This window comes from Salmo salar, chromosome 10 (assembly GCF_965601325.2).
Source record: "Salmo salar chromosome 10, fSalSal1, whole genome shotgun sequence".
In the NCBI taxonomy this organism is placed as follows: Eukaryota; Metazoa; Chordata; class Actinopteri; order Salmoniformes; family Salmonidae; genus Salmo; species Salmo salar.
In genome coordinates this window covers 37,238,315-37,297,500 of record NC_138300.1, presented here as the reverse complement: position 1 = coordinate 37,297,500, position 59,186 = coordinate 37,238,315, and the positions used below count along the sequence as shown (strand labels likewise).

At 43.5% G+C, this 59,186-nt stretch overlaps 3 protein-coding genes across 5 annotated transcripts in view; all 3 read right to left on the bottom strand.

Moving 5' to 3' along the window:
• The window catches only part of LOC106560325 (guanine nucleotide-binding protein G(I)/G(S)/G(O) subunit gamma-12), a 58,545-nt gene extending 42,691 nt beyond the window's left edge, over window positions 1-15,854 (bottom strand). Inside the window, exons 1-2 of one of the 3 annotated variants that reach the window (XM_045687718.2) lie at window positions 15,528-15,854; window positions 1,741-1,860 (exon numbers count right to left, since the gene is read on the bottom strand). The gene's annotated coding sequence lies outside the window, so the exon portion shown is untranslated. Of the gene's footprint in view, window positions 1-1,339; window positions 1,436-1,740; window positions 1,861-15,527 lie in introns of those variants that run through there. The other 2 variants (XM_014123125.3, XM_082956974.1) reach the window with 2 other exon arrangements.
• A 21,333-nt stretch (window positions 15,855-37,187) lies between these two features.
• Window positions 37,188-42,213, bottom strand: LOC106560324 (protein Dr1). The gene is made up of 3 exons (XM_014123124.3): window positions 41,240-42,213; window positions 40,764-40,927; window positions 37,188-40,426 (listed from the first exon to the last, which is right to left on the bottom strand). Exons 1-3 carry the CDS (start codon window positions 41,457-41,459, stop codon window positions 40,280-40,282), a joined length of 531 nt encoding a protein of 176 aa, XP_013978599.1. The 5' UTR covers window positions 41,460-42,213; the 3' UTR covers window positions 37,188-40,279.
• A 285-nt stretch (window positions 42,214-42,498) lies between these two features.
• zgc:109982 (retinol dehydrogenase 8) lies at window positions 42,499-46,532 on the bottom strand. The gene is given in 6 exon segments (NM_001140953.1): window positions 42,499-42,963; window positions 43,277-43,460; window positions 44,109-44,202; window positions 45,213-45,392; window positions 45,792-45,953; window positions 46,236-46,532. Coding segments are annotated over 6 exon segments (957 nt in total). The 5' UTR covers window positions 46,333-46,532; the 3' UTR covers window positions 42,499-42,723.
• Window positions 46,533-59,186: the final 12,654 nt, after the last annotated feature.

The window sequence follows — 59,186 nt, the reverse complement described above, 5'->3', positions numbered from 1 at the left end:
TGATCCTGATTTAGACCACTGCGGTAAAGGTTTTTTATGTGAGTGTAGAAATCCAGATGACTTAGTACTTACTATGCTTTTATTCACACTGTTGAGCATTTCAAGATGGTAAAGAGATATACAAAAATACAGAAATTAAGTAAAAGGCTTCAAATGCACTGAAAAATATGCTGTAATGAATGCATTTCTTTGTTTGTCAGGTGTTGCTTGCTGTCCAGTGTGGGGCTATGCACTGGAACCACAACATTGAAGTTCAACTACAGCCCAATACTGCCACCATGTGGATAACAAGTTGCAGCACAGCTATGGTGACAGCCATACAGTAATTCTGTTTTTCACCAGTAGAGGGAAGTGCCACCTCAGAGGTGCCTTACAGGCTGACTACACTGCATGATAGTTGCAAAATAAATGTAGAAATCTATATTATTAAATTATTGCACCCACACTGCTCGCGCGCGCCAACGAGCGTCTGCCCAGGGCTAAAATAGAAGTCAGTTCTATTTCTGACACAGATCGCACTGCAAGTCCTGCCTCTCATCTCCTCATTGGTTTATCGAAGCAGGTACCCACGTGCCATCTCCTCATTGGTTATACCCACGTGGGTGACTGAAAGACGAACGAGGTCAGTGGCGGTAATGCACCTAATTTGTGAAAGTTGCCAATCGCAATATAAATTATTCATGGCTGTGTTCTTAGGCAAAATTGTGAGTGAGCCCACTCCCTTGGCTGAGAAGCAACCCCACATATGAATGGTCTCAGGATGCTTTACTGTTGGCATGACACAGGACTGATGGTAGCGCTCACCTTGTCTTCTCCGGACAAGCTTTTTTCCGAATGCCCCAAACAATCGGAAAGGGGATTCATCAGAGAAAATGACTTTACCCCAGTCCTCAGCAGTCCAATCCCTGTACCTTTTGCAGAATATCAGTCTGTCCCTGATATTTTTCCTGGAGAGAAGTGGCTTCTTTGCTGCCCTTCTTGACACCAGGCCATCCTCCAAAAGTCTTCGCCTCACTGTGCATGCAGATGCACTCACACCTGCCTGCTGCCATTCCTGAGCAAACTCTGTACTGGTGGTGCCCCGATCCCGCAGCTGAATCAACTTTAGGAGACGGTCCTGGCGCTTGCTGGACTTTCTTGGGCGCCCTGAAGCCTTCTTCACAACAATTGAACCGCTCTCCTTGAAGTTCTTGATGATCCAATAAATTATTGATTTAGGTGCAATCTTACTGGCAGCAATATCCTTGCCTTTTTGTGCAAAGCAATGATGACGGCACGTGTTTCCTTGCAGGTAACCATGGTTGACAGAGGAAGAACAATGATTCCAAGCACCACCCACCTTTTGAAGCTTCCAGTCTGTTATTCGAACTCAATCAGCATGACAGAGTGATCTCCAGCCTTGTCCTCGTCAACACTCACACCTGTGTTAACGAGAGAATCACTGACATAATGTCAGCTGGTCCTTTTATGGCAGGGCTGAAATGCAGTGGAAATGTATTCTTTACTATCTATTGCATCTTAGCCGCCCTGTCACTGCTCATCCATTTGTTTTTATACTTATTTATTCTCCTCTCATTCCTTGACTAGATTGTGTGTATTAGGTTTTGTTGCGGAATTGTTAGATATTAGCTGTTAGATACTGCTGCACTGTCTGATCTAGAAGCATAAGCATTTTTCTGAACTCATAGTAACATCTGTTAACCATGTGTATGTGACAGATCAAATTTGATTTGATTTGACCTGGTGGTAGAGGAGGAAAGGTGTTTCTTCCTGGATAGGGAGAGGAGACGGACCTTGCTGTGAGGAGTTTCCTGGGACAGTTTTCTTTATGTTCTTCTGGTCCTTCACAGATGAGGAAATCTGAGGGGAAAGAAAGAAATGACATTCATATCCTGTGTAACTTGTGATGATGACCCACATCATCATCAGAGCCAAGAGAGTAGCATAGGCTGTCTCATCCTGTTTGAAGTACAGTAAACAATGACTGGTGACCACACAATTTCGGGTGGAGTCAGCCTCAGCTTCAACTTGCCACCATTGCCAGTCATTCAGAGTCTATCATTCTTCAACACATTCCAATGAAACCAGTCAGACCAACGTCTGTTTCACAGCGGATCCCAGATTTCTCTGTAGAGCTGTGTGTGTATGCTCTCTGAATCAACACAACACTTTCCTCTTATCTATAGCCAGGAGGATCTTGTTACAGTGGAGGACATATATGGCACTCTACATACTGAGCAAATGAAACAATGTCACTCACTTTTTGAACTGTCAATGATGACAAGAGGAGCTGGGGAGAGTCTGGTGGCCAACTGGACCATCTAAGATCTATAAGTTAAACCCATAAAACAATCATAACAGTTATTGGGTGTTATTGGGTGCATTGGACAATTTTTGGTCCTCATTGATCTCCCATAGGTTTAGTGCACTCTTAGAAAAAACGGTTCCAAAAGAGTTATTTGGCTGTCCCAATAGGGGAACACTTTTTGGTTCCAGGTAGAACCCTCTGTGGAAAGAGTTTTATATGGAACCCAAAATAGTTTGACCTGGAACCAAAAAGGGTTCCCCTTTTTTCTCCTATGGGGACAACTGAAGAACCCTTTTAGGTTCTGGATAGAAGCTTTTTTTCTTAGTGTGGGTGCAGTAAGCCTGCGGTCATTCAGTGTTTAGCACTTTGGGTCCGTCTGAGCTGAAATGGCTTAAATGTCCAAGACTTAATGGCCATAAATGGAGCAATTTGTTTCGGGAAAACATCTACCAACATTTTGAGTAAACCGTAACAGACAGAGCAAATCAAGAATTCAGCATCAGGGAGGTATTTTGTTTAATGGGTCAAAGATAGGTCAGTTAGTTGGAGCGGGCTACAGCAACGGAGCAACAGACATAGCAAAGCAAATATTCAGTATGAGAGGCATTGTTTTGTTTTATGGGTCACTGGGTAGGAAAGTCCCAAAACATAGGAGAACAAGACAAGAGTAGCCTAGTCCCTACTGGAATGGTTTAGAAAGTTACAGTTAAAGTCAGAGGAGACTTTGAGCACATGCGTGCGTGTTTGTGTGTAAAATGCCACCAAGCTACTTCTCTAAAGGGCTGGGGCCATTTGTGGGTTTCTGGATCACTAGGAAGCGGGCAGGAAACTCGTCATGGAGACCAGAGATAGCGCCACTCCAGATGAAACGTTTAAACAAAATAACAGGTCATAAAGTGTAATGGCTAGCAACGTTCAAATACTACACTGTTATTTTACTTCAGTGATTCAAACATGATGATAGGCCCCACTTTTGGTGTCTCTAGAAGGCTTGAAACTAAAATAAACTCTTCATGATAATGACAAAGTTTACATTTTCATTTCTTGTATCAACTTGAAAGGGGAAAAAAGTAATGAATTATAAAGGGAATAATACGGTGCCATTTGGGATGCAGTCATGGCGTTGTTCTTTCTGAATATTCAAAGGTCACATTATCTACCAGTAATTCAAAAATATTTAGGTTCCCATATGGCAATAGAGCCCCACAGTGGAGGTGTCATAATACCCATAAAACCTAGCGGTCAAACAGGGAAATGCTTCCAATCATTTTTCCACCATTCATTTTTCCCATAGGGAATTTTAAAAACACTTCAAATAAGGGCTGTGTTTTGTGTAGGCTTACCCTGGCGTGATGTTTTGATAACCATGCAAATCTCTCTCGGACAAGGTTACATTTATCAATATATTTCAGCTCTATTTACTCTGATTCAAAAATGTTAATTAGCATCAAAGTAGACATCATGGAAGACTACAAATCCCTGCAAGCTCCTGCTCGTCATCTCTAGCTGACACCTTTGCTAACAGGTATTGTGTCAATTTAAAACCTGCACAAGACAGGTCAAAGAATTTGTCTATTTAAAAAGCCATTTTACCAATTTATTAATTACTATATTTAGCTAACATTAGATAGTTAATCCAGAGATTCATACCTTTGCCTCGATTCAGCAATCTCATCCAGATCATTATGGAATTTGTAGCTCCTTATAATAGCCACATTAGCAGCTAATTAGCGTTTCATTTTTGGGGGTAAATACAGGCAAATATATTGCTAAAAGTCACCTTGTCCTAGAGAGATTTACACGGTTATCAAAACATCTCGCCAGGGTAAGCATATCTGTACCAATCATAGACATCTACTGTACTGAATTGTGTTGTACTGTGCTCTACTGCAACTGTGGTCGTGACTACTATGATTTCCCATTGTGGCCAATTCAACTGCAGTCATTCTGTTAGTGATTTTTCGGTCACTCTGTTTCCAATTTTGTAACAAAGTGATGCGTTTTAATCACTTAATAATTCATAAACACAATTGTTATCAGTAAAAACACTATAACTCATTGGTAGGTCTACCTTTACTTGTTACTTCTGTGAACTTTCATAATCATCCCTCATGAGGGAGAGAAATGAGAAAATATCTTAAACATATATGGGTTTTTGGTAACAGAATGACAAGACACTAGGCAATGTTTATTTAACTTACAGAAGGCAAATCATTTCTGCAAAACCAAATATAAATGTTGATATTAGTTGCCTTTACTTCAACATGATTGGGTTTTTATGTATGATGTATTTCTAATACCTTTTAAGACTTTTTCTAGTAGATGTTTTTTAAGACCCCTTTTCCATCTGTGTGACCAGAAATCAAAGCCGTAGCTTATTCCATTTTTAGAATGGAAAATGGTTGAAAAATGTATGTATGTATGCCTTCATTTCCCAAAAATATAGACTCTTAGCTTTCATTTGACACCAAATGTTATATGCTCCTATAAATGTAACATTTTTGTGCTTATGGGTCCTTTTACATAGAAATGACCAGTAACAACATGCATTATGCCAACCCAATACAATCCAACCATGGTAACCTAGGAACAACAGGTGTAGACTAACAGTGAAATGCTTACGGGCCCTTTCCAACAATGCAGAGAGAAAGAAAATAGAGAAATAATAGAAAAGTAAAACACGTAATAAAGTAATAATAGATGCACAATGAGTAACGATAACTTGGCTTTATACAAGGGGTACCAGTACCAAGTTGATGTGCAGGGGTACGAGGTCATTGAGGTAGAACATGAACAATTATTATTCATTATTATCTACTGTAGTTCTTAGACTCAATCGATGTATGTCTTTTATTGTAAGATTGTAAGATGTTTTATTACCCAGTGTGTCTGGCAGTTGCTAAGCAACCTGTTACTTCCCTTTGCTATGGCTTCTCCAGGCTTTAGGGTGCATCCAAAATAGCACCCTTTCCCTTTATAGTGTAATAAAAGTAGTGTAATATACAGGAAATAAGGTGCCATTTAGGACGCACCCTTAGCTCAGCTATTGTGGCCACCACCACGTATCCACGTAAACAGCAGCATCACCAGGGCACTGGCCAGTGGCCACTGGATTCTCTGCTCTGACCAGTAACAGACTTGTAATAAACATGCAACAAGCTGTCTGTCTACTCTTGTTGTGACTGTCTGCATCCCAAATGGCCCCTATTCCCTATAGTGCATAACTTTTGACCAGGACCCAGAAGGCTCTACATAGTGCACTGTGTAGGGAATAGGGTACCATTTGAGATACAGCCTGAGGGTGAGTAGCATTTGGCCTAGAGATGTGTTATTAAGAGTAAGTGGCTTGCATAATACTGTTTATCCAGAGCTTCATCTTTCCCACCGACCAGCTCCAATGTCACCAAAGCCTGCTCTGCTCTCAGGTGAGAACTAGTGCATGGGTGTGGCCCCTCCAAGGTTAGCTTGAGATATCTAAGAGCTGGTTTCCCGGACACCATTTAAGCCTAGTCCTAGACTAAAAAGGATTGGGGTGCTTGGGGCAACCTCTTCCTGTGTGGCTCAGGTGGTAAGAGCATGGTGCTAGCAATACCAGTGTCGTAGGTTCAATTCCCATGGGGAATGTATGCACTCACTACAAGTCAGTCAGTCAAGGCCCCTACAGGTAAGCACTAATGACTCATGGGACGAAGTGAATAGGGCAAGGAGTAGTAGGAGTTAATTAAAGAGTAAATGATGGTGTTCTTTATTAGAGACGCACGTAGGAACCAGACTGAATGTATATAATATAACTGTGGCTATGTGTCTGCCCAATACATTGGTCGGCAGGAGGCTGGGTCCCGGATGACGATAGAGAAGAGGCGGGAGAGCTAGCGCAAGCACACACTCAAAAGCACAGACACAGCAGGAGTCTATAAATACCCCATCACAACTGTGTGACAGCAGCTCCCACACCGTCTGTGGTACACAACAAGGCTCTCTGTCTGACATCGTATTGTCTGGAGGTGACCTAGCTAATGTTGAGCACTGTCAGCTACAGTACAGTACTATAGTTCAGCCATTAGTCTGCATTTACAACACACCCGTGACCCTGCATTCAAAACACACCCTAGATAGTCCTGAAGGACCAGGATTGACCTTCACTTAGAAGGGACCAGGATGTATGTCTACCTCTACAGGGGGGTGACACAAGGACATCCAACAAGGAGGTGCAGAGGCTGCAGAACTGGACTGTTCTGCTTCAGCAGCTCCACCACTGCAGTCTGCAGACCACAGATGAACACATAGCACACGAACACACACACAGTGTTTTCCATAAGCACCGGCCGTCGGCCAAATAGCAGATAACAGACTTATTGTTAGCCGGGTACCTTTTCCACTTCATTAATTAACTAGGCTTCTATTCAATTTTAAAGTTTCAATTCGTTAGTCAGAAAAGTCTGTATAGCTTTCTACCGCTAGCATGAACGATATCCATCTTCTAGTGGTCTAATGATAGAACAGACACCTGTCAGTCACAAAGCGACCGGTGACAGGGACAGAGCTGGTTTGTCAGCCTGCTGTCTGTCCCACCTCTCGGTACCTGTGTTATTTTTGTGCACTCTGGTTGGCTGCAATCAAATTTATTTTCACAGAGGAGGGAGAGCATGATGCTTCTTCATCATCTCCTGTAAGTGAATTTACATGTCCCATGTAATGTACGTGGTGACAATGAGTTGAAATCTACTTAATTATTGTTTTGTGGCACATTCAATTATTTTCTTTCGCCTGTTTCATAGGCCTACTAGAGCCAGCCACGGAGTCGGGAGCATAGGGGCGGCAGGGTAGCCTAGTGATTAGAGTGTTGGTGTCAAATAATAGTTCTGCAGGAGGGGTGAAGTCAGGCGCAGGAGACTTAGGTACGTGAAACACGTAGTTACTTTAATGAAGAAAAACAAGTCAAAAATATCAACCCTACAAGGCAAGGGAAAAAATATTCCAACAAAGGAAGACTAACACAGTCTTGGGAATATAACGGGACGCAGCCCAGCAACCCTAAAGCCAAAACGCTAAATATAAAAGGACCAGAAAATAAATCCCCCCAACCTACGATAACAGACACGAAAGAATCCCGCACAACCTCAAACACAAAACAGACAGACTAAATACCCCACTAATTACTAAACACAAAACAGGTGCTATCCTAACCAGATATTATCAAACAAAACAGAAAAGGAAATCGGTGGCAGCTAGTAGGCCGGCGACGACGACCGCCGAGCGCCGCCCGAACGGGGAGAGGCGTCACCTGTGGACATTGCGACAGTTGGACAAGTAACCGGAAGGTTGCAAGTTTGAATCCCCGAGATGACAAGGTACAAATCTGTCATTCTGCCCCTGAACAAGGTAGTTAACCTGTTGGGGGTAGGGGGCAGTATTTACACGGCCGGATAAAAAACGTACCCGATTTAATCTGGTTATTACTACTGCCCAGAAACTAGAATATGCATATAATTATTGGTTTTGGATAGAAAACACCCTAAAGTTTCTAAAACTATTTGAATGGTGTCTGTGAGTATAACAGAACTCATATGGCAGGCAAAAACCTGAGAAGATTCTGTACAGGAAGTGCCCTCTCTGACCATTCCTTGAGCTTCTTGACTCTGTTTATTGAAGACTGAGGATCTTTGCTGTAACGTGACACTTCCTACGGCTCCCATAGGCTCTCAGAAGGCGGGAAAAAGCTGAATGATGTAATTCCAGCCACTGGCTGAAAAACATTAGCGCTTTTGGCAAGTGCTCTATCAGAGGACAATGGGCTGAGGCGCGTGCACGAGTCGACCCCATGTTTTTATTTTCTTTCGTCTTTAAACCTAAACACTGATTCCCGGTCGGAATATTATCGCTTTTTTACGAGAAAAATGGCATAAAAATTGATTTTAAACAGCGGTTGACATGCTTCGAAGTACGGTAATGGAATATTTCGAATTTTTTTGTCACGAAATGCGTCGTGCACTTCTTTACCATTCGGATAGTGTCTTGAACGCACGAACAAAACAGAGGATATTTGAACATAACTATGGATTATTTTGAACCAAACCAACATTTGTTATTGAAGTAGAAGTCCTGGGAGTGCATTCTGACGAAGACAGCAAAGGTAATAAAAATGTTCTTATAGTAAATCTGATTTTGGTGAGTGCTAAACTTGGTGGGTGTCTAAATAGCTAGCCCTGTGATGCCGGGCTATCTACTGAGAATATTGCAAAATGTGCTTTCACCGAAAAGCTATTTTAAAATCGGACATAGCGAGTGCATAGAGGAGTTCTGTATCTATAATTCTTAAAATAATTGTTATGTTTTTTTGTGAACGTTTATCGTGAGTAATTTAGTAAATTCACCGGAAGTATGCTAGTTCTGAACGTCACATGCTAATGTAAAAAGCTGGTTTTTGATATAAATATGAACTTGATTGAACAAAACATGCATGTATTGTATAACATAATGTCCTAGGGTTGTCATCTGATGAAGATCATCAAAGGTTAGTGCTGCATTTAGCTGTGGTTTGGGTTTATGTGACATTATATGCTAGCTTGAAAAATGGGTGTCTGATTATTTCTGGCTGGGTACTCTGCTGACATAATCTAATGTTTTGCTTTCGTTGTAAAGCCTTTTTGAAATCGGACAGTGTGGTTAGATTAACGAGAGTCTTGTCTTTAAAATGGTGTAAAATAGTAATATGTTTGAGAAATTGAAGTTATAGCATTTCTAAGGTATTTGAATAACGCGCCACGGGATTCAACTGGCTGTTGAGTAGGTGGGACGATTTCGTCCCGCCGACCCTAGAGAGGTTAACCCATTGTTCCTAGGCTATCATTGAAAATAAGAATTTGTTCTTAACTGACTTGCCTAGTTAAATAAAGATCAAATAAATAGGCTATTTACTGTTCTTTGACTGATGACCGAACAGGAAGTGTTGACTAGTTTATAAAAGGTGTCGAACTGACTGAATAAAGTTAATCTCCTATTCATAAATCATACAACATAGTTATATGTCCATGGAATTGCATCAGGACAAGTAAACCAAAGATCTTGTTTTGTATTTTCCTAGGATTCAAAGGTGTCAACAGCAGCAGAGCCAAGAAAACATATAATTTGAAAAACAAACATCATTGTGGCAATTCATATATGTTGCAGTACAACTGTAAATATGACTTTAATTAAGATAAGTTATTGTTAAAAAAGGCTATCTTACTTAGAACATAGTCCTGATCATATAGGCCTAGGCCTAAATGATATCCAAAACAACTAACAGCACACTGAATTGATACATTTTCAGTAATTTTAATTGTAAAGTCATGTCTTTCTATACCACAACTCATTTGACCAATCTGGGAGGTAAAGTCATTAAAGTATTCAATAATGTAGCTGTGTATTTCAGCTGGAATCAAGGCATTAGACTGTACCAGAGGCCACCAAAATAGAGCTTGTTCTGCAAAACAAATATTGTGGGGGGCATGCCCCCTCCCAGACAGGAACTCCCTGGCTGGCAACTTTTTCTATTTGGCTGGCTACTCCATGTACTTACAGAAGGCACTGCACACAACACACACAAACACACACACACACACACACACACACACACACACACACACACACACACACACACACACACACACACACACACACACACACACACACACACACACACACACACACACACACACAAACAAACAAACAAACAACACACACTCCTTTGCGTCCAGTCAACAGTGAGGCCCTAACTCTTGTCTGTTTTAGTTTTGGAGAACGGGGGGTGATATTTACAAGTGCAAAGTCAGAGATGAAGAAGAACAGACGCCCTGATTGGCATTTGTTTGTTTTTAGACACGATTGTGTGTATAATTCATTCTGTACATTAATCACAAGATCAAGAAATGGTAGTGGGTGTGCCTTTAAAGGGTGAATCTGTGAACATGTACTGTTATTATGATGCAGTATGACCTGCCACTATAGGGTTGAACAGGTTTGGGCATACAGAGCGGCAGGGCTTGGAATTATAATAAAGCTCATTCATTGACTCAGACACAACAGAATGGCACTCCAACAACAGCACCAGATTGGCCCCCAACGTCACACTGATGTCGGCTTCCAAAAATAACTTCCTTCCATCACCCCACACACAGTCACACACACACACCACTCCAAGTGGACTAGTCTCTTTAAATACCAATCATTCATGGGAACAGAAAGCAATTTTCACCTGTGTTCTACTAGGGAGCCCAACGTAGGTGTCATGTCTACTCCCGCTCCCCGGCGCTCGACATCGCCGTTCTACTAACCACCGGTCCTGGCAACCCATCTTTACCCACACCTGCGACTCATCATCAGTCACACCTGAACTTCACTACTCCCTGATTACTTACCCTTTATATAGCACTCTTTTATCATCAAACAGTATTGGTTATGTTTTCTTGTCAGACGTTTCTCCTGTTGTGTATCGTTCTATGTTCGTTAATATTAAACTCACTAACTGCACCTGTTCCCTGACTCCCTGCGTCGACGTTACAGTAGGGCTGTAACAGTAATGGAATTTTGGATGATGGAAATTGGTCAGCCAAATGACCGGGGTCTCCGTAATAACCGGTCAAATAGCAAAAACATTATGGCATAATGGGTGGACTGGTGGCCATTGTAAGTGTACCCAAAGGAGCGAAGCAGGAAGTAAAATCAGGAAGTGTACACATCAATATGTGCTGTGATTTGTTCATTTAACTCATCTGAAGTTGCAAAAAATAGACTCCATTGCATGAGCCACATCAGTTAACATCAATTGAATGAACATTCTACATTACCATGGCCAATATTGCATCACAATACCAGGCAGACATTGCGAGTGTACGCATGAGTTTATCAGTCAAATTTCCATGGTTAGAGTTTCTAAGGCCATTTTCATCCTTTGCTACAACACTTTGCTTGTTCCAGCAAGGGGCAACAAAGTTCCATCACGTTGTTAAGAGTCAATGTTATCGCAGATACGGACTCAACCACACAAACACCCGGCTGTCCTGTCTTCAGTCAGCTGTTCGTTCCACACACACACACACACACACACACACACACACACACACACACACACAATACGCACACAAACAACACACACGACATACACAATACGCACACAAACAACACACACGACATACACACGTGTGTAAATGTTGTGCGTTTTGTTCTTGTGTGTGTGTGTGTGTGTGTGTGTGTGTGTGTGTGTGCGTGCGTGCGTGCGTGCGTGTGTATCTGTTGGTGTGAATGAATGGGAGACGCCCTGCTAACCCAATGATACAGATGAGGAGTGGCATGGAGGCTTTTAATTCCATCTACGCTGCTCAGTTGTCCAGGCAACGCTACCTATGACGTCATCATTCCACCCCATTCCGGATAAAAGAGCTACGCTTTCGGAGCCCCAGGGGGAAAAGGTGAGATTGTCCCTTTTAACCCTGTTTTGGTTGTTTTCTGCTATGACAGGCTGTTTGTCATTCCTCTGTGATTCAGCAGGTTTAATCATAAATCACTAAACCTTTCCTCAAGTTGGATCGACAATAATCCCTAAAACCCATCAACAGGTAGACCTACATGGACAATAGTTCAAATAAGCTTTAGAGTGTAGTGTTATTACTATAGTCAGTGTTCAGTATGTCTGGCTGGGTGTTCCATACACTGACCTTTCTAACCACTGTAGACCCCACAACGGCATTATCTCTTATCTGACTGCTTGAGGAACTCAAAACTCTTTCAGAGACTGAGAGTAAAAACAACACAGCCAAAGGAACAGTTGAGTTCACAAACAAACTAATGACACAGTGGAGTCTGACTGGGTTGTTGAGACACAACAAAAAGACCACTGAAATCTGGATGCACTGCTGGGACTGGCTGCGATTAAAATGCTCAACTGGGGCCACCCATACAGGAATACAGACAAACCTATAGGCTTTCCTCAACTTGCATGCAGATATATACAGTCTTTACAACACAACCCAATTCCAGAGGGCAATGATGTTTGAAATAACATCATTACAACCAGTTTATGAATATTTCAGACAGTTTTGCCCTATGGGATGCAGTTTGGCATAGGAGCTGGAGTAGCCTAGTGCAAAGGCATCACTGTAGACCATGCTTTAAAATACAATAACCTGTGAGGAGCCTGTCTATGATGAGGCTGGTTAAGTAGAAACCACTCAAAAATGTATCATTCTAACATTCTGCATGATCAGCCTTTTGGTGTTGAACAGAGTGCTGCCTTCAGTCACAGTGTCAGAATAACTTCATCACTTTGATACACACATACACAGTGGTGTAAAGTACTTAAGTAAAAATACATTAAAGTACTACTTAAGTCGTTTTTGGGCGTATCTGTACTTTACTATTTATATTTTTGACAACTTTTACTTTTACTTCCCTGCATTCCTAAAGAAAACAATGTATGTTTTTCTCCATACATTTTTCCTGACACCCAAAAGTACTCATTACATTTTGAATGCTTTGCAGGAAAATGTTCCAATTCACGCACTTATCAAGAGAACACCCCTGGTCATCTCTACTGCCTCTGATCTGGCGGATTCACTAAACATGAAGGCTTCATTTTTTTATTATGTCTAAGTGTTGGAAAGTGCCCCTGGTTATCCGTACATTTTTTAAACAAGAAAATTGTGCAGTCTGGTTTGCTTAATATAAGGAATTTTAAATGATTTATACTTTTACTTTTGATACTTCAGTATATTTTACTGAGTAAATATACTTTTGATACTTAAGTATATTTAAAACCAAATACTTTTAGACTTTTACTCAAGTAGTATTTTACTGGGTGACTTTCACTTTTACTTGAGTCATTTTCTATTTAGATATCTTTACTTTTCCTCAAGTATGACAATTGGGTAATTTCTCCACCACTGCACACACACACAAAGTTCATGACTCTGATAGGCTCTAACAAGGGTTGGTTGACAGACAAAACCAAACAAAGGACGTTCCTCCTCATATTAAACCAATAGCTGTGGCTTGCCAGTGTAACTGGCGTTGACGAGTAGAAGAGTGGGAGAGGGGCATGGGGGCAGAGAATTAGGAAAAGAACAGTTAGCACAATCATCCCCTTGTTATCTCTTATGTGTAGTTGAATCTCTGTTAATCCATGCCATGTTAACTGAATCATCAAACCAGATTAAGGCAGGGGGAACTAGAACCTGTCAGAATCACAGGAACTTCAAACTGATTCAAAAACTGCATCCCAAATAGATCCCTATTCCCTATATAGGCTAGTGCATTAAGGCTCTGTTCAAAATTAGTGCATTACATAATAGGGTGCCATTTGGGACACAAAGCCTCAGGTGGTTACTCCAGTTCTCGCCAGACCTTTTGATTCACCTTAAATGATCTACAGCAGTGGTTTCTAATACAATTACATTACATTTCTACATTCAAAAAGCTTGCATGGCATGAATAGGCTCAGACCTTTTGAAGGTGAAAGAAGATATTCATTTCTGGCACATGTACTATAAGTCTAGTGGGCAAAGAACACTGACACACTAATAACGGTGAATCTTCATCAGGCCTTTCAGACAGACATCATTCTGAACCAAGGTTACTGCTTTCAAGTCAACTTTGGCAACACTAGGCAACAGTTAAAGAAGATGTGCTATTCTCGTTAATTCCATTACAGGTCATCTTATAAAGTCTTGGACATGACAGGGCAGGTGTCTGAACTGGCCACAGTACCTTACAGGCTCAACCAGAACAGACTGGTGAAACAGCTCTTCGGCTGTCTCCATAGGATAATCCTTTTTAGTTACAGGTAGAATCATTTTTTGTTCCACGTAGAACCCTCTATGGAAAGGGTTCTACATGGAACCCAAAAGAATTCTACCTGGAACCAAAAAGGGTTCTACCTGGAATCAAAATGGGTTCTTCAAAGGGTTCTCCTATGGAGAGAGCCAAAGAACCCTTTAAGGTTCTAGATATAGCACCTTTTTTTCTAAGAGGTTATGATCACTTCCCGAGAAGATGAAGATCTACATTTACCATTTACCAGAGATGAAAAAAAGATCTAGATTTATCATTTACCAGAGATTTTTTTTAAATCTAGATTTACCATTTAGCAGAGAGGAAAAAATATCTAGATTTACCATTTACCAGAGATGAAAAAAATATCTAGATTTACCATTTACCAGAGATGAAAAAAATATCTAGATTTACCATTTACCAGAGATGAAAAAAAGATCTAGATTTACCATTTACCAGAGAAGAAAAAAATATCTAGATTTACCATTTACCAGAGATGAAAAAAAGATCTAGATTTACCATTTAGCAGAGAGGAAAAAAAAGATCTAGATTTACCATTTAGCAGAGAGGAAAACAAATATCTAGATTTACCATTTAGCAGAGAGGAAAAAAATATCTAGATTTACCATTTAGAAGAGAGGAAAAAAATGTCTAGATTTACCATTTAGCAGAGAGGAAAAAAAAGATCTAGATTTACCATTTAGCAGAGAGGAAAAAAAGATCTAGATTTACCATTTAGCAGAGAGGAAAAAAAGATCTAGATTTACCATTAAGCAGAGATGGAAAAAAAATCTTATGACATTGAACACAGAGCAAGTTCCAGATTTGTCAATTTATCCTTGCACTGTCTCTGCAACTACACATCAAGGGTCACAAGTTCAGACTCATCACATTTCATTCAAAAAAGGCTGATATCTGCAGTGTGTACTAACAATCAAGGCACCACACACAAACATAAGGTAGAGATGGGCCAAAAATCGATTTATTATTAAAGATTATTATTGGTGTTTTATTCAACCCAAGACAAGTGTGGGTCTGAGTTCCTCTGTAGAAGACAGCAAAAATGATAACATCAAGTTGTTCTACCCAACAGCAAAAGCTCCATTACTATGCAATTACAAAAACATGTATATATTACAAGAACATATACTATGCTGGTGCTGGGGTAAAACAGCGATGCTACACATTTGCTTAAACCCACATGGGATAAGAAACTGACCATATGGCAAGACAACGGCATCTCACAGGCAGGAGAGAAACCCGACGTGTAACAAACACGCAGGTATCCTAATCCTACACATCCATACCAACTATAATCTGTAGAAGTTTAGTTCCATGTGCTCTTAACGCCTATAGAATTAGAATGATGTATCTTATGTTCTCATTAATCTAACCCCGATATCTCTGCACTCACCTGATTTATGGCTGGCCTCTGTTCCAAGCGCAAAATCTTAAGAGTTCTAGGGCTGCACAATTTTCGAAAAACCTGTTTTCATTGCCTCTTGGAGTCGATAAAGTATCTTGAAGTCCGCTGATATCGAGTCGTGGTGCTTTTCTTGGGTATAAAGTAATTAATATATTTTGATATTAACATAAACCTACTGTTATGACCGACTCCGTCGACTTTTAGCCAACCACGACTCCGTTGAGCTGCACGGCTGAGTGACAGACAGAAAGGAGGAACGACCTTTTTTCTCTCTGGTCTGTCTGAATACATGGAATGGTGGGAACGCTGGTTGGAGGGAGGACTGGAATTGTGCAATTTATCTCCACGTCTCCTTCTTTATATACAGGGCGCCCTCTTCCTGTGAGCCTGCCTCCCTGACTGTTCCTCAATCTCATAGCAACTGTATTAGGCCTATCGATGTGAATATTGATGTGTGTATTCGGAAAAGTATTCAGACCCCTTGACTTTTTCCACAATTTGTTATGTTACAGCCAAATTCAAAAATGTATTTAAAAAACAATTCCCCTCATAAATTTACACACAATATCGCATTATGACAAAGCAAAAACAGGTTTTTAGAATTGTTTTAAAAAATACATATATATCACATTTACATAAGTATTCAGACCCTTTACTCAGTACTTTGTGGAAGCACTTTTGGCAGTGATTAAAGCCTTGAGTCTTCTTGGGTATGACGCTACAAGCTTGGCACAGCTGTATTTGAGAAGTTTCTCCCATTCTTCTCTGCAGATCATCTCAAGCTCTGTCAGGCTATTTTCAGGTCTTTCCAAAGATGTTCGATCCGGTTCATGTCCGTGCTCTGTCTGGGCCACTCAATGTAATTCAGAGACTTGTCCCGAAGTCACTCCTGCGTTGTCTTGGCTGTGTGCTTAGGGTCCTGAGGTTCCGAGCGCTCTGGAGCAGGTTTTCATCAAGGATCTCTCTGTACTTTGCTCCATTCATCTTTCCCTCGATCCTGATTAGTCTCTCAGTCTCTGCCGCTGAAAAACATCCCCATAGCATGATGCTGCCACCACCATGCAGCACCGTAGGGATGGTGCCAGGTTTCCTCCAGACATGACGCTTGGCATTCAGGCCAAAGAGTTCAATCTTGGTTTCATCAGACCAGAGCATCTTGTTTCCCATGGTCTGAGTGCTCTTTAAGTGCCTTTTGGCAAACTCCAAGCGGGCTGTCATGTGCCTTTTACTGAGGAGTGGCTTCCGTCTGGCCACTCTAACATAAAGGCCTGATTAGTGGAGTGCTGCAGAGATGGTTGTCCTTCTGGAAGGTTCTCTTACCTCCACAGAGGAACCTTCGAGCTCTGTCAGAGTGACCATCAGGTTCTTAGTCACCTCCATGATCAAGGCTCTTCTCCCCCAATTGCTCAGTTTGGCCAGGTGGCCAGCTCTAGGAAGTCTTAGTGGTTCCAAATTTCTTCCATTTAAGAATGATGGAGGCCATTGTGTTCTTGGGGACCTTCAATGCTACAGAAGTGTTTTGGTACCCTTCCCCAGATATGTGTCACGACACAATCCTGTTTCAGAGCTCTGTGGACAATTCCTTCAACCTCATGGCTTGGTTTTTGCTCAGACATGCACTGTCAACTGTGGGACCTTATATAGACAGATGTGTGCCTTTCCAAATCATGTCCAATCAATTGAATTTACCACATGTGGACTCCAATCAAGTTGTAGAAACATCTCAAGGATGATCAATAGAAACAGGATGCACTTGAGCTCAATTTCGAGTCTCATAGCAAAGGGCTGAATACTTATGTAAATCAGGTATTTCTATTTTAAATTTTTTATACATTTGCAAAAATGTCTAAAAACATGTTTTCACTTCATCATTATGAGGTATTGTGTGTAGATTGATGAGGGAAAAATTAATTTAATCAATTTTAGAATAAGACTGTAACGTAACAAAATGTGGAAAAAGTCAAGGGGTCTGAATGCTTTCTGAATGCATTGTAAATTGATACATGTAGAGTATATTGATATGTGTTAATGTGTATTGATGTGTATACAGGGCTCATCTGTGAAAGAGACCTTGACTCCCTGTCAAAATAAAGGTTAAATACATTTTAAGATATGCTATGTTTGAATGAAATGTAGGTCATCTAATAAAATACTGATTAAGTCTATGTTTATTGAAACACACATACTTTAACAGTCAATACAAAACTGAAATACATGGACATGACAAATAGCCTATAATAAATATACCATGAGGGCTTCCAAGTTTCGCAGCGGTCTAAGGCACTGCATAGCAGTGCTTGAGGCATCACTATAGACCCGGGTTCGATCCAAGGCTGTGTCACAGCCGGCCGTGACCGGGAGACCCATGAGGCGGCGCACAATTGGCCCAGCGTCGTCCGGGTTAGGGAAGGGTTTGGTCGGAATTTCCTTGTCCCATCACGCTCTAGCGACTCCTTGTGGCGGGCCGGGCACCTGCAAGCTGACTTCAGTGTGTCCTCCGACACATTGGTATGGCTGGCTTCCAGGTTAAGCGAGGAGTCCGGCTTGGCAGCGTCGTATTTCGGAGGACGCATGGCTCTTGACTTTCACCTCTCCCGAGTCCGTAGGGGAGTCAATATTTTCTTTATTTTATATTATTTATTATGTATTGTTAAATGCTGTCCTCTCACCAACATATTCAAATAGTTAGAGTCTGAAGAAGGTGTTAACCTGTTGATCCGGTGTTATCTGTCTTGTCAGTGTGAGTCTTGTGGGAGGGTGAGTAGAGAAACAGGATGGACAACACAAAGTTCCACATGCCGTAGGTTCCTGTGAGAAAGGCACTGTGACTGTGCATCTGGATAGAGTAGTCACCCAAGCAGAAAGAGTAGTCACCCAAGCAGAAAGAGTAGTCACCCAAGCACCAGTTGACTCTAATGCTTCCCACAGTTGTTTCAAGTTGGCTGTTGAGCATGAACAACTTAGCAGGGTAGAAGTTCTTGACAAAACCCGGTGCTCCTGGCATTTTGTCTTGCCCATTTACCCCCTGAATGGCACGCATACACAATCCATGTCTCAATTGTCTCAAGGCTTAACAATCCTTCTTTAACCTGACTCCTCCCCTTCATCTATACTGATTGAAGTGGATTTAACAAGTGACATCAATAAGAGATTATAGCTTTTACCTGGATTCACTTGGCCAGTCTGGCATGGAAAGAGCAGGTGTCCGAAATGTTTTGTATGCTCACTGTATTGTTTGTGGTGAATGGGGGGATGGTGGATGTCCACACATTTGTCCACACATTTGGTAGCCAGATAGTGGATAGCCATGGTGGGACTGGGAGCTGATAGAGAGGGATATCGCAATTTAACAGAAATGTGTTAATATTTACAGATATGTATGAGGGCTTACAGGCTAGCAACCCATTGGGAACAGGGGAAGAGTTTGAACCACCTTACAGGCTGGTTATGCACATGACAAGTTTGCAGTTCAATTGAATCAGTGGAAAGTACAGTATTGCAATATTCTTCCTGTGCGTGTTAATGAACTGAAAACAACTAACTAGTAGTGGAGAATGATCCTGTAGTATAGAAACTGTTCGGACACCTCAAGCTGCCTCGTGCGTAAAAGAGGGAAAGATGCGTAAAGTTATCCATATCACTGACATAACCTATGGACTTTGAATGTCTAAATACATTTGCTACAATGTTTATGATCCAAAGAACAGGTAAAAATGTCCTATAATCTGAGAGCATGAAGCTTTGTGCACGACCCGATCAAATGTATTGAAAGCAAGTCTGATAGCAGTGTAGCCGCTCTACACTACATGACCAAAAGTATGTGGAAACCTGCTCATCGAACATCCATTTCCAAAATCATGGGCATTAATATAGAGCTGCCCCCCCCCCCCCCCTTTTTTTGCTGCAATAATAGCATTCACTGTTCTGGGAAGACCTTCCATTAGATATTGGAACATTGTTGCGGAGATTTGCTTCCATTCAGCCACAAGAGCATAAGTGAGGTCAGGCACTGATGTTGGGCGATTAAGCCTGGCTCGTAGTCGGTGTTCCAATTCATCCCAAAGGTGTTGGATGGGGTTGGAAAGTTGGAAGTACAGAATCATTTAGAATGTAATTGTATGCTGTAGCGTTAAGATTTCTCTTAGCTGGAACTAAGGGTCCCAGCCCAAACCAAGAAAAAACAGCCCCAGACCATTATTCCTCCTCCACCCAATTTTACCATTGACACTACGCATTCGGGCAGATAGCCTTCTCCTGGCATCCGCCAAACCCAGATTCGTCTATCGGACTGCCAGGAGATGAAGCGTGATACATCACTCCAGAGAACACATTTCCACTGCCACAGAGTCAATGGCCCCGAGCTTTACACCACTTCAGCCGACACTTGGCATTGCGTATGGTGATCTTAGGCTCTGAGTTCTGACTCCTAAACTTGGAATATTGTTCATTATCAGGTATCCTATTGAAATATTGAGTGTTATAGTCTAGGGTCTACAACAGAAGTTAATGGTTATCTGTATCAAATAAAATAAAATTTTATTGGTCACATACACATGGTTAGCAGATGTTATTGCGAGTGTAGCGAAATGCTTGTGCTTCTAGTTCTGACAGTGTGTCAGAAGGTGGGTGTAGCTGGTGCATGAAGTCAGGTGCAGGAGAGCAAAATGAGTGAGCAACGTACTTTACTCAAAATAAAGGCACAAGGAAACAATACACTTGACCAACAATAAACGGTAATCAATTACGCACGGGTGAAAACAGCACCTGTCGAAAACAGCACCTGTCGAAAACCAGCCATAACGTACCGAATGAACATAGAAACAATCACGGACAAAAACATGGGGGAAACAGAGGGTCAAATACATGAACATGTAATTGGGGAATGAAACCAGGAATGTAGAAAACAAAGACAAAACAAATGGAAAATGAAAGGTGGATCGGCGATGGCTAGAAGACCAGTGACGTCGACCGCCGAACGCCGCCCAAACAAGGAGAAGGACAGTACCCCCCCTTGACACGCAGCTCCAGCAGCGTGCCGACACCGGCCTTGGCGACGACCCGAAGGGCGAGGCGCAGGGCGATCCAGATGGAGATGGTGGAACTCCCGCAGCATCGACAGGTCTAACACGTCCTCCACCGGCACCCAGCATCTCTCCTCTGGACCGTACTCCTCCTACTCCACGAGGTACTGAAGGCCCCTCGCCCGACGCCTCGAATCCAGTATGGATCAAACTGCATATGCCGGGGCCCCCTCGATGTCCAGAGGGGGCAGAGGAACCTCCCGCACCTCAGACTCCTGGAGTGGACCAGCCACCACCGGCCTGAGAAGAGACACATGGAACAAGGGGTTAATACGGTAATCGGGGGAAGCTGTAACCTGTAACAAACCTCGTTCAGTCTCCTCAGGACTTTGAATGACCCCACAAACCTCGGGCCCAGCTTCCGGCAGGGCAGGCGAAGGGGCAGGTTTCGGGTCGAGAGCCAGACCCGGTCCCCCGGTGCAAACACCGGGGCCTCACTGCGGTGGCGATCTGTGCTGGTTTTTTGGCACCTCACGGCCCACTGAAGGTGCACATGAACGGCGTCCCATGTCTCCTCAGCGCGCCTAAACCAGTCGTCCACCGCAGGAGCCTCGATCTGGCTCTGATGCCAAGGAGCCAGAACTGGCTGGTACTCCAGTACACACTGGAAGGGGGAGAGGTTAGTGGAGGAGTGGCGGAGCGAGTTCTGGGCCATCTCTGCCCAGGGCATGAAGGCCGCCCACTCCCCCGGCCGGTCCTGGCAATAAGACCACAGAAACCTACCCACATCCTGGTTCACTCTCTCCACCTGCCTGTTACTCTCGGGGTGAAAACCCGAGGTAAGGCTGAGTGAGACCCCCAGACGTTCCATGAACGCCCTCCAGACCCTTGACGTGAATTGGGGATCTCGATCAGATACTATGTCCTCAGGCACCCCGTAGTGCCAGAAGACGTGTGTAAACAGGGCCTCCGCAGTCTGTAGGGTTGTAGGAAATCCACTGACAGGTGCGACCACGGCCGTTGTGGAACGGGTAAGGGTTGTAACTTCCCTCTGGGCAAGTGCCTAGGGGCCTTGCACTGGGCGCACACCGAGCAGGAGGAAACATAAACCCCCACGTCCTTAGCCAAAGTGGACCACCAGTACTTCCCACTAAGACAGCGCACTGTCCGACCGATGCCCGGATGACCAGAGGAGGGTGACATGTGGGGCCAATAGATCAAACGGTCGCAGACAGCAGACGGAACGTACAGACACCCAGCTGGACATTGGAGGGGAGTAGGCTCTGTACGTAACGCCCGCACGATGTCCGCGTCCAGCTCCCACACTACCGGTGCCACCAGGCAAGAGGCCGGGAGTATTGGGGTGTGATCCATGGGCCGCTCTTCTGTGTCATACATCCGGGACAGTGCGTCTGCCTTCGCGTTCTGGGAATCTGGTCTGTAGGATAGGGTGAAAACAAAATGGGTAAAAAACATGGCCCACCTTGCCTGGCGAGGGTTCAGTCTCTTCGCTGCTCAGATGTACTCCAGATTGCGGTGGTCAGTCCAGATGAGAAAAGGGTGTTTAGCCCCCTCAAGCCAATGTCTCCATGCCTTCAAGGCCTTGACGACAACCAACAGCTCCCGGTCTCTCACGTCATAGTTTCGCTCTGCTGGGCTGAGCTTCTTCGAAAAGAAGGCACAGGGGTGGAGCTTTGGTGGTGTACCCGAGCGCTGAGAGAGCATGGCTCCTATCCCAGCCTCGGACGCGTCCACCTCCACTATGAACGCCAAAGAGGGATCCGGATGAGCCAGCACGGGAACCGAAGTAAACAGAGCCCTCAGCTGACCAAAAGCCCTGTCCGCCTCAGCCGACCACTGCAAACGCACCGGTCCCCCCTTCAGCAGTGAAGTAATGGGAGCTGCTACCTGACCAAAGCCTCAGATAAACCTCCAGTAGTAGTTGGCAAACCCTAGAAACCGCTGCACTTCCTTTACCGTGGTGGGAGTCGACCAATTACCTATGGCTGAAATGCGGTCACTCTCCATCTCCACCCCTGAAGTGGAAATGCGGTACCCTAGGAAGGAGACGGACTGTTGGAAGAACAGACATTTCTCAGCCTTGACCTACAGGTCATGCTCCAACAGTCAACCAAGCACCCTGCGCACCAAGGACACATGCTCGGCGCATGTAGCGGAGTATATCAGGATGTTATCAATATACACCACTACACCCTGCCCGTGCAGGTCCCTGAAAATCTTGTCTACAAAGGCCTGGAAGACTGATGGAGCATTCATCAACCCGTACGGCATGACGAGGTACTCATAGTGCCCTGAGGTGGTACTGAAAGCCGTCTTCCACTCGTCTCCCTCCCGGATACACACCAGGTTGTAAGCGCTCCTGAGATCCAATTTGGTGAAGAAGCGCGTCCCGTGCATTGACTCAATCGCACTGGCTATGAGAGGTAGCGGGTATCTGTACCTAACAGTGATCTGGTTGATACCTCGATAGTCAATACACGGGCACAGACCTCCATCCTTCTTCTTCACGAAAAAGAAACTCGAGGAGGCAGGTGAAGTGGAGGGCTGAATGTACCCCTGCCCCAGGGATTCGGAGACATATGTTTCCATAGCCACCGTCTCCTCCTGTGACAGTGGTTACACGTGACTCCTGGGAAGTGCTGCATCTACCAGGAGATTTATCGCACAATCTCCCCGTCGATGGGGTGGTAATTGAGTTGCCCTCTTCTTACAGAAGGCGAGAGCCAAATCGGCATATTCAGAGGGGATGCGCACGGTGGAGACCTGGTCTGGACTTTCCACCGTAGTCGCACCAACAGAAACCCCTAAACACCTCCCCGAGCACTTTTGTGACCACCCCGTGAGAGCCCTCTGTTGCCACGAAATAGTGGGGTCATGACAGGCCAACCAAGGTAGGCCCAGCACCACGGGAAATGCAGGAGAATCAATAAGGAAGAGACTGATTCTCTCCTTGTGACCCTCCTGCGTCACCATGCCCAGTGGAGCGGTGGCCTCCCTAATTAGCCTTGACCCTAATGGTCGACTATCTAGGGCGTGAACTGGGAAGGGCATATCCACTGGAACAATAGGGATACCTAAACTATGGGCAAATGATCTGTCAATAAAGTTCCCAGCTGCACCTGAATCAACGAGCACCTTATGCTGGGAATGAGGGGAAAACTCACGAAAATTAATATACAAAAAGATGTGTGCAACAGAGAGCTCTAGGTGAGCCTGGTGCCGACTCACCTGGGGTGACACGAGAGTGCCCTGCCTGCTGCCTCGACTCACAGAAAAACCTCCCCAGCACCGACCGGCAGTGTGCCCTCTGCGGCCACAGATGGTGCATGGACCGGCCCCTCCTCCGGTCGCACTAAGTGCAGCACCTCCCAGCTCCATGGGCGTAGGAGCAGTGGTCCTGGGGGATGGAATCGACAGACCCTGATCTGGACGTCCGCGGGTAGCCAGCAGGTTATCCAACCGGATGGACAGGTCCACCAGTTGGTCAAAGGTGAGAGTGGTGTCCCTGCAGCCCAACTCTCGATGGACGTCCTCGTGCAAACTACAATGGTAGTGATCGATCAGGGCCCTGTCGTTCGATCCCGCGCCGGCGGCCAGGGTCCGAAATTCCAAAGCGACCTCCTGTGCGCTCCTCGTCCCCTGCCTAAGGTGGACGAGACATTCACCCGCCGAAAACTGCCCGGAAGCAGCGGGTGAAATCCTGGAATTGGTCCAACACCGCTTCTCCTTCCCCCCATACGGCATTGGCCCACTCCAGGGCTTTCCCTGAGAGACGGGAGACGAGGGCGGACACGCTCCCACGGCCCGAAAGGAGCCGGGTGGACGGTTGCCAGGTAGAGCTCCAGCTGGAGTAGGAACCCCTGACATCCCGCAGCCGTCCCATCATACTCCCTCGGAAGAGCGAGCCGAATCCCACTGGGACCGGGTGAAGGAGGAGTGAGTAGTGGTGCCCTTGGTGGTGCTGGTGGAGGCGATCCATAGTCTGCAGGATGCGATCCATGGCGGTGCCGAGATATTGTAGCATGGCCGCATGCTGCTGGACGCGCTCCTCGACCCCTAATACGGGGGTGTCTGCTCCTGCTGACTCCATATGGTTGGTGCGTGATTCTGTCAGAAGGTGGGTGTAGCGGGTGCATGAAGTCAGGCGCAGGAGAGCAGAATGAGTGAGCAACGTACTTTACTCAAAATAAAGGTACAAGGTAACAATACACTTGACCAAAAATCAACGGTAATCAATTACGCACGGGTGAAAACAGCACCCGTCGAAAACCAGCCATAACGTACCGAATGAACATAGAAACAATCACGCACAAAAACATGTGGGAAACAGAGGGTTAAATACATGAACATGTAATTGGGGAATGAAACCAGGTGTGTAGAAAACAAAGACAAAACAAACGGAAAATGAAAGGTGGATCAGTGATGGCTAGAAGACCGGTGACGTCAACCGCCGAACGCCGCCCGAACAAGGAGAGGGACCGACTTCGGCAGAAGTCATGACACAGTGCAGCAATATCTAACATGTAATCTAACAATTCCACAACAACTACCTAATACACACAAATCGAAGTAAAGGAATGAAATAGGAATATATACATATAAATATATGGATGAGCAATGACAGAGAGGCATGGTCAAGATGCAATAGATGGCATAAAATACAGTATACACAAATGAGATTAGTTATGCAAGATATATAAACATAATTAAAGTGGCATTATTAAAGTGACTAGTGATCCATTTATTAAAGTGGTCAATGATTTCAAGTCTGTATGTAGGCAGCAACCTCTTTGTGTTAGTGATGGCTGTTAACCAGTCTGATGGCCTTGAGATAAAAGCTGTTTTTCAGTCTCTCGGTCCCAGCTTTGATTAACCTGTACTGACCTCGCCTTCTGGATGGTAGCAGGGTGAGCAGGCAGTGGCTCAGGTGGTTGTTGTCCTAAATGATCTTTTTGGCCTTCCTGTGACATCGGGTGCTGTAGGTGTCCTGGAGCGCAGGTAGTTTTCCCCCGGTGATGCATTGTGCAGACCGCACCACCCTCTGGAGAGCTTTGCAGTTGTGGGCGGTGCAGTTACCGTACCAGGTGGTGATGCAGCCCGACAGGATGCTCTCAATTGTGCATCTGTAAAAGTTTGTGAGGGTTTTCGGTGACAAGACAAATTTCTTCAGCCTCCGAGGTTGAAGAGGCACTGTTGTGCCTTCTTCACCACACTGTCTATGTGGGTGAACCATTTCAGATTGTCTGTGATGTGTACGCAGAGGAACTTAAAACTTTCCACATTCTCCACTGTGGTCCTGTCGATGTGCATATGGGGGTGCTCCCTCTGCTGTTTCCTGAAGTCCACGATCATCTCCTTTGTTTTGCTGACGTTGAGTGAGAGGTTGTTTTGCCGACACCACACTCCGAGTGCCCTCACCTCCTCCCTGTAGGCTGTCTCGTCATCGTTGGTAATCAAGCCTACTACTGTTGTGTTGTCTGCAAACTTGATGATTGAGTTGGAGGCGTGCATGGCCGTGCAGTCATGGGTGAACAGGGAGTACAGGAGCGGGCTGAGCAAGCACCCTTGTGGGGCCCCAGTGTTGAGGATCAGCGAAGTGGAGATGTTGTTTACTACCTTCACCACCTGGGGGCGGCCCGTCAGGAAGTCCAGGACCTAATTGCACAGGGCGGGGTTGAGACCCAGGGCCTTTAGCTTAATGATGAGCTTGGAGGGTACTATGGTGTTGAATGCTGAGCTACAGTCAATGAATAGCATTCTTACGTAGTTATTCCTCTTGTCCAGATGGGATAGGGCAGTGTGCAGTGTGATGGCGACTGCATCGTCTGTGGACCTATTGGAGCGGTAAGCAAATTGAAGTGGGTCTAGGGTGACAGGTAAGGTGGAGGTGATATGATCCTTGACTAGCCTTTCAAAGCACTTCATGATGACAGAAATGAGTGCTACGGGGCGATAGTCATTTAGTTCAGTTACCTTTGCCTTCTTGGGAACAGGAACAATGTTGGCCTTCTTGAAGCATGTGGGGACAGCAGACTGGGACAGGTAGAGATTGAATATGTCCGTAAACACACCAGCCAACTGGTCTGCGCATGCTCTAAGGACGTGGCTAGGGATGCCGTCTGGGCCACTCACATCAGCCACGGAGAAGGAGAGCCCACAGTCCTTGGTAGTGGGCTTGTTTTTGAAGGCCGTGATTGTCTGTAGAACCTGCCACATACATCTCGTGTTTGAGCTGTTGAATTGCGACTCCACTTTGTCTCTATACTGACATTTCGTTTGTTTGATTGCCTTGCGGATGGAATAACTACTCTGTTTGTATTCAGCCATAGACCCAGTCGCCTTGCCATGGTTAAATGCGGTGGTTCGCGCTTTCAGATTTGTGTGAATGCCACCGTCTATCCACTGTTTCTGGTTAGGGTAGGTTTTAATAGTCACAGTGGGTACAACATATCCTATGCACTTCCTTATAAACGCACACATCGAATCAGCATATACGTCGATATTATTCTCTGATGCTACCTGGAACATATCCCAGTCCGCGTGATCAAAACAGCGTGGATTCCAATTGGTCAGACCAGTTTTGAATAGTTCTTATTAAGACGGGTACATCCTGTTTGAGTTTCTGCCTATAGGAAGGGAGGAGCAAAATGGAGTCGTGGTCAGATTTGCCAAAAAGAGGGCGGGGGAGGGCCTTTTATTTGTATACATTATGGATCCCCATTCAGCAGCTACTCTTCCTGGGGTCCAGCAAAATTAAGGCAGTTTATACAATTTTAAAAACATTACAATACATTCTGACTGTGTGCCCTCAGGCCCCTACTCCACCACTACTATACAGTACAAAATCCATGTGTACATCTGTGTATCGTGTGTGTGTGTGTGTGTGTGTGTGTGTGTGTGTGTGTGTGTGTGTGTGTGTGTGTGTGTGTGTGTGTGTGTGTGTGTGTGTGTGTGTGTGTGTGTGTGTGTGTGTGTGTGTGTGTATGCGCCTATATTTGTGTTGCTTCACAGTCCCCGCTGTTCCATAAGGTTGTCCATGTTCCATTTTATCTGTTTTTTTAAATCTAATTTTACTGCTTGCATGAGTTACTTGATGTAGTCATGGCTCTATTTAGAACTGTGTGCCTTCCATAGTCTGTTCTGGACTTGTGGACTGTGAAGAGACTTCCTGTGGCATGTCTTGTGGGGTATGCATAGGTGTCCGAGCTGTGCACCAGTAGTTCAAACAGACAGCTCGGTGCATTCAACATGTCAATACCTCTCATAAATACAAGCAGTGATGAAGTCAATCTCTCCTCCACTTTGAGCCAGGAGAGATTGACATGCATATTATTAATATTAGCTCTCTGTGTACATCCAAGGGCCAGCCGTGCTGCCCTGTTCTGAACCAATTGCAATTGCAAAGTCCTTTTTTGTGGCACCTGATCACACGACTGAACAGTAGTCCAGGTGTGACAAAACTAGGGCCTGTAGGACCTGCCTTATTGACAGTGCTGTCAAGAAGGTAGAGCAGCGCCTTATGATAGACATACTGTACTTCTCCCCATCTTAGCTACTGTTCTATCAATATGTTTTGACCATGACAGTATACAATCTAGGGTAGCTCCAAGCAGTTTGTCACCTCAACTTGCTCAATTTCTACCTCATTTATTACAAGATTTAGTTGAGGTTTAGGGTTTAGTGAGTGTTTTGTTCCAAATACTATGCTTTTAGTTTTAGAAATATTTAGGGCTATCTTATTTCTTGCCACACACTCTGAAACTAACTGCATCTCTTTGTTGCAGTCATTTCAGTCGCTGATGTGCATAGTGTTGAGTCATCCGCATACATAGAAACTCTGGCTTTACTCAAAGTCAGTGGCATGTTGTTAATAAAAATTGAAAAAAGCAAGGGGCCTAATCAGCTACCCTGGGGAATTCCTGATTCTGACTGGATTATATTTGATAGGCTTCCATTAAAGAACACCCTCTGTGTTCTGTTAGACAAGTAACCCTTTATCCACATTATAGCAGGGGGTGTAAAGCCATAACACATACATTTTTCCAGCAGTAGACTATGGTCAATAATTTCAAAATCTGCACTGAAGTCTAACAAGACAGCCCCCACAATAATTTTATCATGAATTTCTCTCAGCCAATCTTCAGTCATTTGTGTAAGTGCTGTGCTTATTGAGTGTCCTTCCCTAAAAGCATGCTGAAAATCTGTTGTCAGTTTGTTTACTGTAAAATAGCATTGTATCTGGTCAAACACAATTTTTTCCAAACGTTTACTAAGACTTGGTAACAGACTGATTGGTCAGCTATTTGAGCCAGTAAAGGAGGCTTTACTATTCTTAGGTAGCGGAATAACTTTTGCTTCCCTCCAGGCCTGAGGGCACACACTTTCTAGTAAGCTTAAATTGAAGATGTGGCAAATAGGAGTGGCAATATTGTCCGCTATTATCCTCAGTAATTTTCCATCCAAGTTGTCAGACCCCGGTGGCTTGTCATTGTTGATAGACAACAATCATTTTTTCACCTCTTCCACACTAACTTTACAGAATTTAAAATTACAATGCTTGTCTTTCATAATTAGGTCAGTTAAACTTGGAAGTGTAGTGTCAGCATTTGTTGATGGCATGTTATGCCTAAGTTTGCTAATTTTGCCAATTAAAAAATCATTAAAGTAGTTGGCAATATCAGTTGGTTTTGTGCCTTTTTTCTCTCATTTAAGGTGCTCCAAAGCTTTTTACTATCATTCTTTATTTCATTTATCTTGGTTTCATAGTGTAGTTTCTTATTATTTTTATTCAGTTTAGTCACATGAGTTCTCAATTTGCAATAAGTTTGCCAATCAGTTGTGCAGCCAGACATCCCTCTCAACCATACAATTTTTAAATTCCTCATCAATCCACGAGGGTTGAACAGTTTTTACAGTGATTTTCTTAATGGTGCATGCTTATTAGCAACTGGAATAAGCAATTTCATAAATGTGTCAAGTGCAGTGTCTGTTTGCTCCTCATTACACACCACGGCCCAACAGATATTCTTTACATCAATAACATAGGAATCACTATAGAAGTTATTGTATGACTTCTTATATACTATATTAGGCCCAGCCTTTGGAACTTTGGTTTTCCTAGATATGGCTACTATATTGTGATCGCTACATCCGATGGATCTGGATACTGCTTTCAAGCTAATTTCTGCAGCATTGGTAAAGATGTGATCGATACATGTTGATGATTTCATTCCTGTGCTGTTTGTAACTACCCTGGTAGGTTGACTGATAACCTGAACCAGGTTGCAGGCACTGGTTACAGTTTGAAGCTTTTTCTTGAGTGGGCTGCTTGATGAAAGCCAGTCAATATTTAAATCACCCAGAAAATATACCTCTCTGTTGATATCACATACATTATCAAGCATTTCACATGTTATCCAGATACTGACTGTTAGCACTTGGTGGTCAATAGCAGCTACCCATCAGAATGGGCTTTACCTGAGGCAGATGAATCTGTAGCCATATTACTTCAACAGTATTTGACATGAGATCCTCTCTAGTCTTTACAGGAATGTGGTTCTGAATATAAACAGCAACACCTCTACCATTGGCATTTCTATATTTCCTATAAATGTTATAACCTTGTATTGCTACAACTGTATCGTCAAAGGTATTATCTAAGTGAGTTTCAGAGATAGTCAGAATATGAATGTCATCTGTTACTAGCAAATTATTGATTTCATGAACCTTGTTTCTTAAGCTACATATGTTAACGTGGGCTATTTCAAGCACTTTTCTTCCGGGATGCGTACTTGCTTTCATTGCTTTATTGGGTAGCTTAGCAGCAGTAGGTGTGCTCATGTTCTTTATGTTAGTGCAGGGTGAGCTGCTCTCAGTTGACTTCCTCCTAGGGCACACCGGCTTAGTGCTAACAGTATAAATCTGGTTCATAGGCACATGATTACTGCATACAATAGCTGTAGGATCAGTAGAGGCATTAGGGCAGTCAGGGCAGATCAGGGCAGTTAAAGGGTAATAAATTAGTTTACTTATATTGTGTCTACTGACACCCCTGGTGTAATGTACAATTGCTGAAGCATTATGACAACTCTGCTTCACAATGGTAGGGATTAGCTGAGCTGGGCTTGAGTCACTGATAAGTCATTGTCTCAAAGCAGCCTTATAGTGCTGTGAAAGGATCCAGGATCCCATATGATTTGGGTGGATCCCATCCTCCTTATAAAACGTGTTTTGTTTCCAAAAGGTATCGAAATTGTCAACAAAAGTTACACCCATTGAGCTGCAATAATCCTCGTAGCCAGTTGTGAAGAGAAAGAATCCTGCTAAAGTGTTCAATGCCGTAATTCAGAGATGGCAGAGGGCCAGATACGATAGGTATTTTGTTAGTATTTAGCAGAGAGTCAATCAACTCTTTAAATTCCAGTTTCAACTGTTCAGAACTGCCTCCATAATGTCATTAAACACCACATGGACTCGAGCTCCGGGATAAGACATTGTTTTTGCACCAGGAACAGTCACATTATGCATCGCGAAAGTTAGAGTAGCAGTGATCGAGAGTTTTGCCAGCACGAGTACTACAGTCAATATGCTGATAGAATTTGCTTTGTTACAATCCCCAGCTACAATAAATTCAGCCTTAGGATATATGGTTTCCACTATGCAGTGAAGTTCCTTGAGGGCCGTCGTGGTATCGGTTGAGGGGGGATATACAGTTGAAGTCGGAAGTTTACACACACTTATGTTGGAGTCATTAAAACTTGTTTTTCAGCCACTCCACAAATTTCTTGTTAACAAATTACAGTTTTGGCAAGTCGGTTAGGACATCTACTTTGTGCATGACACAAGTAATTTTACCAACAATTGTTTACAGACAGATTATTTCACTTATAACTCACTGTTTCACAATTACAGTGGGTCAGAAGTTAACATACACTAAGTTGACTGTGCCTTTAAACAGCTTGGAAAATTCCAGAAAATGATGTCATGGCTTTAGAAGCTTCTGTTAGGCTAATTGACATCATTTTAGTCAATTGGAGGTGTACCTGTGGATGTATTTCAAGGCCTACCTTCAAACTCAGTGCCTCTTTGCATGACATCATGAGAAAATCTAAAGAAATCAGCCAAGACCGCAGAAAATATTTTGTAGACCTCCACAAGTCTGGTTCATCCTTGGGAGCAATTTCCAAACACCTGAAGGTACCACATTCATCTGTACAAACAATAGTACGCAAGTATAAACCCCATGGGACCACACAGCCGTCATACCGCTCAGGAAGGAGACGCGTTCTGTCTCCTAGAGATGAACGTACAGTGAGGGAAAAAAGTATTTGATCCCCTGCTGATTTTGTACGTTTGCCCACTGACAAAGAAATGATCAGTCTATAATTTTAATGGTAGGTTTGTTTGAACAGTGAGAGACAGAATAACAACAACAAAAATCCAGAAAAACGCATGTCAAAAATGTTATGAATTGATTTGCATTTTAATGAGGGAAATAAGTATTTGACCTATCTGCAAAACATGACTTAGTACTTGGTGGCAAAACCCTTGTTAACAATCACAGAGGTCAGTCGTTTCTTGGAGTTGGCCACCAGGTTTGCACACACCTCAGGAGGGATTTTGTCCCACTCCTCTTTGCAGATCTTCTCCAAGTCATTAAGGTTTTCGAGGCTGACGTTTGGCAACTTGAACCTTCAGCTGCCTCCACAGATTTTCTATGGGATTAAGGTCTGGAGACTGGCTAGGCCACTCCAGGACTTTAATGTGCTTCTTCTTGAGCCACTCCTTTGTTGCCTTGGCCGTGTGTTTTGGGTCATTGTCATGGTGGAATACCCATCCACGACCCATTTTCAATGCCCTGGCTGAGGGAAGGAGGTTCTCACCCAAGATTTGACGGTACATGGCCCCGTCCATCGTCCCTTTGATGTGGCGAAGTTGTCCTGTCCCCTTAGCAGAAAAACACCCCCAAAGCATAATGTTTCCACCTCCATGTTTGACGGTGGGGATGGTGTTCTTGGGGTCATAGTCAGCATTCCTCCTCCTCCAAACACGGCGAGTTGAGTTGATGCCAAAGAGTTCCATTTTGGTCTCATCTGACCACAACACTTTCACCCAGTTGTCCTCTGAATCATTCAGATGATCATTGGCAAACTTCAGACGGGCATGTATATGTGCTTTCTTGAGCAGGGGGACCTTGCGGGCGCTGCAGGATTTCAGTCCTTCACGGCGTAGTGTGTCACCAATTGTTTTCTTGGTGACTATGGTCCCAGCTGCCTTGAGATCATTGACAAGATCCTCCCGTGTAGTTCTGGGCTGATTCCTCACCATTCTCATGATCATCGCAACTCCACGAGGTGAGATCTTGCATGGAGCCCCAGGCCGAGGGAGATTGACAGTTCTTTTGTGTTTCTTCCATTTGCGAATAATCGCACCAAATGTTGTCACCTTCTCACCAAGCTGCTTGGCGATGGTCTTTTAGCCCATTCCAGCCTTGTGTAGGTCTACAATCTTGTCCCTGACATCCTTGGAGAGCTCTTTGGTCTTGGCCATGGTGGGGAGTTTGGAATCTGATTGATTGCTCCTGTGGACAGGTGTCTTTTATACAGGTAACAAGCTGAGATTAGGAGCACTCCCTTTAAGATTGTGCTCCTAATCTCAGCTCGTTACCTGTATAAAAGACACCTGGGAGCCAGAAATGTTTCTTATTGAGAGGGGGTCAAATACTTATTTCCCTCATTAAAATGCAAATCATTTTCTAACATTTTTTACATGTGTTTTTCTGGATTTTTGTTGTTGTTATTCTGTCTCTCACTGTTCAAATAAACCTACCATTAAAATTATAGACTGATCATTTCTTTGTCAGTGGGCAAACGTACAAAGTCAGCAAGGGATCAAATACTTTTTTCCCTTATTGTACTTTGGTGTGAAAAGTGCAAATAAATCCCAGAACAACAGCAAAGGATCTTGTGAAGATGCTGGAGGAAACAGGTACAAAACTATCGATATCCACAGTAAAACGAGTCCTATATCGACATAACCTGAAAGGCAAGGAAGAAGCCACTGCTCCTAAACCGGCATAAAAAAGCCAGACTACGGTTTGCAGCTGCACATGGGGACAAAGATCGTACTTTTTGGAGAAATGTTCTCTGGTCTGATGAAATAAAAATAGAGCTGTTTGGCAATAATGAACATCGTTATGTTTGGAGGAAAAAGGGGGAGGCTTGCCAGCCGAAGAACACCATCGCAACCGTGAAGCACAGGGGTGGCATCATCATGTTATGGGGGTGCTTTGCTGCAGGAGGGACTGGTGCACTTCACAAAATAGATGGCATCATGAGGGAGGAAAATTACATGGATTTTTTTAAGCAACATATCAAGACATCAGTCAGGAAGTTAAAGCTTTGTCGCAAATGGGTCTTCCAAATGGACAATGACCCCAAAAATACTTCCAAAGTTGTGGCATAATGGCTTAAGGACAGCAAAGTCAATTTACCCATCCTATTGTGGGAAGCTTGTGGAAGGCTACCCGAAACGTTTGACCCAAGTTAAATAATTTAAAGGCAATGCTACGAAATACTAATTGAGTGTATGTAAACTTCTGACCCACTGGGAATGTGATGAAAGAAATAAAAGCGGAAATAAATAATTCTCTCTACTATTATTTTGACTTTTCACATTCTTAAAATAAAGTGGTGATCCTAAGACAGGGAATCTTTACTACGATTAAATGTCAGGAATTGTGAAAAACTGAGTTTAAATGTATTTGACTAAGGTGTATGTAAACTTCCGACTTCAACTGTACATGGCTGAGACAATAACCGAGGAGAATTCTCTTGTGAGATAATACGGTTAGCATTTGATTGTGAGGAATTCTAGGTCCGGTGTGTTGTTACAATTACACCATGAGTCATTAATCATGAAACATACACCCCCACCCTTCTTCTTCCCGTAGAGATGTTTATTCCTGCCGGCGCAACATACAAAGAATCCAGGTGGCTGTATCGACTCAGACAGCATATCCCAAGAGAGCCATGTTTCCGTGAAACAGAGTATGTTACAACCCCTAATGTCTCTCTGGAAAGCAACCCTTGCCCTAATTTTGTCTACCTTGTTATCTAGAGACTGGACATTAGCGAGTAATATACTCAGAAGCGGTGGGCGGTGTCCGCTCCTCCGAAGTCTGACCAGAAGACCAATCCGTCTACCTCCTCTCTGTCGGCGTTGTTTTGGGTCAGCCTCTGGAATCAGCTCAAATGCCCTGGCTAGTTCGGACAAAGGATCCACTTCGGGAAAGTCGTATTCCTGGTCGTAGTACTGGTATGTTGATATCTAATAGTTCTTCCTGGATGTATGTATTAACACTTAAGATTTTCTGGGCTAACAATGTAAGAAATAATACATAAAAAAAACAAAATACTGCAAAGTTTCCTAAGGACTAGAAGTGACGCAGCCCTCTCTGTCAACGCCATTTTAATGTCCTCCCCTATCACTTAACTGTAGGAGGAATGTATATGGTGGAGGCAATTAAGTTTGGAATGTATTGAGTAAAGTAAGGGCAATAACATGTGGCAGGCACGGACAAGGGTGGATTGATGTGGCGTAGTGAGGAATGGAGTCGAGGTCAGGTCACATTAAGGGAGAAGGAACAGTTTATTGCCCGTATCACTTAACTTCCTGCCTAGCAATAAAGATGTAATGTTTAGAAAGAAGGAGGAGACTCCACCCAAATTGGGGTATATATACTACCACTGGTGGAAATATGTTTTTGCCTGTTCATCTGTTTGATCCTTTGGGGGAATAAACTTGGTTGGAGCATTTATAGTGTCTGTCAATTTATTACTCAGATATTTAGAACCTAACACAGTTGACTGGGGTAGCTGTAGCAGGGCAGAAATTTAATGAACTTACTTGTTGGAAAGGGGGCATCCTATGACGGTGCCACGTTGAGTCACTGAGCTCTTCAGTAAGGCCATTCTACTGCCAATGTTTTCCTATGGAGATTGAATGGCTGTTTACTCAATTTTATACACCTGTCAGCAATGGCTGTGGCTGAAATAGCCAAATCCACTCATTTGAAGTGGTGTCCATATACTTTTGGCCATGTAGTGTACCTCAATGGTCTTTTTACTTTTGGTTTTGTACACTGTCACCAGCGTCAAACAGCTGTAAATATGACATTTTCGGTTTAACAAATATTTCACAGCGGTTTAGATGGTAGGCTAATGATTCTCTACAATAGCCTTCGTTATAGCCTATATTGTTTGTTAGGTCACATAAACTAAATGAAATCAGGCGACCATTTTCAAATGCGTTTTTTTTTTTAATGATCCTAAAGAAGTGGAAATCTTTCCGATAGCCTAATCTGACAGAAAATCAAAACCGGGTTTCACACACCGATCAATCCCCCGACTAAAACTGACACTACTTGAAAACTGAGCAAAATTATTCCAATAAATACCAGCTTCTTTGTGGTCATGTTTTCAATGATTGCTCCAGTCATTTCAAAAGTTATCGAAATAAAGATGCAGAAGTTCCTCAGTATCCTTCCAACCCTGACTCAGGGATAGACGTAACATAGTAAATGTCAATCTGGGACACTCCAAATAGTATGATATGTTACGTTTCGTATGGTAGGCCTATGTATTAATTTATGGATATCCTCCAAGATTTTCCGAATTACTATTCGGATGACATATTACAAATTGGAATTCTGTACAAAATGTTCAGAATTACAATTCGTACAATATGTTCCGAATTTGCTAAATGTATATCACTAATTCCAATGCTAACGTTAGCTAGGGTTAGGGTTTAAGGTTAGGAGTTAGGTTAAAGGATTACGGTTTGCTAACATGCTAAGTAGTTGCAAAGTAGCAAGTAGTTGCAAAGATGCTAATTAGCTAAAATTGTCCGTAATGAGATTCAGACATGCAAGTACGTTTGCTCTGGCTTCTGTAGCATCGCAATAAATGCTGTGCGGCCACTGGATTGACCACGCAGCCTTTTAAAGCTCATATAAGGAAATCAGTCAATTTAAATAAATTCAGTAGGTCCTAATCTATGGATTTCACATGACTAGGAATACAGATATGCATCTGCTGGTCACAGAGAGCTTTAAAAAAAAAACAGTAGGGGCATGGATCAGAAAAACTAGTCAGTTTCTGGTGTGACCACCATTTTGCCTCATGCAGCATGACACATCTCCTTCGCATAGAGTTGAGCAGGCTGTTGATTGTGGCCTGAATGTTGTCGGACTCCTCTTCAATGGCTGTATGAAGTTGCTGGATATTGGTGGAAACTGAAACATGCTGTCGTACACATCAATCCAGAGCATCCCAAACATGATCAATGGGTGACATGCTTGGTGAGTATGCAGGCCATGTCACTGTCGATCATTGTAATTACTTTACATTAGTTGTCCTATTTAGAATCATTTACCATCAAAACATAATTGCATTTTCTTGTTGGTCATAGTAAAATTAAAAACCCCAAAAAATTCAGCTTTTGTCCATGATGATGTATAAAACTGAGGCTAACATACACAGTACAAAAACACCTAAAAATTAGGAAAGGACTGTAAATAACTCCAGAAAACATGAGGAACAATATGTCACTATAAAAGCTGTTAACTTTATTGCTTAAAGAATACAACTTTATAAAAGGCATGAGAATGGGTAACACAATGAGAGGTTACCAATCTTTATAGAATTCACCACACATTCATAATGCAACTTCATCATACTGCACTACAGAAAAACAAATGTGCAGCCCATTCCCGAAATAGTGCACTACTATTGACAAGAGCCAAAGTAGTGCAGCATAAAGGAAATAGGGTACCATTTGGGATGCACAATATAAAAAGCCAAGAAGAAATCAAAGCATTTTTTCAAGTTGAAAGTTACCATCAGTCATTGAGAACAGTAACTTCAGTGCACACTGCACCCACGTCTCTTTATACTGGAACATACACTTTGGGCTCATATACTTAAGGTTGTTAAGCTCTCCTGTGGTTGTGACCCAAATTGTACCCTATTCCCTATGTAGTGCTCTACTTTTGACCAGGGCCAATTGTTTTCTGGTCAAAGGTATTGCACAATATAGGGAATAGGGTGCCATTTAGGACACAGCCCATATCTTTGGTTATATGAGTCAGTCAAAAAAGATTCTGAAAGGAGTAGCTAATCAGTTAGCAATACTGTAGGTGAACATCCCCCCCCCCCCAAAAAATAAAAAAAATAAAAAAAAAAATCAACCTACTTACACCATGTACAGTGCCTTCAGAAAGTATTCAGACCCCTTCACTTTTTCCCATTTTGTTACGTTACAGCCTTATTCTAAAATTGATTAAATAAAATGTTTTTCCTCAGCAACCTAAACACAATACCCCATAATGACAAAGCGAAACAGGGTTTTTAGAAGAAAAAAAATATATATATATATATATTTTTTTTCTCATAAGTATTCAGACACTTTGCTATGAGACTCAAAATTGAGCTCAGGTGCATCCTGTTTCCATTGATCATCCTTGAGATGTTTCCACAACTTGTTTTGAGTCCACCTGTGGTAAATTCAATTGATTGGACATGATTTGGAAAGGCACACACCTGTCTAATATAAGGTCCCACAGTTGACAGTGCATGTCTGAGCAAAAACCAAGCCATGAGGTCAAAGGAATTGTCCATTGAGCTCCGAGACAGGATTGTGTCGAGGCACAGATCTGGGGAACAGTACCAAAAAATGTCTGCAGCATTTAAGGCCGCAAAGAACAAAGTGCACTCCAGCCTTCTTAAATGGATGATGTTTTGAACCACCAAGACTCTTCCTAGAGCTGGCCAACCGGCCAAACTGAGCAGCCGGGTGAGAAGGGCCTTGGTCAGGGAGGTGACCAAGAACTTGATGGTCACTCTGACAGAGCTCTAGAGTTCCTCTGTGGAGATGGAAGAACCTTCCAGACGTACAACCATCTCCGCTGCACTCCACCAATCAAGCCTCTAGGTAGAGTGGCCACATGACAGCACAGCCCGTTTGGAGTTTGCCCAAAGGCACCGAAAGACTCTCAGACCATGAGAACCAAAAATCTCTGGTCTGATGAAACCAAGATTGAACTCTTTGACCTGAATACCAAACGTCACGTCTGGTGGGAACCTGGCACCATCCCTACAGTGAAGCATGGTGGTGGCAGCATCATGCTGTGGGGAAGTTTTTCAGCAGCAGGGACTGAGACACAAAGTACAGAGAGAACCTAGATGAAAACCTGCTCCAGAGCATTCAGGACCTCAAGACTGGGTCGAAGGTTCACCTTCCAACAGGATAACGACTCTAAGGACACAGCCAAGACAACGCAGAAGTGGCTTCGGGACAAGTCTCTGAATGTTTTTGAGTGGCCCAGCCAGAGCCCGGACTTGAACCCGATCAAACATCTCTGGAGAGACCTGAAAATAGCTCCCCAGCCAACCTGACAGAGCTTGAGAGGATCTGCAGTGAAGAATGTGAGAAACTCCCCAAATACAGGTGTGCCAAGCTTGTAGCGTCATACCCAAGAAGACTCGATGCTGTAATCGCTGCCAAAGGTGCTTCAACAAAATACTGAGTAAAGGGTCTGAATACTTATGTAAATGTTTTTTATTAGCAAAAACCTGTTTTTGCTTTGTCATTATGGGGTATTGTGTGTAGATTGAGGGGGGAAAAAACGATTTAATCATTTTTAGAATAAGACTAATGTAACAAAATGTGGGAAAAGTCAAGGGGTCTGAATACTTTCCGAAGTCAATGTATGACTGAGCTAAAATAAAACAAAAAGCATTTGAATCCTATTTTACAAATCAAAACATAGTCACAACCCTTCTGAGTGTTTCAGAAATATGTTGGGTGCATCCCAAAAGATTGATCAGAGCCAGTTTATATGGGATGTGGTGCTATTTGGAACATATCCATCCTGTTAAACAAACATAAGAAGAGGGGGGTAAGGAACAAGTTCTGTAAAAATTATAGTAGGAGGAATAAGCAACGCCCACCTTTGGCAAGACAAGCGAGGAGCTGTTCTCCTGACCCACCCCCCCACAAAAAATAAATGTATTGTAGGAAAGATAATATGCTTAGCCGGTCCCCCCGTTCTTTTCTCAACATACCCAAAACCATGATAAACCCCCCCATACACCTTTTGCAGCATTTTCAATGCCACCTTGCATCCATTGATCTCTAACCTACAAATCACACAGAAAAAGACAATTCCATGACAGATGTAACATTTGATTTGTAATTGGCAAAAGTTGTTCATTTAAGTAAGGAAAATTTGAAAATGTATCTTTATCCATGTGTTTTCAGGTACTACTGTCAAAAGAAAAAATGTCTAACTAGTATGTGACAAAAACATAAAATTCCCCATATCTATGTACCTTGAAACTGTCCATAATGTGAACTCCTGATACTGGACTGGTGGGGTTATGTGCATTATGTCCGAACACAGCTCAGATCACTGCCAATGAGAGTGTTCGGAGAGAGAAAGAGAGGACTGCTTGCCGACACTGTCCAAAGACAAGGGTTATGGCCTGGGTCGTGTTCAGCAGGCACGAAACGGATGAAAACAGCCAGAAACAGGTGGTAGCCTACTATCTGTAGTTATCCAATAAGAAATTCTTGTTTTTATTATCTGTTCTAAATGTTTTGTATGTTGCAGCCCAGACCCAGGTATCATCTTCATAATCACATGTCATCCTCATCATCCTCATCCTGGGAGGAGCCAGCCTGCTGTCCAGTGCTGGCGGATGCTGCAGCCAACTGGGCCTGCTGGGCAGCTTGCTGCATCTGGAGCCACTCCTGCTGGGCCAGCTCGGCCTGCTGCTGCCGTGCCTGGAACACAGTAAATACAGTCAGTCCACCAATAAACTCGACATGGTCAGAGAGAGAGATGCAAACAGCAAAGCAGGGGAGCCACTCAACCTAGAATATCTACTAAATGTTACCAAAACAAATATACATTATTTGAGCTTTTGTCACACTGCAGAAATATCCGTTTGTACACTGCAGTTACCCATTCCTAGTGAAGGTGATCTATCAAAGTGCAGAGATGTGGCAAGAAATAGTCTGAATCAAACAGGTTATCCGTCTTGATCCTTAACACAGGTAACAGACATGTAACCTGGCAACGATCAGTCTGGTTAACCAGGTTATGACTCTTGATCCTTACCTTAGCAAATAGTTCCTGCTGTTGTCTGAGGAGCTCTTCCTCTGGGATGCCCAGGTTTTCCAGGCGAGAGTTGGCCTTCCTCCTTTTAAGTGCTACTGTTTTACACTCCTGCAGGACATCCTTCACCTCTGTGATGTACGACGCAAAACCCAGGCTTTCAAGTGCTGTGGAGAAGAGGATATGGTTAGGGAAAAAAACAATGGAAACAATGTTGGGGAAAGGAAACAGACATTTAATCAACATTCAACAGTCTCATCACTTGATTATGGTTGGAATTCCTAGTGCATAACTAGCTACCTTGGTTCCAGATTGGTTTACTATAGCTAACCTGGTTTACAGATAAGTGGCCAGGCAAGTGCATACCTGCATTAACTACAAAATACATGGCAGGCAGGAAGGGGGAAAACACCTATACATTACAACTGAATATATTTTCAAACCTGTTGATACAGAATAAAAAATACAAAGATACTAACCATTAATGACATGTTCAGGTGATATGGTCTTCTTTTCAGACTTGTTACATATTTCATTCGCCTCTGATGAGATTAGATGTATGAACTCTGTGCAGCAGTTCACAACAAGTTCTCTTGCATCGTTGGCAACCCGTACGTTGGGAAGAGTTTCTTTGATCATTTTGTTGATGGCTGCCCTGGGAATGGTGAGGTCGTCATCGTTTCCCGACGAAGAAGCCATCGTATTCCAGAGAACTAGTTTCTCAAGTTAATAAAAAACGAAACTGGGGGAAAGCTTGATTTGATGGTAGGGTTCCGCAGAGGGCTAGCTAGCTAACGTTACGTGTTGAAAATGTCGTGGGCTAGACGCTAACGTCGGCTAGTTGGGTTTAAAAGTTAAACTATCTATGCAAACTAGCTACACACAAGCCTATTGACACAGCATATCCTAATGTTACTGTAGAGACGTGGAATGTAACGAATAGGTCTAAGTAAAACACAATGGTGAGGACAAGAGAAAATGAAAACCAGCTAGCGAGTTAGCAAGCTATGGTCCATCTATCGCAACGCGTTAGCCTAGCTAACATTAGCTAGCTAGTTAGTTAGTTACCTGCAGCGGCTTTTGAGGACATGGCTAGCAAGCGTGTCGTTGGGATCATTTCGTAACGCAGTGTTGATCCCCAAAACACTGTATACACTGGAACGAGAACTACTGTTCCTTTATCGGCCGAACGAAATACTTTAATTCATTTATTTGTTAAGTTCGGTTCACCGGCAGTTCGGCACTGACATTTCTGCGGAAACGATCCACGCAAACAAAACCCATTTCCGGTATATTATTTTTCTACGGTGCCCTGTGAAATCGACCAAATAAAAATGTCGCCACCTACTGTGTTGAATACCATAATAAAAATGTATAGCAGGCCTACATATTGTTATAATACTTAAGTTTCCTCGGAACGCGAAGCGAGGCGGCCATCTCTGTCGGCGCCGGAAGTGTGCAAGCTTATTTCCCTTTCCCAATTAGACTAAAACAGGTATTACAATTGACCTTTACCATGTATTTTTTTTTTTTAAATCACGTCACCCTATTCCTGTCTTGCGCTTGTTCAGGACAAACAAAAAGGTGATCTAATAATGCGTAGGTAGTGGTTAATATTGGATTATCCTTTAATACGATTGTGGCTTTGAATGCAGTGTAATATTCTATAACCTGTGAATCATGGATTAGTGGCCCAGTAGATAATATTGTTACATAATTGGATCTCCACACATCTTATCAGTGGTGATGGATCCTTTTATTGTTGGCTCTGTCAATACAAAAGTCCATTGGGATTCCCCAGTGAAACATTTTGCACAAATTGAAAGGTAACTATTCCATCAACTTTTGAATCCGTACATTTTCAACACCAACACTGAGAAGATAAAACCTTGGAATTTGATGTTGGTTTATAATTTGTAATAAAGAAGTGAATTAGTTAGAAAATTGCCTTTTGGGACACATCCTAAGAATTGCTCTTGTCCTTATCTATAGTGAAGCTCTTGCGGGTCCTCCAGCGTAGCAGCTTGACGAAGTTGAGGCTGGCATTGAAGACCTTGTCGTGCTCAAACACCATCTTGTAGAAGGTGTCGATGGGAAGGTCTCCGTTTGGATCAGCATACTTCAGGGTGGTCATGGGGGTGTACAAGGTGTTGGTCTGGTGCCGGAACGGAGGGTTGTCCATGGTGATGATCTTGTGTGTGTGCTAAGGGAGGAAGACACGGAGAAGGAAGGGCCATTGAAAATGAGATGAAGAATTCAGAATAACCTGAAATAAATACAAAATAACTGCCCAGAACATGGTTTTCTGGAGATGCACTGTTGAGGCCCTTGGACAAGTCAAGTCAGTCAAGCTAGGGAGAGACATTTAAGCACAGCAATTTGAACACATGCACCAAACAAACTAACCCCGTGATTGAGAATTACACTTTACTTAGTCTCTAAGTATAATGCTTTATAAGATGTTGTATGTATAAGCCTTTATAATGTGTCGATTTGAGCCCAATAGGCTAATATACCTCTGCTATGTCCTCAGGTGTCTGTCCAAGGCTTTCATAGATCTGCTTGGAGTTCTTCATATAGATGTTGGTAAACATATCTGCTGTCATTTTGTCAGCTTTGGAGAGGTCTGTCTTCATGGCCTCCTCATAGACCTTCTGCTCAAACTCCGTCACCACAGGGCCTGGCTCAATCAAACTTATACTGCCACAGCAATGACAGCAACACCACACACACACACACACACACACACACACACACACACACACACACACACCACACACACACACACACACACACACCCCTTACTACTTTAAGTTAGAATAGAATTGAGTTTACTAGGCTGTCACCAAAACCCTTTTGTATTTTCTGTATCTAATACCACAGGAAAATCTATAATAAATCCTAAGATTGTGTCTGTACGCTGTTGCTTCTTATAAATCATCTCTATAATATTTGTTGGGTGTGGTTGTTATTGCCATTTTACCCAACTGTACCATGTTTTTTGTCACTCGTGACATGAAACACTGGTAGGATATTGCAGTGTATAAGTGCAGATGTTGGTGACATGGACGAGTGGGCTACAGGTGTTGGTTAGCATGCATTATTTTCCCCTGAGGGGAAGGCAGCTCCACGATGCATCCTCTCACTCCCTTCTCTAATCTCTGTCCCATGAGACTAATTTAACTCTCAGAAACAGAGCAGTGTGAATGTACCCTCCACACACACCAGATGCAGTATGTGGTAGGGAAGCTCTGGTCCAAGGCGTTAGTACTTGCTAATGCTGAGCATTCCTTAGCAAACCACACTAACACCCTGGACCAGAACTAGTGGTACGGTAGGACTACTTACTTCAGATTAAACCTCATGGCTTGGATGGCCATGCTTTCACAGAAACCCTCCACAGCAAACTTGGATGCTGCGTAGATATCGTTGAATAATATACCTGTGAAAAAGGAGAATGCAACCAAATAATTTATACAGACCAGATGTGTCAATTGTAAAATGTAAATGTCGGAAGTTCAGATCGTGATGGAGTCTTTCCATTTCTAAGCCTAGGGTTCTTCAACGGTTAATATTGAACCAGTAGCAGTGTGGGAATTATGGGGACCGGGGCGGGCGGCTAAGCCCCCCAAATGAGACATGAGCTCCCCTAAATGCAACAAAAGTTTCAAACTTTGGCTCTGGGGGATCTCTTTGAACTATTCTCCTATGTGTTTAAAATGCCATTTTGTACTGATACAGTGGTAAATCTTAGAATAAAAGCGCATTCCAAATTAAACGAACAACCCTACCTCTGTCATGGTTTAATCCAGTGACAGCTGGTTCAGGTTATTTCAATCGTATTAATCTATTTTCTCTGGCTGTCTTCCTCTCTCTCTCTGTCTTGAGTTTACCCTAGCAAATTTGCAACATTGTATCGACTGGATTCAGCCTGCTAGCAAAATTGCAACATTGTTTTTAACTGGGCCTTCGCAGTTTCCAGTGTAGATGAGCTCGGGACAGACATGGCTGTATTTACATCCATATTTCAACCCTTTTTCAGGTGTCCTGACTTTTCTTTTTACAAAAAAATGTAATTTGTCAGCAAGACACATCAATTAATGCAGGCTACAAGAGTTTGGATCTACTGACAATCCCCGAATGTCATGGCACGTTTTGGTGTTTTTTAACAGATGTCTCTTTCCATTAATCCAATGGCTGGTGCACTGTTTGGATGCTGGAATTTATTTTGGAGTGGACCAATGTGCAAAGGTAGCCTACTTTTTGAAGTGATTTGACAATCAGATGAAAACATCATGCCTGGTTGTGTTCATGCCACATTACAACTGGTAATGCATGTTTACCTTTAAAATACATGTCTGTGCTATTAGGCACATACAAATGTGTAGCATACTCACAAATACACTTGCTGGTCTGTAAGAAAACCTCGTGAAAAGAAGCAACATCTCTTACCCTGTATGCCCATGACACTGCTGATCACAACAATATGGCCGCTCTTCCTCTTCTTCATGTCTGGCAGGATCTCTTTGAGGAGTCTCACTAGACCAAAGAAGTTTGTATCCATGACAGCCTTCATCTCCTCCATAGACTGACACTCTATGGGGCCTACCAGACCCATCCCAGCATTGCTGACTGAGAGGGGAAAATATAGGTTTATTCAGTTATGTGAAAACGTTCTGATCGTTGCATTTGCAAATACAAATAGAATTAGCAGAGCTGAAAATATTCCCTATTCTACATGACAGACAATTATATCTGTTTTCTATGATACATTTCTGCCTGAATGTTCTGTAACATTACATCCTACTGAACAGGCCACTGGAATTGGGGTGTGAGGGCAAAAGTCAGTGCAGTCCTTCATTTTAATTTGACTGTACATCCAACTAGCCTTACAATAGAATTACAGTCTAATTCTTTACTGGGTTTGTAATGCAAACGTGATCAGGGAAGACAGTGCCCATACATATACACGTGGGATTATTAGCCTACATGTAACACAAGATAAGGATGTATGCATGCATCCGTACTTACTGAGTATGTCTAGCTTGCCATCCGGTAGGCTGGCCACACATGCTTTGATGGAGTCTTCATTGCACACATCCAGTTGTTTAATCATCAGGGTCTTGCCCAGAGTCCTGCCTGCCGCCTCCACAAGTGCCTCTGCCTTACCCAGGTTCCTCATTGTGGCATACACTGGAGAACACAACACAGGTGTATCTTAGTCTCTTGGAAGCAGACAAGTTTGTCTATGAATATTGTGTAGCTGTATAGTCTGGGGATTAGGAGTTTCTGACCATACTTTTGGGAATTTGAAGGTAAAGGAACCGTTCTCACAATTTCACTGCTTTCCATGATAATTTTAACAGATAGTTGAGATTTCTTCCATTGACAGAGGTGGAATAAACATCACATTTTGGTTACCATAACATTAAATATCTAAATTCTGTTCAACCCAAAGAGTACCCATTAACTTACCAATGAACCTCTTCTTTTCATCATTGGCGATGCGTACAGCCAGGGCCAGGCCGATGCCTGAGGAGCAACCTGTGATGAGGACAGTCTTCTGGTTCATTGCTGCTGTTAGTCTCACAGAAACTCCTTCGTCTTTACGAACCTAAATTGAGAAAAATTCCTGGATAAGGCTAATAAAGTGAATTGAACGGTACAAAAATAAATTGGTCTCACAACTCCAGTATCAGGTAATGAGGGACAGCAGGAGGGAATGAAAGCGAGGAGGGAATGAAAGCAATGGGGGAGCGAAAGTGAGGGAAGATTGAAAGCGAGGGGGGAATGAGAGAGAAGGACAGAATAAGAGTGAGCATGAGGAGATGAAAGAGGGGGAGTAAAGGGGATTTGCTTTCGGCTCAGTAATCCACTGCAGTTAGACTCAGCAGAAACAGCCTTAAACAGGAGGATGATTAGCATCCATTGGCATGCGATACACATAGCCTACATCTATACACACACACAATCAGTCAAATGTATTGTATAAAGCCCTTTTTACATCAGCATTTGTCACAAGAAACCCAACCTAAAACCCCAAACAGCAAACAATGCAGATGTAAAAGCATGGTGGCTAGGAAAAAAACACTGTAGAAAAGCAGAAACCTAGGAAGAAACCTAGAAAAGAAACAGGCTCTGAGAGGTGGCCAGTCCTCTTCTGGCTGTGCCAGGTGGGGATTATAAGAGTACTTGGCCATTAAGGCCAGATCTCTCTTCAAGATGTTCAAACATTCATAGATGACCAGCAGGGTCAAAAAATAATCACAGTGGTTATAGAGGGTGCAACAGGTCAGCAGCTCAGGAGTAAATGTCAGTTGACTTTTCATAACCCAGAACTCAGAGGTCGAGACAGCAGGTGCGGTAGAGATAGACAGAGAGAGAGAAATGATTCCAAAACAAATCAAGTTTTGGTAAACTCAAATATCTATTGGGTGAACATATGTTTCCCATGCCAAGAAAGCCCATTGAATGTAATTGAATTGAAATATATACACTGCTCAAAAAAATAAAGGGAACACTAAAATAACACATCCTAGATCTGAATGAATGAAATTATCTCATTAAATACTTTTTTCTTTACATAGTTGAATGTGCTGACCACAAAAATCACACAAAACTAATCAATGGAAATCCAATTTATCAACCCACGGAGGTCTGGATTTGGAGTCACACTCAAAATGAAAGTGGAAAACCACACTACAGGCTGATCCAACTTTGATGTAATGTCCTTAAAACAAGTCAAAATGAGGCTCAGTAGTGTGTGTGGCCTCCACGTGCCTGTATGACCTCCCTACAACGCCTGGGCATGCTCCTGATGAGGTGACGGATGGTGTCCTGAGGGATCTCCTCCCAGACCTGGACTAAAGCATCCGCCAACTCCTGGACAGTCGTGGTGCAACGTGGCATTGGTGGATGGAGCGAGACATGATGTCCCAGATGTGCTCAATTGGATTCAGGTCTGGGGAACGGGCGGGCCAGTCCATAGCATCAATGCCTTCCTCTTGCAGGAACTGCTGACACACTCCAGCCACATGAGGTCTAGCATTGTCTTGCATTAGGAGGAACCCAGGGCCAACCGCACCAGCATATGGTCTCAAAAGGGGTCTGAGGATCTCATCTCGGTACCTAATGGCAGTCAGGCTACCTCTGGCGAGCACATGGAGGGCTGTGCGGCCCCCCAAAGAAATGCCACCCCACACCATGACTGACCCACCGCCAAACCGGTCATGCTGGAGGATGTTGCAGGCAGCAGAACGTTCTCCACGGCGTCTCTAGACTCTGTCACGTCTGTCACATGTGCTCAGTGTGAACCTGCATTCATCTGTGAAGAGCACAGGGCGCCAGTGGCGAATTTGCCAATCTTGGTGTTCTCTGGAAAATGCCAAACGTCCTGCACGGTGTTGGGCTGTAAGCATAACCCCCACCTGTGGATGTCGGGCCCTCATACCACCCTCATGGAGTCTGTTTCTGACCGTTTGAGCAGACACATGCACATTTGTGGCCTGCTGGAGGTCATTTTGCAGGGCTCTGGCAGTGCTCCTCCTGCTCCTCCTTGCACAAAGGCGGAGGTAGCGGTCCTGCTGCTGGGTTGTTGCCCTCCTACGGCCTCCTCCACATCTCCTGATGTACTGGCCTGTCTCCTGGTAGCGCCTCCATGCTCTGGACACTACGCTGACAGACACAGCAAACCTTCTTGCCACAGCTCACATTGATGTGCCATCCTGGATGAGCTGCACTACCTGAGCCACTTGTGTGGGTTGTAGACTCCGTCTCATGCTACCACTAGAGTGAAAGCACCGCCAGCATTCAAAAGTGACCAAAACATCAGCCAGGAAGCATAGGAACTGAGAAGTGGTCTGTGGTCCCCACCTGCAGAACCACTCCTTTATTGGGGGTGTCTTGCTATTTGCCTATAATTTCCACCTGTTGTCTATTCCATTTGCACAACAGCATGTGAAATGTATTGTCAATCAGTGTTGCTTCCTAAGTGGCCAGTTTGATTTCACAGAAGTGTGATTGACTTGGAGTTACATTGTGTTGTTTAAGTGTTCCCTTTATTTTTTTGAGCAGTGTATATATATATATATATATATATATAGAGAGAGAGAGAGAGAGAGAGAGAGAGAGAGAGAGAGACAGAGAGACAGAGAGAGAGAGAGAGAGAGAGAGAGAGACAGAGAGAGACAGAGAGATAGAGAGAGAGAGAGAGAGAGAGACAGCAAACCAGTGACTCAGCCCCTTTAATAAGGTCAAAGGCAGATATTCCCGGTGGAGAGAGAGGAGCTGGCCAGGCAGAGACAGCAAGTGTGGTTCGCCACTCCAGTGCCTTGTCGTTCACCACTGATGCAGACCTTTGGAAAATATACATTTTAAAAAGTATAATAAGTCCATGTGACAAAGCTACACCATCACAATAAATCCATTATATATTTTAGACAGGTCCAAAGAAACATGATATGAAGAAACGGTTGTCTATTTCAGACGAACAGAATAGCATACTCTGAGTTGTCCTTATGCCATATGGCTGTGGGCTACACTAGTTCATTTAGCAGACAAGATTTGCTAAGAATTCCATGGCATTATTTTACAACTTTAGTTGTGATACTAACATTGGGCTACATGTTTTAATTTTTAATACATTCTAAGGCTGCATGATGAGACTCTAATGATGATTTGAAAAACACTTCATGAAAGGCATGAGCTCTGCTTTGTTTTTTTGCTCAGGTTGCACACACTTCATCAGTCTCTCATTCACAATTTGACAAGCACTTGATATTGCCTCAAATTTCACAGCGGCATTCCCTTTGTGTTGCCGTAATGGCCCCTAACATTTTTATGCCTTTAGTGTCTAGTGGCCGTTGTGCCCTTTGGCTGAAATAATCATTATAATACATTTTTCCCAGGCTGCCTGCTCCAAAGCACCTCTTACTCACATGGCTCTCTCAGATAGCTCAATTCTCATTGTCCAATGCCAGTCCAGTGATCAAGTCTTTCTCACAGGCTACAAGTGAAGGCAGACAAATCCTGGACGCAACTGCACACGTCCGAGGCGCATATTGAAGACATTAGAACAACTGTCAACCTCTACTTTTTGTCAGCCAACAAGATGAGTAGTCATAAGGAAAAAACAGCAAAAGCACTAGCCTATGTCAATCTGCTATTCCCCATAGTGCAAAAGTTGACCTATTCTATTCTGTGTGAGAAATAAATATTCCAAACACAGTCTGAGACAGCTGTGGGATGTGATAGCACACACACCACACGCGCGCACGCACGCACGCACGCACGCACGCACACACACACACACACACACACACACACACACACACACACACACACACCACACACACACACACACACACACACACACACACACACACACACACACACTGAGAGAAGTACGCCTGGCCCCATCTGAGGGCTTAACTAATGTTAGAAGACTTTTATATGAGATTGATTAGTGGGGTGGCTGTGGGTTAGCAGCGATAAGGGGGTAAAAGAAATAGGGGGTGTGGCAAACTTAGCCTGGCTGACGAGACTCATGTGGTACACAGCGAGGGAGAGTAGAGGAAGACTTTGGTGTGTGTTTGGTGTCAGTCAGACTAGGGTAAATAAACACTGTGTCATGGGTAAATTGTCTACCACCCAGCACATACACATAGCCTACACCTATACACACACACACACAATCAATTAAATGTATTGTATAAAGCCCTTTATACATCAGCATTTGTCACAAGAATCCCAGCCTAAAACCTCAAACAGCAAGCAATGCAGATGTAAAAGCATGGTGGCTAGGAAAAAAACACTGTAGAAAAGCAGAAACCTAGGAAGAAACCTAGAAAAGAAACAGGCTCTGAGAGGTGGCCAGTCCTCTTCTGGCTGTGCCAGGTGGGGATTATAAGAGTACTTGGCCATTAAGGCCAGATCTCTCTTCAAGATGTTCAAACATTCATAGATGACCAGCAGGGTCAAATAATAATCACAGTGGTTATAGAGGGTGCAACAGGTCAGCAGCTCAGGAGTAAATGTCAGTTGACTTTTCATAACCCATAATTCAGAGGTCGAGACAGCAGGTGCGGTAGAGGTAGACAGAGAGAGAGAGAAATGATTCCAAAACAAATCAAATTTTGGTAAACTCAAATATCTATTGGGTGAACATATGTTTCCCATGCCAAGAAAGCCCTTTGAATGTAATTGAATTGAAATAGAGAGAGAGAGAGAGAGAGAGAGAGAGAGAGAGAGAGAGAGAGAGAGAGAGAGAGAAAGAGAGAGAGAAAGAGAGAGAGAGAGGGAGAACAAACCAGTGACTCAGCCCCTTTAATAAGGCCAGAGGCAGATAATCCCGGTGGAGAGAGGGGAGCTGGCCAGGCAGAGACAGCAAGTGTGGTTCTCAACTCCAGTGACTTGTCGTTCACCACTGATGCAGACCTTTGGAAAATATACATTTTAAAAAGTCTAATAAGTCTATGTGACAAAGCTACACCATCACAATAAATCCATGATATATTTTAGACAGGTCCAAAGAAACATGATATGAAGAAACTGTAGTCTATTTCAGAAGAACAGAATAGCATACTCTGAGTTGTCCTTATGCCACATGGCTGTGGACTACACTAGTTAATTTAGCAGACAAGATTTGCTAAGAATTCCATGGCATTATTTTACAACTTTAGTTGCGATACAAACATTTGGCTACATGTTTTAATGTTTAATACATTCTAAGGCTGCATGATGAGACTCTAATGATGATTTGAAAAACGCTTCATGAAAGGCATGAGCTCTGCTTTGTTTTTTGCTCATGTTGCACACACTTCATCAGTCTCTCATTCACAATTTGACAAGCACTTGATATTGCCTCGAATTTCACAGCGGCATTCCCTTTGTGTGGCCGTAATGGCCCCTAACATTTTTATGCCTTTAGTGTCTAGTGGCCGTTGTGCCCTTTGGCTGAAATGGGTGGGGTTATATCCTGCCTGTTTGGCCCTGTCCGGGGGTATCATCGGATGGGGCCACAGTGTCTTCTGATCCCTCCTGTCTCAGCCTCCAGTATTTATGCTGCAGTAGTTTATGTGTCGGGGGGCTAGTGTCAGTCTGTTACATCTGGAGTATTTCTCTTGTCTTATTCGGTGTCCTGTGTGTATTTAAATATGCTCTCTCTAATTCTCTCTTTCTCTCTTTCTGTCTTTCTCTCGGAGGACCTGAGCCCTAGGACCATGCCTCAGGACTACCTGGTATGATGACTCCTTGCTGTCCCCAGTCCACCTGGCCGTGCTGCTGCTCCAGTTTCAACTGTTCTGCCTGCGGCTATGGAACCCTGACCTGTTCACCGGACGTGCTTGTTGCACCCTCGACAACTACTATGATTATTATTATTTGACCATGCTGGTCATTTATGAACATTTTAACATTTTAACATTTTGACCATGTTCTGTTATAATATCCACCCTGCACAGCCAGAAGAGGACTGGCCACCCCTCATAGCCTGGTTCCTCTCTAGGTTTCTTCCTAGGTTTTTGGCCTTTCTAGGGAGTTTTTCGTAGGGAGTTTTTCCTAGCCACCGTGCTTCTTTCACATGCTATGCTTGCTGTTTGGGGTTTTAGGCTGGGTTTCTGTACAGCACTTTGAGAATATCAGCTGATGTACGAAGGGCTATATAAAAATAAATTTGATTTGAAATTTGATTTGAAATAATCATTATAATACATTTTTCCCAGGCTGCCTGCTCCAAAGCACCTCTTACTCACATGGCTCTCTCAGATAGCTCAATTCTCATTGTCCAATGCCAGTCCAGTGATCAAGTCTTTCTCACAGGCTACAAGTGAAGGCAGACAAATCCTGGACGCAACTGCACACGTCCGAGGCGCATATTGAAGACATTAGAACAACTGTCAACCTCTACTTTTTGTCAGCCAACAAGATTAGTAGTCCTAAGGAAGAAAACAGCAAAAGCACTAGCCTATGTCAATCTACTATTCCCCATAGTACAAAAGTTGACCTATTCTATTCTGTGTGAGAAATAAATATTCCAAACATAGTCTGAGACAGTTGTGGGATGCGATAGCACACACACACAAACACACACACACACACACACACACACACACACACACACACACACACACACACACACACACACACACACACACACACACACACACACACACACACACACACACACACAGACACACACACACACACACACACACACACACTGAGAGAAGTACGCCTGGCCCCATCTGAGGGCTTAACTAATGTCATAAGACTTTAATATGAGATTGATTAGTGGGGTGGCTGTGGGTTAGCAGGGATAGTGGTAAAATAAGTAGGGTGTGTGGCAAACTTAGCCTGGCTGACGAGACTCATGTGGTACACAGCGAGGGAGAGTAGAGAAAGACTTTGGTGTGTGTTTGGTGTCAGTCAGACTAGGGTAAATAAACACTGTGTCATGGGTAAATTGTCTACAACCCAGCACATACACATAGCCTACACCTATACACACACACAATCAATCAAATGTATTGTATAAAGCCCTTTTTACATCAGCATTTGTCACAAGAATCCCAGCCTAAAACCTCAAACAGCAAGCAATGCAGATGTAAAAGCATGGTGGCTAGGAAAAAAACACTGTACAAAAGCAGAAACCTAGGAAGAAACCTAGAAAAGAAACAGGCTCTGAGAGGTGGCCAGTCCTCTTCTGGCTGTGCCAGGTGGGGATTATAAGAGTACTTGGCCATTAAGGCCAGATCTCTCTTCAAGATGTTCAAACATTCATTGATGACCAGCAGGGTCAAATAATAATCACAGTGGTTATAGAGGGTGCAACAGGTCAGCACCTCAGGAGTAAATGTCAGTTGACTTTTCATAACCCATAATTCAGAGGTCGAGACAGCAGGTGCGGTAGAGATAGACAGAGAGAGAGAGAAATGATTCCAAAACAAATCAAATTTTGGTAAACTCAAATATCTATTGGGTGAACATATGTTTCCCCTTCCCAAGAAAGCCCATTGAATGTAATTGAATTGAAATATATACACTGCTCAAAAAAATAAAGGGAACACTAAAATAACACATCCTAGATCTGAATGAATGAAATTATCTTATTAAATACTTTTTTCTTTACATAGTTGAATGTGCTGACCACAAAAATCACACAAAACTAATCAATGGAAATCCAATTTATCAACCCACGGAGGTCTGGATTTGGAGTCACACTCAAAATGAAAGTGGAAAACCACACTACAGGCTGATCCAACTTTGATGTAATGTCCTTAAAACAAGTCAAAATGAGGCTCAGTAGTGTGTGTGGCCTCCACGTGCCTGTATGACCTCCCTACAACGCCTGGGCATGCTCCTGATGAGGTGACGGATGGTGTCCTGAGGGATCTCCTCCCAGACCTGGACTAAAGCATCCGCCAACTCCTGGACAGTCGTGGTGCAACGTGGCATTGGTGGATGGAGCGAGACATGATGTCCCAGATGTGCTCAATTGGATTCAGGTCTGGGGAACGGGTGGGCCAGTCCATAGCATCAATGCCTTCCTCTTGCAGGAACTGCTGACACACTCCAGCCACATGAGGTCTAGCATTGTCTTGCATTAGGAGGAACCCAGGGCCAACCGCACCAGCATATGGTCTCAAAAGGGGTCTGAGGATCTCATCTCGGTACCTAATGGCAGTCAGGCTACCTCTGGCGAGCACATGGAGGGCTGTGCGGCCCCCCAAAGAAATGCCACCCCACACCATGACTGACCCACCGCCAAACCGGTCATGCTGGAGGATGTTGCAGGCAGCAGAACGTTCTCCACGGCGTCTCCAGACTCTGTCACGTCTGTCACATGTGCTCAGTGTGAACCTGCATTCATCTGTGAAGAGCACAGGGCGCCAGTGGCGAATTTGCCAATCTTGGTGTTCTCTGGAAAATGCCAAACGTCCTGCACGGTGTTGGGCTGTAAGCATAACCCCCACCTGTGGATGTCGGGCCCTCATACCACCCTCATGGAGTCTGTTTCTGACCGTTTGAGCAGACACATGCACATTTGTGGCCTGCTGGAGGTCATTTTGCAGGGCTCTGGCAGTGCTCCTCCTGCTCCTCCTTGCACAAAGGCGGAGGTAGCGGTCCTGCTGCTGGGTTGTTGCCCTCCTACGGCCTCCTCCACATCTCCTGATGTACTGGCCTGTCTCCTGGTAGCGCCTCCATGCTCTGGACACTACGCTGACAGACACAGCAAACCTTCTTGCCACAGCTCACATTGATGTGCCATCCTGGATGAGCTGCACTACCTGAGCCACTTGTGTGGGTTGTAGACTCCGTCTCATGCTACCACTAGAGTGAAAGCACCGCCAGCATTCAAAAGTGACCAAAACATCAGCCAGGAAGCATAGGAACTGAGAAGTGGTCTGTGGTCCCCACCTGCAGAACCACTCCTTTATTGGGGGTGTCTTGCTAATTGCCTATAATTTCCACCTGTTGTCTATTCCATTTGCACAACAGCATGTGAAATGTATTGTCAATCAGTGTTGCTTCCTAAGTGGCCAGTTTGATTTCACAGAAGTGTGATTGACTTGGAGTTACATTGTGTTGTTTAAGTGTTCCCTTTATTTTTTTGAGCAGTGTATATATATATATATATATATATATATATATATATATATATATATATAGAGAGAGAGAGAGAGAGAGAGAGAGAGAGAGAGAGAGAGACAGAGAGACAGAGAGAGAGAGAGAGAGAGAGAGAGAGACAGAGAGAGACAGAGAGAGAGAGAGAGAGAGAGAGAGAGAGAGAGAGAGAGACAGCAAACCAGTGACTCAGCCCCTTTAATAAGGTCAAAGGCAGATAATCCCGGTGGAGAGAGAGGAGCTGGCCAGGCAGAGACAGCAAGTGTGGTTCGCCACTCCAGTGCCTTGTCGTTCACCACTGATGCAGACCTTTGGAAAATATACATTTTAAAAAGTATAATAAGTCCATGTGACAAAGCTACACCATCACAATAAATCCATTATATATTTTAGACAGGTCCAAAGAAACATGATATGAAGAAACGGTTGTCTATTTCAGACAAACAGAATAGCATACTCTGAGTTGTCCTTATGCCATATGGCTGTGGGCTACACTAGTTCATTTAGCAGACAAGATTTGCTAAGAATTCCATGGCATTATTTTACAACTTTAGTTGTGATACTAACATTGGGCTACATGTTTTAATTTTTAATACATTCTAAGGCTGCATGATGAGACTCTAATGATGATTTGAAAAACACTTCATGAAAGGCATGAGCTCTGCTTTGTTTTTTTGCTCAGGTTGCACACACTTCATCAGTCTCTCATTCACAATTTGACAAGCACTTGATATTGCCTCGAATTTCACAGCGGCATTCCCTTTGTGTTGCCGTAATGGCCCCTAACATTTTTATGCCTTTAGTGTCTAGTGGCCGTTGTGCCCTTTGGCTGAAATAATCATTATAATACATTTTTCCCAGGCTGCCTGCTCCAAAGCACCTCTTACTCACATGGCTCTCTCAGATAGCTCAATTCTCATTGTCCAATGCCAGTCCAGTGATCAAGTCTTTCTCACAGGCTACAAGTGAAGGCAGACAAATCCTGGACGCAACTGCACACGTCCGAGGCGCATATTGAAGACATTAGAACAACTGTCAACCTCTACTTTTTGTCAGCCAACAAGATGAGTAGTCATAAGGAAAAAACAGCAAAAGCACTAGCCTATGTCAATCTGCTATTCCCCATAGTGCAAAAGTTGACCTATTCTATTCTGTGTGAGAAATAAATATTCCAAACACAGTCTGAGACAGCTGTGGGATGTGATAGCACACACACCACACGCGCGCACGCACGCACGCACGCACGCACGCACGCACGCACGCACGCACGCACCCACACACACACACACACACACACACACACACACACACACACACACACACACACACACACACACACACACACACACACACTGAGAGAAGTACGCCTGGCCCCATCTGAGGGCTTAACTAATGTTAGAAGACTTTTATATGAGATTGATTAGTGGGGTGGCTGTGGGTTAGCAGCGATAATGGGGTAAAAGAAATAGGGTGTGTGGCAAACTTAGCCTGGCTGACGAGACTCATGTGGTACACAGCGAGGGAGAGTAGAGGAAGACTTTGGTGTGTGTTTGGTGTCAGTCAGACTAGGGTAAATAAACACTGTGTCATGGGTAAATTGTCTACCACCCAGCACATACACATAGCCTACACCTATACACACACACACACAATCAATTAAATGTATTGTATAAAGCCCTTTATACATCAGCATTTGTCACAAGAATCCCAGCCTAAAACCCCAAACAGCAAGCAATGCAGATGTAAAAGCATGGTGGCTAGGAAAAAAACACTGTAGAAAAGCAGAAACCTAGGAAGAAACCTAGAAAAGAAACAGGCTCTGAGAGGTGGCCAGTCCTCTTCTGGCTGTGCCAGGTGGGGATTATAAGAGTACTTGGCCATTAAGGCCAGATCTCTCTTCAAGATGTTCAAACATTCATAGATGACCAGCAGGGTCAAATAATAATCACAGTGGTTATAGAGGGTGCAACAGGTCAGCAGCTCAGGAGTAAATGTCAGTTGACTTTTCATAACCCATAATTCAGAGGTCGAGACAGCAGGTGCGGTAGAGGTAGACAGAGAGAGAGAGAAATGATTCCAAAACAAATCAAATTTTGGTAAACTCAAATATCTATTGGGTGAACATATGTTTCCCATGCCAAGAAAGCCCTTTGAATGTAATTTAATTGAAATAGAGAGTGAGAGTGAGAGTGTGTGTGAGAGAGAGAGAGAGAGAGAGAGAGAGAGAGAGAGAGAGAGAGACAGCAAACCAGTGACTCAGCCCCTTTAATAAGGTCAGAGGCAGATAATCCCGGTGGAGAGAGAGGAGCTGGCCAGGCAGAGACAGCAAGTGTGGTTCGCCACTCCAGTGCCTTATCGTTCACCACTGATGCAGACCTTTGTAAAATATACATTTTGAAAAGTCTAATAAGTCCATGTGACAAAGCTACACCAACACAATAAATCCATGATATATTTTAGACAGGTCCAAAGAAACATGATATGAAGAAACGGTTGTCTATTTCAGACAAACAGAATAGCATACTCTGAGTTGTCCTTATGCCATATGGCTGTGGGCTACACTAGTTCATTTAGCAGACAAGATTTGCTAAGAATTCCATGGCATTATTTTACAACTTTAGTTGTGATACTAACATTGGGCTACATGTTTTAATTTTTAATACATTCTAAGGCTGCATGATGAGACTCTAATGATGATTTGAAAAACACTTCATGAAAGGCATGAGCTCTGCTTTGTTTTTTTGCTCAGGTTGCACACACTTCATCAGTCTCTCATTCACAATTTGACAAGCACTTGATATTGCCTCGAATTTCACAGCGGCATTCCCTTTGTGTTGCCGTAATGGCCCCTAACATTTTTATGCCTTTAGTGTCTAGTGGCCGTTGTGCCCTTTGGCTGAAATAATCATTATAATACATTTTTCCCAGGCTGCCTGCTCCAAAGCACCTCTTACTCACATGGCTCTCTCAGATAGCTCAATTCTCATTGTCCAATGCCAGTCCAGTGATCAAGTCTTTCTCACAGGCTACAAGTGAAGGCAGACAAATCCTGGACGCAACTGCACACGTCCGAGGCGCATATTGAAGACATTAGAACAACTGTCAACCTCTACTTTTTGTCAGCCAACAAGATGAGTAGTCATAAGGAAAAAACAGCAAAAGCACTAGCCTATGTCAATCTGCTATTCCCCATAGTGCAAAAGTTGACCTATTCTATTCTGTGTGAGAAATAAATATTCCAAACACAGTCTGAGACAGCTGTGGGATGTGATAGCACACACACCACACGCGCGCACGCACGCACGCACGCACGCACGCACGCACGCACACACACACACACACACACACACACACACACACACACACACACACACACACACTGAGAGAAGTACGCCTGGCCCCATCTGAGGGCTTAACTAATGTTAGAAGACTTTTATATGAGATTGATTAGTGGGGTGGCTGTGGGTTAGCAGCGATAATGGGGTAAAAGAAATAGGGTGTGTGGCAAACTTAGCCTGGCTGACGAGACTCATGTGGTACACAGCGAGGGAGAGTAGAGGAAGACTTTGGTGTGTGTTTGGTGTCAGTCAGACTAGGGTAAATAAACACTGTGTCATGGGTAAATTGTCTACCACCCAGCACATACACATAGCCTACACCTATACACACACACACACAATCAATTAAATGTATTGTATAAAGCCCTTTATACATCAGCATTTGTCACAAGAATCCCAGCCTAAAACCCCAAACAGCAAGCAATGCAGATGTAAAAGCATGGTGGCTAGGAAAAAAACACTGTAG

Bases quoted from the DNA above. Each gene is read 5' to 3' on its own strand.
- LOC106560324 (XM_014123124.3), bottom strand. From the start codon at position 41,459: ATGGCTTCTTCGTCGGGAAACGATGACGACCTCACCATTCCCAGGGCA. The intron at 40,928-41,239 runs GTTAGTATCTTT...TCTTCTCCACAG, and splicing joins ACCTGAACATGTCATTAATG to CACTTGAAAGCCTGGGTTTT. The intron at 40,427-40,763 runs GTAAGGATCAAG...ACTGTGTTCCAG, and splicing joins AGCAGGAACTATTTGCTAAG to GCACGGCAGCAGCAGGCCGA.